Source organism: Mixophyes fleayi, chromosome 2 (assembly GCF_038048845.1).
Source record: "Mixophyes fleayi isolate aMixFle1 chromosome 2, aMixFle1.hap1, whole genome shotgun sequence".
Classification (NCBI taxonomy): domain Eukaryota; kingdom Metazoa; phylum Chordata; class Amphibia; order Anura; family Limnodynastidae; genus Mixophyes; species Mixophyes fleayi.
The window spans coordinates 362812043-362884131 of NC_134403.1; the positions used below are offsets into that span (position 1 = coordinate 362812043).

The 72089-nt window shown below is 41.4% G+C and overlaps 1 protein-coding gene across 2 annotated transcripts; it reads right to left on the minus strand.

Annotated features, from left to right (window-relative positions):
• Positions 1-5523: 5523 nt before the first annotated feature.
• On the minus strand, positions 5524-52682 carry TMPRSS2 (transmembrane serine protease 2). Of its 2 annotated transcripts, XM_075197280.1 has the most exons (15): positions 52529-52682; positions 47901-48138; positions 29341-29414; positions 26071-26281; positions 25298-25384; positions 23789-23899; positions 21594-21723; positions 19722-19832; positions 18076-18119; positions 15310-15481; positions 13897-14063; positions 12178-12276; positions 10943-11085; positions 9494-9646; positions 5524-6735 (listed from the first exon to the last, which is right to left on the minus strand). In XM_075197280.1, exons 3-15 carry the CDS (start codon positions 29350-29352, stop codon positions 6724-6726), a joined length of 1452 nt encoding a protein of 483 aa, XP_075053381.1. In that variant the 5' UTR covers positions 29353-29414; positions 47901-48138; positions 52529-52682; the 3' UTR covers positions 5524-6723. The 2 variants fall into 2 exon arrangements, with proteins under 2 accessions (XP_075053381.1, XP_075053382.1); XM_075197281.1 differs by lacking the exon at positions 47901-48138.
• Positions 52683-72089: the final 19407 nt, after the last annotated feature.

Genomic DNA, 72089 nt, shown 5'->3' on the forward strand with positions numbered 1-72089 from the left:
TACAGTACCACTGGACTTTTACTGCTGAATGTGTGAACTTGGTAATATTGCAGTACCAATGGGCTTATACTGCAGGATTGGTTGTGCAAATTTTGTGGTAATTAAAAAAAATTAAATTAGTTTTTGGTATTTTTTTAAATAACTTTTTTTTATTTTTTTAAACACAGGGGAATATTGGGGAAATAACTATGCCCTTAGAAGCACAGAGCACAGGACACAGCACCACTGGACTGAACAGGACACAGCACAGGACCCAGCAGCACCACTGACCTCAGAAGGACAGAGCACAGCACACAGCACCACTGGACTGATACTGCAGAACACAGCACAGCACAGCACAGCACAGCACAGCACAGCACAGCACAGCACAGCACAGCACAGAACTAAACAGCACAGCACAGAACTAAACAGCACAGCACGAGATCTACCAGGACAGAGGACCACCTAACACACCCTCCCTCTAACCTGATCAATGCCCGAGTGAAGATGGCGGCGACTAGCGGGGAATTTATAGGATCCGAGTATCGCGAGATCCGACAACGGGATTATGAGTCAGAGCCTCAGTTTCAGATTTGAATTTGGCGCCAATACCCGGATCTGTCTCGGATCCGACTCGGATCGGCAACGTTCGGGTGGGCTCGGATTTCATAAATCCGAGTGCGCTCATCCCTAGTTGTTCTGCCCCTGCCCACATCAAAACTGGGGGCACATGTACGAGCAGGAGATGAAGAATGAAAACGTTAGGTCTGACCCTAACCAAACGCACCTGAAATATACATTTGTAAACTACGAAGCCATTTTCTTCCCCATCTAATGTGTGTATATGTTATGTTATATATCTAATCGGGAAAAAGAAAAAGAAGTGGGATAAGGGGATGTAAATCTATCGCACCAATGATACCAGGCATCTTCTCTTAAATAACAACATCATGGTTCAGTTGCTACTAATGATACCATGATCTAGAGAGTGCAGCCATATTTATAAATATAGGTGTAGAAAAAAAGGAAAGAATATAGAGGATGCACTATTTCTCTGGTATTTTTATTGTTATGAAGAGATGTATTGCACTCTTATATAAAACTTAACTTTTATTGGCTATTTGTTGCAGCGAAATATAAAACCGCTGGCTGAATTGAACAATCTAATTTATTTATATGAGGAATACACTGTTGGCAAGACAAGGAAAATATAACACCATATGTATACAATTCGCTTCCCAATTAGAGCAATCACTTGTACTAGCTAGTAATAAGTACATTCATACATAAGATGATTGAGTAATATATTGCTAACTGCAATAGCTGAAATATAATAACATTATAGCCCGTCTTGCTGACTACCTGTCTGTTGCTCCTGCTAATCTTTGGAGCTAAATTGAGAAAAAATAATTCTCGCCTATTATTGCCTCAATAAATAGAATATAACAAATATAACGTGTCTTGCTGACTGCCTATCTGTTGCTCCTACTAATCTTTGGAGCTAAAGGAGCAAAACAGATTCTCAGATTCTAAAATTTCTCTCAATGGTGGTATAGATAGAATTACAGCCAGCGGAACGCCGACGCGCGTTTCGCTGTATGCTTAATCGTGGCATGTCAGTTTTAACACCCCTATAGTCAGGGCCGGTGCAAGGTTGCCCAGCACCCTAGGCAAAGCTTAAGCTTGCCGCCCCCCCCCCCCCAATAAAAAAAATTCTAATTTCCCAGCCACTAACACACTTAAAAATAATAACTCCTACCTCCTCTTGGCTGGCTACAATGCAGTCCAGATGTCTGACGCAGCACTGATGTCAGATGCAGAATGCTGTCCAGGCTTCACTGCTGCCCAGGAGCAAACACAGGATATCTAGAGGGGAGGCTCCAAATGCTAGACTTCAGAACAAAACAAACGAAAGAAAAGAAAACATGACATTACTCACCTGTAACACACTGACATGTACCCCGCTGCCCACCAACTTCTCTCTCACATGCCCCCCTGCCCACTACTTGGCTTTTTTTTCTAGTATTTGGCCACTACTTGGCTCTCCTCTGTTGCTGTCTATTAATGTATTCTGTAGATGATATATTAAATATACTAACACATGCAAATAAATAGAGAAAGGTAATCTAAATGACAGATAATCTAGACCGTTCTATTTTATTTGCATTTGTTAATGTATTCTGCAGATGTAAAATTAATTATACTAATAGAGGGTAACAAAGTAGAGCCAAATAGAGGGCAAATACTAATACACATAAATGGTTCCTTAACTATCCTAGAGTAGCCCCAGCAAGGTGAATTAAAGCTGTGCTTTATTATGCATCGCTGCATTTTGTCACGGCACTATTTTAGTATAAAGACCCCATAGTCTCTAACTCAAGGACATTTCTAAGTGTAATCCCCCGTCTCCCTATTTTCTCCAGCCTCCTCCTCCTCCCCCCCAATTTTCTGTAGCATCCATTCTCCCCCCTTTCTGTAGCCTCCATTCCCCCCCTTTGTATAGCCTCCATTCTCCCCCCTTTGTATAGCCTCCATTCTCACCCCCTTTGTATAGCCTCCATTCCCCCCATTCTGTAGCCTCCATTCTCCCCCCCCCCTTTGTATAGCCTCCATTCTCACCCCCTTTGTATAGCCTCCATTCTCCCCCCTTTGTATAGCCTCCATTCTCACCCCCTTTGTATAGCCTCCATTCTCTTCCCTTTGTATAGCCTCCATTCCCCCCCCCCATTCTGTAGCCTCCATTCTCCCCCCCCTTTGTATAGCCTCCATTCTCACCCCCCTTGTATAGCCTCCATTCTCCCCCCTTTGTATAGCCTCCATTCTCCCCCCTTTGTAGCCTCCATTCTCTCCCCTTTGTAGCCTCCATTCTCTCCCCTTTGTATAGCCTCCATTCTCCCCCCTTTGTATAGCCTCCATTCTCTCCCCTTTGTATAGCCTCCATTCTCCCCCTTTTGTATAGCCTCCATTCTCCCTCCTTACTGTAGCTTCCATTCCCCCCTCTTTCTGTAGCTTCCGTTCTCCCCCCTATGTATAGCATCCGTCCCCCGTCCCCTCATGTTATCTGTAGCCTCCTCTTTCCTGTACTCATCTTAACTTCTTCATTTTCCTTCCTTTCTCTTCTTCCTCGCTTCTGTCTTCTTTCTCTGTCGGCTCCTCTTCACTGGCAGCGTCGTGACGTCACGACGCTGCCAGGCGCCAGGTAAATTTTAAAATGCGCTGCTGCTACAGTGCAGCACCGCATTATAGCGATCTAGCGATCGGGCGGGCGAGCGATCGGGCGGGCGGGCGGGCGAGCGGTAGCATTTATTTAATTATCACTGGGTCCCCCACTTCAGTGCCGCCCTCCAGAGCCCGGCGCCCTAGGCAACTGCCCAACGTTGCCTAATGGGAGCGCCGGGCCTGCCTATAGTAGAAATAGTTGAGTGGACGAACATGGGCAAACATTGTGAAATTGTCAAATGTTTTCAGTGCAGAATATGCTTATATGTTTTGTTGAATCAGAGCCGTAACTAGGCAGGTGCGGGCGGTGCCATCACCCAGGGCGCAAGCCCAAAGGGGCGCAGCAGCCACCCGCTACCAGGCTCTATATCTACAGACTTTTACTTCCGCAGTGGAACGCATGTGCGTTCCACCGGCAGGAAGTTCGGCATTTGGAACTTGCGTTCCAAATGCCGAACTTCCTGTTGGTGGAACGCACATGTGAGTTCCACAGCAGAAGAAAATCTCTCTTCCCCTCCCTCTCTCTCTCTCCCTCCCCCACAGTGCTCTCTTTATATCTTGCCACTCTCCATACACCTACAGAGAAGCAATAACGTCTCCAGTAATAAGCTTGGGTATAAAATCATTTTCTTTTCTTTTATCGCTTGGGATGTTTCATGTTGTGCATCATGTTCATAGTCATAATGTCGCTGGTACCTACAAAGAGGCTTACATTTATGTTTGTGTGGCTACTAGCAGAAGATGCTGTGTCAGAGAGTCAGTTCCAATAACATGAGTAGAACCATGTCTACTGTGGTTCTTGCATAAAGAAGAAAAGACTGATTTATGGATAATAAATTGGGGGTATCAGCAGAGGTCCATATTCTGTGTAGACCACCTCACTGTGCAGTCACTGTGTCCTTCATGTATTTAATGCCATTTTACATGTCACTACATTGACTGTGACGTTTGTATCCCTATTTTTTTAGTAAATTTCCAGGATTGTGTAGTAAATTTTATAACACATAACTAGGTTTGTTACTTTGATAGCCTTTAGATTCTTTACATAGCCATCATTATATTATTGACCCCAAGTGATATTTGTCACGGCATTCTGGGATATTCAGTTCTGTGAGTAGAGAATGTGGAGCATAAGGTATAAAATGACCAATTAGGAGTCACCATTGGTTTGCCCAGACGAAGCTATTAGCGAAAAGCGCTTTGGCGTCGCACCACGTGGTGCTGCGCTCTCCAAAACAAAGATGATAGTACATTCTTTAAAGGGAATTCAGTTGACCTTCAGTGTAACCAGAAGGTCAAAGGAACAAGAATTTAAAGGAACAGATTAAACTCCTGTGTGCAGCACAGCAGAAATTGGTCAGATTTTCAAACGAACAGCTATTAGCTATTTTATTTCAAAATATACAATATACAAATTTACCTTAGACTCTTTGTCTGTCTGTGTGTGCGTATATATGTGTGGGGAAATTTAGACTGTAAGCTCCAATGGGGCAGGGGCTGATGTCAATGAGTTCTCTGTACAGAGCTGCAGAATTAGTGGCGCTATTTAAATAACGGATGATGATGATAAATTAAATACTGGCTGTTTTTTCATGTAGCACACAAATACTTTATTTTTACACTGAAATTTAAAATTTGAGCTAGGACTCTGCCCTACCCCAACTATAGATCTGCTGTGAGATACTCCACTCAGGACTAGCGACTCCCTACAAAAGGACTATATATATATCTGGAATGGTGGTATCACTTAAGTAAAATGGGGAACCCTATAACTGAGAGTACATTGACAGCTGTGTTTGTTGGATGAAACCATGTGATCTGCTAAGAGAGGAGGATAGAACCCTGAGAGCCATCTGAGAGAAACAAGCTGTCACTGTTACCATGGTGACAGCCAGCTGACTGACAGAGCGGGAAGCGACTGTCACTGAGCCTGTTGTACTGTAGACATACTTTATAGTAATATTTCAATTATATTCTCATGATTGATGATAGCATGGTGGCTCAGTGGTTAGCACCTCCTGCTTCACAGCGCTGGGGTCATGAGTTTGATTCCCAAATAGGGCCTTATCTGTGTAGAGTTTCTATGTTCTCCCCATGTTTGCGTGTTCTCCAGCTTTCCTCCCTCACTCCAGAAACATACTAGTAGGTTAATTGGCTGCTGACTGGCAGGGACTGATGTGAGTGACAACTATTCTCTCTGTACTGCGCTGCGGAATTGTTGGCGCTGTGTAAATTAAATTGTGATGATGTCAGTGTTTTTGTAGATGCACATTGGGCAGATGATGAGCCCACCAGTCTGCTGTCCCTTCCACAAATTACCACGAATTTAAAGAAGTATTTATTATAAATAAGGTGCACATTTGTCGTTTTACCACAAGGTAAAAGGTATACGAGTTTTTCCATCAAGAAAATTTGACATTTTTTAAAAAAAAACGGCCCCACAATTTATTTTTTCCCGATACAGTTTATACATTATAAAACACAACTCTTTCGATAAAACCGATATTTAAACAATGCTTCTCTTTCTTTACGATCTTTGGCGCAAAATAGCAACTTCTTTTAAATATGTCCCAACTGCCACATCTCCTGATTGTTTTCAGTATTGCACAAACCTAAAACATTCCATAATGAACTTCCAAATATTACGCTTAAATACATAACTTCACTCATTGGAGCTGAGGGTTCTATGTAGTAATGTACATAGATCACAGTGCGTGTTATTTGAGCAGGATGACACTATAGGTAGTAGGTAAGTTAGTTATTTCATATAATGCAGCTCTGCTTTGAATATGGAGCATAACTAAGCTCAGCCATCTCACCGAGGATTTTGGAGGAGGGAGCGTTCATTGTAATTAATGCACTGCATGGCAATGTTTAATCTTAGTTATCATGTATGCACCCCCTCGCTCCGCCTCTAGCTATAAATTCAAACATGGAGGAAAAGGTGGAAATGCGGCCCCGTTTTCTCCACGTTTGCCTTATTACATAAACACCTAAAATTGTTAACATTTCGCACACAACCATTCCATTCAAGTAACGTGATTAAAAAACTAATTTTTTTTCTTTACATATGGCACATTGAGTAAAAACATGTTACAGCATTATACAACTATTTACAATTAATCAATGACTGACAAAAAAAATAACTTAGATAAAAATATATATATATATATATATATATATATATATATATATATATATATATATATATATATATATATATATATATATATATATATATATATATAGACTGTCCACTAGATGGCCCTGTTGATTTTCCAGACATAGTACTGTACTGCTAACTTGTGCTCCTGAATTGTAACAGATACAGTCTGGAAATCATGCTGAAATTACTTCTAAAATACCCGTAAGACTTATGTAAAACGTGCTGAGAAAGTTGCGGACACCGATAGGGCGCCCTGTGGTCTCTTCATTTTGAAATGTTTCCGCCCCTTCTAATATTGCAGATTTCGGATAAAGAGATACAATCAGAAGGTCCTCGTTACAGTACATTGGGTTGCTTCATTATGTGTAGGTCTGAAAAAGAAAGATCAACAATGTCACACATTGCTACATTGTATACATAGATCATATAATCTAAATTACATGGATATTAGAAGTCACTGAGGATATAAAGGTCACTGATCGCTGAAGCTGACTTCTAATATGCAAAATGATTTGCAGTAGTTGGGAGATACTATCTCTTATAATGAAGTAATGATCATTAGAGTTCGGCAATTCTAAAAATGACATAAGAACTCACTATTTTAGATATTATCTATAGGGGTTTATACATAAATCATACTTGTAAGACCCACCTCCACCAGGATCCCGGAGGATGCCTGAACTTCCAGAAGAGTAGGCAAATATGACATAACTTGTGTATTATAAAATTATTACATTTATTTTCTACCTCCAGGTGACTTTAAAAGGATAACGTCACCCAAACGACATCAGCTGCCGCACTGGACGCCGGGGTGTGTAGTCTTTCACCGTGATCTCTAGGCAGTGTATGATAAAAGACTACACACCCCACTGGACATGTAGGGCCTGAGTCATTAAGAAGAGCAAAGCATAAAAAAGGAGTAACTTTGCACCTGGGCAAAACCATGTTGCATTGGAGGGGGAGGTATGTTTAAAATGTGGGGACAGATTTATAGTTGGGTCGAGCATGTCCTAGATCAAGTTTAAATTTCAGTATTAAAATAAAACTATCAAGTATTTGTGTGCTACATGAAAAATCAGCCAGTATGTAACTTATGTGCAAAATAATAAACTAATTTGCACCCCTTGCATTGTACCATGGTTTGTCCTGGAGAACATTTACTCCTTTTTTTCCCCCTTATTTTCCTTAAATGACTCAGGCCCGTGATGTCTCTCTTTACCCTCCCACAAGCAGTTTCAAATTTGAACTGCAGGGGCTGATGGGAGCAATACAGACTGGCATACAAAAAAAGTATTTAAGAAATTCAAGACCAATGTGGTTTGTGCATGATGTACTTTAAGGTATGCTTTATTCAAATAGACCCCCGCAAATAGTAACTGGGATTTCGAAGGTGAGAGCAGACATAACCTGAATTGCAGCATCACTGCAGGTCATGGGGGATTATGGGGGCCGTAATATTTACATAATACATGCTGAGGTTTTTGTTAACACCTCTGACCAGTAAACCGGAAATACAAGTTGCTACTAATAGTAAGAAGGAGGTTGGAACTTCAGAGTCTTATGGAGGCAGAAATTACCATCAAAGTAATTAACAGCAAACTATAGGGTGTGAGGGGATCTCTGTAAACACCATCCCCACAATTGGTGTTTTTAATTAATCTGATGTTCATTCCAGTCTCCTCTTGGAGATTGTGATGAACTGCAAACATTTTTTTGGGATTGGGGGGGCAATTTTCCCTTCTTACCTAATAGGGGATACTTTTCTTTCCCCCTATTTTAATAATTTCACACATAATTCCTACTCTAATCACTAATACTTTAATTCTTATATTTTGGGCAAGAATCAATCAATATGCTATCACAGTATTGATTTTAGTTAAAATATCAAGAATTTTTTTTTTTTTTAATATATGGAATTTAACAGATTAAATTGTAGTCTTCGCACTGGTATTAACTATCTCCAATATCAGATCCTTCTCTTCTCTTTCTTCCTTATATTATATAAACATTGGGGGGAAAGGGGGGGGTGGGAGAAGGCACATCAATGCTAACCAAATTCAGAAAGATGATACGTAAAACTTTCAGGAGCCTTTGAAAGATAAAGTTGTTGTTTTTTTTTAATTCTTCTCAATCTTCCTGTCTACATAGATACATATATACATACATATATACACACACACACACTGTTTATATAACATAACCTGTATGTACTATATTGTAATACATAAAGTGGTCTATTTGTTCCAATAGAATAATCCCTAAATCCATCTCAGGATGGCGTTTTCTATTTTTTCATCTTTAATATTTTGTGTTGTATAACTGGAAGCGCAGGTAAGGCCAGTTCGTATGCCCGTAACGGCAGAACGGTTGAAGCCTGCGCAGAGGGTCCCAGGACTGACTTGGCAAGATTCCTCTTACCGCTGCCTGATGAATGATTTTCTGAAACAAAACCTACTAAATGGGGGGGGGGGGTCTTAATAAATAGAACCCATAGATTAATGCTGCAGCCATTCAAAGGACAACGCAGTCCACAAACTGAAAAATCAGTTTTGGGTGGAGTTCATCCTGTTCAAAGAATAATACTGAATATTGCTAGTCATTCCTCCCGATCTCACAATGTCTGGAAGAGACAGCACGCTGTCATTGCCCCTACTGCCTGCTTTTCCCATTCATATAAATGGGAAATTCAAGGAGGAGGGGCTTTGACAACAGCGCTGTTGGTTTGAAAATTTCAGAAAAACAGAGGAGAGTATCGCTGGGACTTCACAGATATTTGTGGACCCGCCAGATCAGAAGAAGTTAGTTATCAGGTAAGTACTCTTTAGTATTATTGTTTGATTTATTGAAATCCACCCAAAACTGGAAATTCATTTTTGGGTGGAGTAATCTGTAAAAATGATACAGATAGAGTACAGATAATCCCAATGAACATCGTATTCCGAGCAGACACATCCTGGAGAGCCATGCACACCACAGCTTATGAGCGGTGTTTTAAATCAGTAAAAGGCTACTAAATTAGGTGGACATATTTAATATTTACAGTGAACCCGTAGCCATTTCATTACACAATCACACTGCAGTGTCTTCCACTAGCACAGAAGAGGACAGCGCTGGAACACGGAACCTTACCTGCATCTGTCTATAGATCCACTCCAAGAACATCGTCGCGTTCCCGTAGACTCCGGGCTTATTGCGATTGGCGCATCCGGTTCCCCAGCTTGTGTCGCCAACAAGCCACCACAAAGAGTTTGTCTTGGTGACCAGCGGACCTCCACTGTCACCCTGTGAAGACAGAGCCACAATAATTTATAACTCAACATTAGAATGTACAACAACAACTACATGGCCAGAACTACAGTATACAATCCAAAGCCAAGGCTGTTACTCCACAAACAATATGTAAATACAGATATTCAATTAGAAAAGTGCTACTTTATAGTTGACCACAGTGAAGTGCATCATGTTTGTGTTGTTTATATTCCAAGAACAGTCAACAACATTTTATATTTAAATCAGCATTAACCCCAGGGTGCATCACAACTGCCCATACACATCGGTTATTTATGTCTGATCGCTGAATGAAAGAACGTTTGATTCATTTGGCCACACATGAGACTGCCAAAATGCACAAATACCATCGTTCAGGCCAAACTAGATTGCAAAGGTGGCACTTTCCACTTTTAGGACAGTCCATGACCTCACAGGAGTTCAGAAAGGGGCCAAGCATCTACCTAAGTGTAGGTGTGTAGGTGTGTGTGTTAATCACAGTAGGCAGCATGGTAGCCAAGTGGTTAGCACTTCTGCCTTACAGCACTGGGGTCATGAGTTCAATTCCCAACCATAGCTTTATCTGTGAGAAGTTTGTATGTTCTCCCCGTTTTTGCGTGGGTTTCCTCCGAGTGCTCTGGTTTCCTCCCACACTCCAAAAACATACAAGTAGGTTAATTGGCTGCTATGAAATTGACCCTAGTCTGTGTGACTGTCTGTCTGCATGTTAGGGAATTTAGACTGTAAGCTCCAATGGGGCAGGGACTGATGTGAATGAGTTCTCTGCACAGCGCTGCGGAATTAGTGGCGCTATATAAATAAATGGTGATTATGATGAATCACAGTATGTACCACACCTACTATAAGTACTTTTAATTACTGTGGTGTTATTCATTATTCCCTGCCTTAGAGGCAGGTTAGATACATGGGGACCTGACACTGTTGTATTTCTATCTTGGTATCCCAACATTCCCATGTACTTGCCCTGCCCCAGTATTACTACGTTATTGGAAACAAAATCCCGAAGGATTCACTGGTCAACGACTCTTACGCCCATGGGGATCCACCATCATTGTATTAGTTTGGCATAAGGGTAGAGTGTATAACTTCCTGTGAACATATGTACAGGAGAAAGCAGATTTAATGTAAGTTTCTTCACATGGTCAAACAAGAGGTCTATAGAAACAATTAGATGAGTTTCAATCAGTAGTATTAACCATAAGAGCTCCCACACCGTCTTTCGTATCAACTAAACTGCATGTACAATGGACTCAGACACATTTAAGGAGAAATGAGATGTAAACAACTTACCTGGCAAGTATCAACTCCCCCAGAGAGGAATCCTGCACATATCATGGTGTCAGTGATGGCTCCATTGTAAACAGACTGTTTATTGCAGGTTGTGGAGTCAATCAAAGGCACATTAGCCGCCCTCAGGTTAGTGGGGGTTGATCCTGATAAAAAAAACGTTGATTAATAACAAACATACAGCAAAACTAACTTTCATTATCCTGCCCACAAAATGGTGGCAGGGTTAAAGCAAAATGTGGCAAGAGAGTTTCAAAAAAACAAACAAAAAAACAAAAACAAGCAACAAACAAAACTGTGCCAATCAATATTTTGGTACTTTCTCCTTTGTGTCGTAGGTGTTGGGTATGGATCTCCAAATGTAAACTTTGCACCTTGTACAGACCTAGCGCAGACAAACCCATAAATATAGTGTATACCAGGCACGTGACAATATCTTAATTCGATTATTTGTGCAGGAACCCAAAATGTCCAACTCAATAAAGTTATGATTTACAATCCTGCGCAGGAGATTGTGAAGATCTTAAGGAAGCTATACAAACCATTGCAAGATTTCATCACAGTAAAAGGCTCACACAGAGGATTGAAAGTCATAACTTTATTGAGTTGGACATTTTGGGTCCCTACACAAATAATTGAATTATGATTTTATTTTAGGTGGCTGGTATACAGTATATATATTTTCCTGTCTTTTAAAGGAGAATGTAGCCTGTTTAGATATGTTTGTTTTACTTTTCAACTAAATGGTTAATAAAATAAATGGTTACTATACATAGATCTGTAAATAATTTCTAGACTATGTTAAAAAATGACATCACAAAACCGTTGGTTTATAATACATATACAGCCAATATGCAGAGCCTAGGGATGAGTACAGTTTTCAAAACGGTTTTGTGGACTCTACCCCTCGTTCTGCATTCTGCAACAAACTTTTGCAAATTTCACCAGCGACATTCAGCCTTTATAGTTCCCAGTCCTACCCCAATCAGACCACACAGTGAAATTTATGGATTATGGTTGTCAAAGCTATTCATGGCTGCAAATTCTGTGAAATACAAATTCACAAATACAGTGCAGAGTGGATAGGCAAAAGCAGAACTCGAAACCTGTGTCACACCGACTTCTCAATGTGAAACGAGAGCCTCCTCTGCTAAACTCGATTTCCTCAAAATCGCACTGAAACTTTAATCTCTAATAATTACTAACTAGTAAAGCATTACATTAATAAAGTATCTTACCTCCTTGATATGTATAACCCCAGCCCGAGATCCAACATGACTGTGTTTCTGTCCACGGCATTCCAGCGTTAGGCAAACATACTGGTTTTATGGTAGTGGCTGAAAGAATATATATTTTAATTAATTCAATGTGTTTACACAACTGTCACATTGATCTCATAACAGTTTGGCCCTATAAAAAAAATAATGTATTACTTTTTCTTATATAAATCACACAAGAGACGCACTCTTATTCTTTTTCCCCCCTCACTCAAGCTGCTATAAGTTTAAGTGTATGTATGGTAATTACCATGGCAACCCCAGTCACATGGCATATGACATAATATAGTGAACAGAGGCTATAAAACACCCCTGTTGTCTGTATGCTCCTTCGTAGCACAATCCTCCATTTCCCCGCTTTCTTCTGCCATAATATACATGCTTAAATACATGAACTATTGGTAGCGCTTAAGGATGGGGATTGGGCGCCTCTGGCTTCGGGCATACATAACCGCATGTGGTCGAAGTGGAAATTTAGAAGTGCGGTATGAAAAATGTAATGGGAATGTGATCGTGTTACAATGAAAGCCGTAGGAAAGGTGACGGTCTGGCATAGCACGGTATACACCCGCACTTCAACCATTGGCTGCATGCCTATGTTCTGCTTGGAAAAGGGCCTCCATACAAACTGTGGTATAATTTGTCTGATGGCGGAGCCAGATTCAAATGCACATTGATGGAATAAAATAAAATCATCACTTCAGAATTCTGCCCACTGTCATTTTTGAACCATTATTTTCAAGGTTTTCATTAACATCTTTATATACATTGGAACGGTCTTTAGCACGTGTGTTACATAGCAACATTGAAAGGTTTGTATAATATTTGTGTTTGTGAGAACAATAATGTTTTTTTCCCCCATGCAAAAAGGCATCCCACCGGAAGTATAGGTCAACTTCTGATCTCCGCCACATCCAATCTCATCAGATGGTTTGTCACGTCGGAAAAGACTTTGCGGCCAATCTCTAAAATCAGGAATGTATCCCCCTCCTATATTGTTATGGTAGGAATGTTTTTACAAGTTCCCAGAGGTAGCACAGTGGCCTAGTGGTTAGCACTACAGCGCTGGGGTCATGAGTTTGATTCCCGACCATGGCCTTATCTGTGTGGAGTTTGTATGTTCTCCTTGTGTTTGCGTGGGTTTCCTCCAGGTGCTCCAGTTTCCTCCCACACTCCAAAAACATACTGGTAGGTTAAATGGCTGCTATCAAAATTGACCCTAGTATCTGTGTGTGTGTGTGTGTATATGCTAGGGAATTTAGACTGTAAGCTACAATGGGGCAGGTGCTATACAAACTGATGAAGTACTGAAGATTGGGCACTAGCCACTGCTTTCAACAAGACCTATTGTGATTAAAATAAATAAAAATACCAATGTGATTAAAATCTTCACAAACTACAAAAGAGTGCCACGTGCAATTTAATGACCACAATTCTGAAAAAAAAACAATTTCATGCTCCAAAACTGAAATAGAGACGTGGACGTCTATAAGCTCAAGACAGGCAAATAAATAAGTTTGCACAAAAAATGACCAGCTGTGCATTCGGCAGCTTTCCTGGTCTCAGCTTGTAGAATACTCTGTTTAAAGTTCCCAATTTACAGTCCTGGAATTTGATGGACCTGACTCAAACAATGCATATAAACCAGAACTGCTAAAACCATAGACATGGCATACTTACGTGTAAATGTTATACTAGTCTTTAGTTTCATAAGTGCTATATCATTATTCTTCGTCTGAGTGTTGTAATCTGGGTGTGAGAGGACTCTTTCCACGTAATAGATTACACCGTCTGACTTGACAGTCGATCCAGCGTAGACACTCCACTGACCGGCATAAGCGTAATTTCTAAAGTACAATCAATTATTCCATCATTAAAACCTTTTACTCATTATAACAACAAAAATGTCTAAGAAATAACTTTTAGATAAGGAGAGAGCGCGCACAAAAGATGGAGAATCTTAGGTTATCTTTATTTAAAGCCAATTACAATTTTAGGTGGAATTCCATCAGTTAAATATAAAATGTATATTAGCTGGACTATCCACACAATCCAGAATGTCACCAGGCATTCAGCCGTGGTCAGGGGAGGTCGTCCTCCTTCCTGCTGGCATCAAGATGCCGATGGACAACATACTGTACTGCTCGTGTGATAATAGCCTGCCTTGTCAAGAGCGAAGAGACAATGGTGGACTTTCCTTACTCTTGCCTAAGTGGCAACAACATTCTAACGAGGACATAGTCACCTGACTGTGGCAGACCTCCCGATAGGTCAAATCACCAGACCTCAGTTAAAACAATATTCTCTATTTGTGTTTGGACCATTTACATTTACAGTTTTGGGTGTTATCAAGTAAACCAACCACAAACGGTGCAAAACAGTTTCTCTAACCATTTGCTCCCATCACTGAAATTCCAGATCTGGAAGCCGGTTTGGTCACACTTTTGGTTGGCCAAATGGCACCGATCCATCTGTTCAGACATCTTGCTGAGTGACAAGACCACAATTGCTCTCTACAGATTAACACTAATAGAACTAGGTATAGTCGATTTTGATCTGTTAGGGTGGGACAGCACATGGCGATGACGGATGATACGATGGAGGCATTAAACAGGGAGGTTAACATTTTGTGCAATTTACATAACTGGTGATTTGATATGCTCTTATACTTGTTAACAATATATTGGGGCTAACAGTCTAAATTCCCTAACACACACAGACACAGACAGATGGATAGAGACAGACACAGACTAGGGTCAGTCTGATAGCAGCCAATTAACCTACTAGTATGTTTTTGGAGTGTGGGAGGAAACCGGAGCACCCGGAGGAAACCCACACAAACACGGGGAGAACATACAAACTCCACACAGATAAGGCCATGGTTAGGAATTGAGCTCATCACCCCAGTGCTGTAAGGCAGAAGTGCTAACCACTACGCCTCTGTGCTGCCCACCCTGTTGTATATAGCTATGAATAGCAGCAGATGTACTTTGCCTTGCCACAGTTTTGGCATGTGATTTTGAAACCCTCATACTGTATTTTGCAAACTTTCCTAAAGTTTTTTCCTTCAATCTGACCGTTATGAGGACCTACCCTTCAACACAGTGAGCTGCCGTAAGTATCCAGTCCGGGGTGATGATGGATCCTCCGCATACATGCGATTGTTTGATCTGGAGACTCACTTGCCAGGGCCAATCACCGGTCAGAGCTATTGACCCACCTACTATTCTGTTAGTAACTACGCCCTTGGTTGATGTACCGCAGTCTGTGGGGAAATTAAAGCAATAATTAACTTGTGCCAATCAGAGCTGTGGAGAATATATAAAAACAATAACCACAATATTACTTTATGTGGCTCTTGGAACCATTGACAAGTATCAATTTACAATTTAAGTAAACAATTTTATTATGTAAATTCTCATGGGGCATAACTTGCATGTAACGTTCCCCTGGGGACGGGGAAAGGCGGGGACTTGGGAAAAAGTCGCTGGATTCCGGGATGATGAATTTACCAAAATGCAAAATTGATTTTATGAGTTTGCACACCCATATATGTGCAAATACATACATTTTGATAGGTAAGTGCATGGATTATTAGGTGTCTAATAATGGGGCTTAAAAGTTTGTACCCTCTTTTGGGAGGAACTGGCCAGTTTTGCAGTGTTTATTGCCGGTTGCGGATTAGGGACAAGAATGTGTCTACTTTTGAACTAGAGATGCACAGGCTCAGTTCCTCGAGAACCGAACACTCCCGAGCCGGCTCGGTATTTTCACGCGCCCTCGGAATTGTAAACGGGGGAAAACGTCATCATTATGTCGTCGGATCTCGTGAGTTTTGGATTTCTTTTTAAGGTCCAACATAATGGTGTGTGGGAGGGAGGGCAGACCCCCATTTTTCTTTTCTGCCACTGCTGTGTGCCAATGTGTCCTAGATGTGGTAGGAACTGCCGTGTGTGTGTGTGTGTCATTGCTCTGTCGCTTACCATCCAGCCAGGTCGCTGCAGTATTTGTCCAAAAATAATATTGTGACATGTGAGATGGTCAAAATTGACTGCAAATTACTTGAAATTAGTGTTATTGAGGTTAATAATAATGTGGGAACAAAAAAAAAAAAGAGCAGAATTGTGTGATTTTAGCATATTTTAGCAATTTTTCTAAAAAATACAGATCCAAAACCAAACCACACGAGGGCGGTTTTGCCAAAACAAAAACCAAAACACGAAGCTAATCCAGATCCAAAACCAAAACCAGTTCATGGGGGTCAGTGAGCCCCTCTATTTTGAACCTGTTTTGTATAACAAAAATAAAAATGAAATAAACGGGTCAAGATGCCGCATTTAGGACAACGTCCCCCGTTTTAAGGGTGGGCACATATCAGTTTTCTCCCTGCAAAAGGATGAGATTTTATAACATCCTCGGAGCTGGCAGAGATCAGGCGTCCTCCTATATTATATTCATTTTTTTTCGCCATTTACTGTTTCACAGGAAGAAGCAGTTCCAGGTCCAACTCAAAGAAAATAATGAGAACCTTTGAGCACACAGAAATAAAGACAGTTACAATGTCCCTCACACTCATGATTTCAGACAAACAGGAGGATAAAGCCAGTTGTATGTTTGGAGTAGAGTGTAAAAGCTGAAATGAACGATGTGGTTGGTCCTAAAGCGATAGACTGAACTCTGAGCGGACGTTTCTAATCTATACACAATGCAAATCTTCAGGTAGCTAGGCAAACCAGCAAAGGTAGGTGACTGCTCTTATCAAAGGGACGGTTGCAAGGAGTGGGATTTGTGGGTGTGACCCTTGCACGATACTTGGTTGACAAATAAGCGCATTAAAAGGCAGTGTGGGTCTGGATTTTTTACGGTACTTCGATTAGCCATATAGGATGCCTCTGAATATACAGTTCTGACCCACTGAGAAGTTGGATTCTCTATTCAGGAGAGCGGGCAAAGAATCTTCATGGCTCCACAAAGCTCACTGTGCCAAAGACAGCTACCTTTGAGGCCTAATCAAAGATTTATTGCAGTTAGCGCATACTTGCCAACATGGGTAAGATGATTCCCGGGAGAACCGGGGTGCAGGTGGGTGTGTGGGGGGCTAATGACGCGATTCTTCGAGCCCCGCCCCCAAAACCGACATGATTACTCTGAACCCAAAAAAAAATGGGGGCGGGGCACGATGTTGGGCCCATGATGTCACTAGGCCCCACCCCCTCCTTTTAGATTACACAGCCGGCCAGGATCAGGGAGAATTGCCTGCTCTCCCGGGAGTCCGGGACAACTCCCAGAAATTCGTGAGTCTCCCGGACATTCCAGGAGAGTAGGCAACTATGAGTTAGCGTTTGTAAAATATATATATATATATATATATATATATATATATATATATATATATATATATATATATATATATATATTATTTCAGTTACATCCTTGAGGGATCCTAGTATTTCTTGGTTTCGCTTTTGTGCAATTATTTTTTCAGTTATACACTTTCCCAGTTAATAAAAGTGTCATTTGTAAACTTAGTTGGGACAGGTGCATCAAAACTTCATGCACAGACCTGGGGCCAGCCCTGAGAATAGTAATGACAAGTTCATGTCTAACTGGCCCTGGAAGACTTTATTGCCAAACCCATCTTTATATAAAATGAAATTTATATATTCAACTAATTATTACAGTACAATCTGTGGTTAGTTGAGTAGGTGATGTAGCAGGTTTGACGGATTATGTCAATAGGTCAGTCAGTGCAACTATGATAGATACTACTATGATATTCTTCAATAGAACACATTGCAAAATACAATCTATTGTCACAACATGAGTCACACAGTAACTGTGCTGCAATAAGACACTTACCGATGCACCTCAGTGAGATCACCTTCCCAGACGGACAGTAATCTCTGCAAAACAAATTGTGTTGTTCAATGCAAACAGCTAAGTCTTATTAGTCGTGGGCAATTTGTAGGAAGATCGTTTCACATGAATAATTTCACAAAACCAGGCTCCCAATAAGAGAATCACCTTGTGCCTAACGCTTGGTACCAGATCCGTAAATTAGAATTCTAGCGCCAGGGGCAAGAAAGGCAAATGCCGCCCCCCTAACCCTCAATTTTAACCAAATGAACCTAAAATATTCCTAAATTGCGCCCTCCTTCAGCTTTGCGCCATGGGCAGTCGCCCCCTGTGGCACAGCCCTAGTTACGGCCCTGCTTGGTACACACCTATGCAATCATGGTGCAGATCACACGATTCCCCACCATTTGGTCAGATACTGCAAGAGTGTGTACGCTTCCACTATCCTGTTTTATAGTACCAAAAAAATGACGTTGCATCTGTGAATCTGGGTTTATAAACTTCTTAAAAATAATGATCAACGATGAAACGATGTCACATTAATGATAAATCACAGATCTGAAGGTAAACTGTGTAGGTGTGTACTCATGAGTTGGCACAATCATGGGGACTTCACAGTCATTCGTGAAATCGTTAGAGACATTGGGCTAGATTTACTAAGCTGCGGGTTTGAAAAAGTGGGGATGTTGCCTATAACAACCAATCAGATTCTAGCTGTCATTTTTTAGAATGTACTAAGTAAATGAAAGCTAGAATCTGATTGGTTGCTATAGGCAACATCCCTACTTTTTCAAACCCGCAGCTTAGTAAATCTAGCCCATTGCTTCTGAAGTATGACTGCATAGGTGTGTAGGTTTATTGATCTCATTATTTCCTGTTGCGTGTGGCATGCTTGTCTACTTTACATACATTGTTTCAGTGACATGTGGAAAGGAGGTATGAAAAGTAGAGGTGGGCCTAACTTGCGTCACCCAATGGCTGGGGTAAATGTATGATTATGCTAATTGCGTACTAATTGTGATAATTGAGGTGGGCGGTGCTTGATGACCCGATTTGAATGATTGTGGGATGTCACCACCCACACTGCAGGCAGGTAAGTTCTATTCTATTGGGGGAAAATTTCCTGCTAATGCGGGAGTCTAGGTGGTCTCACACTAATCCAGGAGGATAGGCAACTATTATGTATAGTTGATTTACAGTTTAATCCGAGTGGGAGTTCAAATTAAATGTCCATACACAGTGCTACATGACCATGGTCAATTTGTCTCATGCAGTCACCAACTCTAACTCACTGCTGATTGGATCCCTATAAACTTTTCACTACAAGCAAAATGAATGGTAATTGGCTGTATTGCTACCAGCACCTCCCCTTTTGAGATGCCTGGGACCCAATCAGAGCAGACAGGAGAGGAAGGACCTGCCTATATAACCAATAATCGTTCAGGCTTTTAAACAAAGAGCAGTCCGGAGGGAGGAAGGATGGGGAAGGCGATGAGGAATGGACAGTAGATGAATGTAAAAAGGAGTCACTGTCAGGACACCAAGTCTGCTGTCAATCACTGTGCACCCTTTTGATTCACTTGTGTTCCTGAACTAAAAACTAAAGCAAATTAATTTGATTCAGGGAAGACAATGGAATGACCATATACCTGTTCCTGAGACTAGTATGCAACTTCACGAAAGGGAGACTGCTGTTCACGCTGGCAAAACCTTTTAAATCCGATGAGACATTTTCTAAATAGTTACCATAGTAACTGGACCTGTGAGAGAAAAGAGGAATATTTTAGTGAAACTAATAAATAAGTCTACTGATCCAATGCTTCCATCAAAGAAGCAATGTCTCAACTGATGTGCTGTATATATAAAGCAAAAAAAAGAATACAAAATATAGAATACAATAGCCTTGTAGGTGCTATTAGCTGTTGAATAATTGTATTGTCTTTTTTTATGAAGTCAGGGAAATTAGGGGAGAAGTGTGGGGGGAAAAGTTCACGTGATGAAAATGCAGAGATGGTCTAGGCTGGGACTATGGTCACAGGTTCGGTACCGGTCAGAATTGAAGCAAAGGTTGATGATAGGAAGCCCAGGGGGACCAAATTTTGTAGAAAGATATAGAGGAGTCCCTCAACATGCTGCTAATATGTTCCATCTGGTAGGTGTGCCAAACCCCACAGCAGACCATTGGAAGCCTCGGAGACGTGGGGGCTCATCCAGGAAGCAGCCAAGGATTGTTGAACCAAATCAAAGGACAGCAGCCCTGTATGGACGTATTTTGGGACAGTCTCACCCCATATGCATAAAGGTTCCAATGTGGTCACAGTTTCTCCAGCAAGCAGCGCTTGCCTGTGGGTATATGGTGTGAAGTCTGGAGGGGACATAATATAACCTATGGAGTAGTTTATTGGCATTTTCTTTAATTCTGACATTAATGGAACAGCGTGCCGTCCATTCCTAGATATCTGACCAATCGTCGCAGCCCAACGGTTCCCTCAGATCTGCCTCCCACTGTAACCTCCGTAGTGAGAGGAAGCATTACGTAGCACAGAGATGAGGCCTTTTTAAGAAGGTCCAGAGACACATAGGCTCTCAAACACAACGGGCGTTCTAGCTGACAGCTGGGTTTTGACTGTGTGATGGAAGTGCCTGATACTGTCCCATTGTAAATCCACAGTGCTTTGTCAGCTCAGAGAACAGTGGGAATAATGCGGTCCTGGTAATATGATTAAGAAGTAATTTGCCCCTGGCTGCCCACTTGCTATGCATAAATGGGAGAGGCCAGGCTTGAAGGTGGGATTGGACCAGAGGGGTATCAGAACCGCGGGGGCGGGAGAGAGAGAGAGGCCATTCTATTACATGTATATCATTTTCAAAAACTAATAGCACAAAATTGCAAACACATTCCAAAATCCATTAATATATCAAACCAAATTTATCTAAAAAAAAAATAAAATATATTTTTATGCTTTTTTTTTTTCTTAAATCAGATATCTATTATAAAATGGATGGCCAGACATTTTTTATATTAGCAGAAATAATGCATCGCCGTTATGCTGGAAAGGACTAGAAAAATTATGGCTACCACCTTGTGATGGCAAGAAAGAGTCACTCTTATTAAAAGGAATGCCTTCAGGATAGAAACATTGGGTATATTTACATACAAAGAGATTAAACGAGGAATCTATTCCGCAATGTTTCCTAAATTAATTTGTAAATTTATGTATATTGTTACATGGGTTAGCAGCAAATAGTGTTGCTTAATTTGCTTCTGTTTTTACGCCATCAAGGTTTGTGAACCCTTTACCTGTTTTTTTTTTTCTAAACTCTTAACACGGTCCATAATGGATACGGTTCATATACCGTATTTTTTTTATCTTGTGTCTCGTACAGCAGAGTTATAAGCACATCTCTGGTCCCATATGCTTAGGTACATTTAGCTATAAGTTTCCTGTAATGTTAGCTCTCTGTACAAGTCATTTAAAAGCACTTCATAGTCACAAGTGTAATGTAAGTGAAAGTCATACCTCTTATAGCCCATTGACTCGCACGTCATAGTTCCATATATATTGTACCAGTCATCAAAACACACATTCTGCCATGTCGCCTTGCTGGGGGAATAGGCTTGTAGAATAAAATTAGATCCATATAGTCGTGCTGGAAGAAAGGAGAAGAGGGTCACCACATTTAATGCAAGTATTATAATTAACCTTTATTTATAGGGCGCCCCATGTGGTCCGCAGCACCGTACAGGTAAAGCAACAAATCTACACACCCAGAATCAACAAAGACAACCTGGAAACATAGGCAAAATAGGTACAGAGTTCAAAAGTCAAAGGGCAACACCTCCCTCTATGGATATGTTTGGTCCGTTCGAAATTACGGATACTTTTTAGAATATTTTTTTGTTATTCTTATTGTTATTATTTGTTAATCCTGTGTTGACGGTATGGAAATTTTACAGTTTAGTCATCTAGTGTTTCTTGGAAAGGTATATAGTCTCTTGTCCGGCTCCAAACTTATTTCTGCCACATCCACATCAAAGACTTTGGACAATTCAAGAGCTCCCAATCTTTATCCCATAAGTAGATTACCTCGAGAAACCTAAAAGAAAAATTTGCTACCCAAAAGTAGAGGTCTCCAAACTCGAGGAAGAAAAATTAACTCACACTAGGAATAGGTGATGGGTCATTCACTTATTGATGTTTGCACAAGCCCTGAAGAAGGTCATACAGTAGCTGAAACGTGTTTGAGAAACACACGCACCACTAACAGATTAGAGCGGGCAAAACACAGAAGTCATTGCATTCTGATGTGGAATGCAAGGAGGACGTGTAAATCTTTATTGGCATTTTATATTAACATAAGATGAAGAAAATACTTGAATTTATATACAAATGTTCAAGCAGCTTATTAGATCTTTACACCCACACGGAAACAGAAGATGTGTAGAGTCTTGGAGGAGCTGATAGAATGACCTATACCCAGCGTGAGTTATCTTCCTTGAGTATGGAAACCTCTACTTTTGGTTTTCTTGAGATAACATACCAATGAGATTGGAAGTGTGCAAAGTCTTTGATGTGACAGATACCAGTTTGGAACTGGACAAGTGACTAAACCTTTGTGGGAAACAATGGATGATTGAACTGTGCGATTTACATACATTGGAACTGTATGTTGATTAAGGACAAGGACCTGAGGAGGAGAATTAACACAAGACTAATTCTAGAACAACAAGAAAAACATTTTAACCAAGTATCAGTAATTTGAACCGACCATACATCTCAATAGTGTAGCAACCTTTTGACCCCTGCAAATATTTTTGAGGCTAGACTCATGGAAAGTGGCTCCCTACCACTCATGTTTACAGAGAAACTTTGAGCACAGGATAGTGTATTGTTTTGATTACACATAAGCAAAATGGATATTTATTAAAAATGAATAAAGGATTGTGAATCTATCGCCTACAAATCGCGTCAGCAGCCATTTTTGAGAGCGGAAACAATATCCATGCAGCCTACCAATTCACAGAAAGCCATTGACATTAGGGGAGCAGGCAAAGATGCAAAATTGATGTGCTCTTATGAAGATTGGGTAAGTACTTACAACAGCCAGAAGGTGTCACTGTACCTGTGTCTTCTATATAGGGATTATTTTACATTTGAGATGGAGGGAGAACAGTGGTAGTCAACTGGTGGCTGTCAAGCTGTTGTGAAACTACAAGTCCCATCATGCCCTGGTATCTACAGACTTGTAATTCCACAACAGCTAGAGAGCTGTGTTTCTTACTAAGAGCCGAGAACCTACCTTATAGTGGCCCTGATGTCATGAAATAGCCATAGATATTTGTACAATAGGGCATGTCCCATCAGGAAATGTTTGGGATCTTGTTGCCAATGGGCATACAATAAGAGGTTTGGTGCATGGCCCAATTTGCCCTCATTTCCCACAACCGGGAAGCTGGCTGTGCCGAGCAACGAATGGATCAATCCTCTCATTAGGCCTGAGCCCCGATCAACAGGACCAGCATTATAAACACGTTAGGGGGAAATTGAGGACCTCTTGGTGTAGACAGAGGATAACGTGCCTGAGAGATCGGACTTCACCATTATTTTAGTGCTACATTCTATGAATTATTTGGCCAATGACCTATGTGTAACGTGGGCAGTTTCCATTCACTGATACAACAATGCTCTATTATTATCTCCCATCCACCACTTACCACAATAGTTCTCATCTTCTCCGTTGGGGCATTGGACCTTACCATCGCACCACTGGGAGGCCTGGACACAACTTGATGACGTGCCACACTTCTTCTCACAACGTGTGCTTACTTTGTAGAAGACAGAGAGAGACAAAAGACACCGTATGTGGGTTATGGAATTTATAACATTGTACATAGAGCATGTCCCATCCTACTGCTTATTAATTAAAAGGATCTTTTTCTAAATTCATGACAATAATCAGACTTGCAAATAAAAAGCTTATTCTGCTTGTTTAATGGAAATTTCAGCTGCCATGTATCAAATAAAAACAAAAACAAATACAGTAGCCTGGAATTTTTACATTTGTACACTAAACATTATGGGACAAACCATGGAACAATGCAAGGGGTGCAAATTAGTTTATTATTTTGCACATATGGAAAATACTGGCTGTTTTTTCATGTAGCACACAAATACGTGATAGCTTTATTATTACACTGAAATTTAAAGTTGATCTAGGACATGCCCTACCCCATTTTAAATTTACCTCCCCCTCCAATGCAACATGGTTAAGCCAAGTTGCAAAGTTACTCTTTTTTTATTTTGCTTTGCTTTCCTTAATGACTCAGGCCCTATAAATTGAAAGGTAAGATATGTGTTTTTTTTCTTTTTTTCTTTACAGCGGTGCTCCCCAGAAAACACAAGTGAACCAGTCACCAGATGGAGGCATGGAGTTTTAGCTATTTAAATTACAGTTCAAATTTAAAATAGTATCCCCCACCCTTTTGTGCAAGAGGGACTGCATTGTAGCTTGCTCTATAGGCTAAACTGCTTGTGTGTGTAGCTTTGCGATTTCGCTCATCTCTACGTTACACACACAAAAGTACCACATATAATAAACATATTCTAACAGTCTCTTTTTCTTATGATTAATTTAAACAATGATTGATGCTAAATAGCAATACTTTTTTTCTGGTGGGAGGGGTGGATATATTTAATTTAATGAACAGGATTAATTTAATGAACAGGATTTTGGACTATTGATGCAATGCGTACAGTACTGCGCACTTTCACCTCTCCGCACACCTTGACGCACTTTTAGTTTACGCCTGAGTTTCTCGAAGCGTACATCTTGATGCATGATGATGAACCATTGAGGCACACAGGGGGAAAAAAGAAAGCGTTTTGTGATGTGTATTGGGTGCTATTCATAAGTGAGACCTGTTTGGTTTTGGTCACTGAATATTAGTCTCTGTGGCGAGCCCGGCAACAGAACTGCAGATGGGAAGCCTAACCTCCAATCACAGCATCCTCCCTCGGCTGTCACAGCCTTCTTTGAAGCATTTTTACTTCTATAACAGTTACTGAAACCTTTACGAATATTATACATTTGTGAGTTAGATTAGCAGCTTCTCTGTACGTAGCAATTTGCATTTTACGCCCTAGGGTCCCTTTCATAAAAAATACAGTGTGGTCAATAACTAACCAACCTTTCAAACAGCCAAAGAAGGACAAAAAATACTTACTGAAATACCAGCAAAGCACTGCAACAATGATCGCTGCCACTGCCAGAATACAGATGATGGTGGCTATACATAGAATCTTTTTCCTATCTAGAAGAAAAAGAAAAACAAAACAAAACGAAGATCAAAATAAAGAATTAAGAGCTGCAAATGACGCTCTTCCTCTTTCAAAAATAATGGATCAAGCTTCTGTGCATCTTAATGGCGGACCATCTAGGCACATGGGCGAACTGTAATATATCAACTTATTAGGAACCAACGACCTCATTAAGGCAGGAAGTTCTTAGTTTATTGATAAACGCTACTCTGAGGTACGGGGCTGCCAAGATGAAATTTTGGGGCCCCGGTACAGCAACTTCTTGGGGACACTTTCATAGCTGCCGACGGAGGTGTGGCCCCACCAGGTTGGTGGCTCCTTCGAATACACAGACAGGACAGGAAGCCTAAGCAGACCTAGGCCCTGGTACTTTGTACCTGCTCACCCCCGCCCCCTCTGGGTGCCAATGTTCAGGTATAGTTGAGATTCATCATCAAATTACTTGGAACTAGAAAAAGCAAAATGTATTCTCATGGATATAGGTTCAGCTCATATAATACCTGCCACCAATGTGCATAGGAAACAATACTCGTCGGAGCCCTTTTGCTGTCCCTTAGCAACACAACCTGTAGGGCAGTGTGTTAAAGGGCTCACGGAACAAAGTTATTGAAGGTTATATTGAGTCTTCTAGCTAGCTACTAGAAGGTGATTTTTTTTTCTTTTAATTAAACATACTTACTTATGGAGCACCACGTTGCTGGTTTAACGTGTTGGTTTGCTGGCACGGAGTGGTGAGGGGATACTTGGGGCATGTAGTGTGGCACTGGTGAAACACATTGCGGGGGAGGAGAAACAGATTCATATACGTTGTACGGAACTCTGTCCTCGTAGATGTTGCCGTGCTCTCCGTGGTACCCGGCATTGTCGTAATAGGATGGGGGAGGAGCGCTCTGTAAGTACAATAAGAGAATCAATTAGATTTCATGATACTAAAAGAGGACTCTAACCTTATTTCCATTAACTAAGGAGAGTGAAGCATAAAAAAAAGGAGTAACTTTGCACCTGGGTGAAACCATGTTGCATTGGAGGGGGGAGATAAATATAAAATGTGGGGACAGATCTATAGTTGGGATAGGGCAAGTCCTAGATCTACTTTACATTTCAGAGTAAAAATAAAGCTATCAATTATTTGTGTGCTAGTTAAAAAAAAAAAGCCAGTATTTAACTTATGTGCAAAATAATAAACTAATTTGCACCCCTTGCATTGTAACATGGTTTTACTCTTTTTTTTGCCTTACTTCCCTTAATGACTCAAGCCCTATATGTATTGCTTCTAGCTTTCCTAATGGAACACCCACCTGAAAATGCCAACTAACCTTTTTGAAAACTACTTTCCTGGCTGTCCTGTTACTATGTGTTAGTATCACATTGGAGTTTAAAAAAGCCACCTCCAAACCAAATTCTTCTAAACACATTAGAATTTTTGAACCTCCCCCTATATTACAGACACATGAAGCCACATGCTTTTAGAAAGCATCCCACAGTGGATCATATGCATGTCAAAAAGTTAAAATGTTAAAGCATAGCCTGTCAGTTAGGCTACTGTGATATGACTGACCCTTTCTCATGCATGAATTCACAATTCACAGTGACAGATATTCAGACTGATCTCTCACACTGGCTATGAATGATATAAGATAGAGAAGCATATCCATCATTAATTTCAGTTAAATTATTCAGCTCAGTCTTTAATTCGTGTTTGAAGAGAAAGTACAGTCGCTAATTGGCAATATATATATTAATCATTTATTTAAAGGGATTGCAAAATTCATTGTTAGGGATTGGCCTGGTATCTACACCTACATCTGTACTTAGAGCAAAATGCTTGTACAGTAAACAAACATTCAGTTGGTGATTTTATTCACTGGAAATTGGCTTTCAGTCCTCCAGATTACTCATTAAACTTAAAATAAATGAAAAGAAAATAGTTAGCTGGGTTACTACAAAAGTGAGATGGTTGATTAAGATTTAATGGTCTGTCCCATAATTGACCTAAGAAAAGTGAAGGTTCTTCTGTCACAGTGACTTAACAGTGAACACGTAAAATGAATACCTACATGAGACTTTGTTCCAGAAACTCTTTTACCCTCGTCGTGATTTGTGTCATCATACAGCGAGGGAGGGGGGGGGGGGATGACGTTATTTGCAGCAAGTTATATGATAACGTCCCTACCCCACGGACTTTGCAAAATGACCTTGTGGAATCCTGGGTGGGCGACTTACTCTCATTTTCCGGGAGAGGCAAGTATGCAAACCGAAGTGAAAAGTCAGATTCATTTACATTTTGGTACAGTATTGTTATTTTTATCCTCAACGTGCTTCATTTATAAGGTGCTGAAGTGCTACTCAGCACCAGACAGAGGGGAACATAGAGCATACATAAAAGATATAGAAAATAAGTGCATATGAGACAAAGGTTAGAGTCCTTCTCATAAGACCTTACCATTGGCTAACTGTCTCCTGGCAAAGCATGTTGGGAGATGTAGTTTCACAACACCTGGAGCGCCACAGGTTGGCCAGACCTGATCTAGTAGGAGCAGGGCACAGTTGGGACAAAAGGTGCAACTAGAATTCAGAGTGGGGATTTGGACAGTAACATGAGGGTACCATAGGCAAACCGAGGAGGGGTTTTCTAGTGCCTGGAAACCCGCCTCCAAGCCTGGAGCACTGTATAATTGAGGTGGCTGGACCCTGCCCCCGCTTCACATGGCTCTACTTGAAAAGGGAGAGCTGCATGCACCTAACAGTAGTGCACGCAGCATTGCCCATGTATATTATGGGGATAGGAAGAGTTGGAGAGCAGCCAAGCACTGTCTAATATTATAGCCATGCCCCCATGTATACTGGTCACGCCCACTGGTGTCGTGGTGTGGAAAATCCCCTCTATAAGTCCTGCGTTTGCCCCTGGGTACCAGTGGGAGCAGTACAATAGGCAGTATAGTAGGCTCTAGTAAAGAGGTGACTGTGCACTTTAAAATGAAAGATGCCCACCTTGCCATTGTGCTTTGGGGAAAAGAATGAAAAGGTCTCTACCACTCTTTCTTTTAAGAAATAATGGATAGAAACCTCTGAAATGTGTTCCATTTCTTAAAGTGTACTGATCACCATTCATTGAAGGCAGCCATGTTTTTCTCTAAAACAATAATCATCAGAAGACAGCTAATGAATTGGAATTATTGACGTCAATGAGACATAATTCAGTGTTATAACTCATGCTTCAGTGATGTCACCTAGTGAATTGTTAAACTGAACATTGTATATGGGCCATTGGTAAACTTAATGTAATAACATTAAAAGAGCAAACAAACTTACTATTGGCTGCTTGTATACCTCAAACAATATGCTTTACTGAACTAAATAATAGAAATGGATAAAAGAGATGATTAAATCTGTCAGCGCACTATCTGCCCTATTCCCACTGGAATGTCGGGGTGGGGCTTCTCTATGTTCCATCACTCTGTACTGGGGAAGAAGAGGAGAGACAGTGCTGACACTGCTGGGGCTTTCTTGGGTTGTATGTGGTCTTTTGAGAACATAGCTCATACGTAACATTTTGGGTGTAGTTGCCTTAACAACTTGTAATCTTAAACCTTATATTGGAGACATGGTTTGCCAATGGTTGTAGTACAAGCTAACCTTGGCTTTTCAGCAGTTTCTAGCTCAAATCCTTTGTTTTAGAAATTGATTTTCTAACAACAGAAAGTTAAAGCAATTGATTTGATACAGAGGTTGAAAAGTGAATGAAATAGGTTTATTGCGAAGTCACGGGGGGCTAAAGGAAGACTCAGATAATTCCTTCTAATTTCGAAGTACAAAATTATAGACGACATTTCGCGCCTACTGAATTTCCCCATCTATAATTTTGAACAGGTTAAATAAAAGAATAACTCTATAGACCCTCCCTGGAAATCAATAATTAGTAAACGAAAAAGTAGATCATTTAACTCACCTGATTATACATCTTTGTGATGAATCAATGAGAAGGTGAAAACTGGACCATCCGACAATTTCACTTCATAGACTCTGAAAGAGAAATTTTAGTATTCATAATGTCAGTTCAGGACATGTCATTTAATAATATCATTCATTGATCCTCTCAAATTCTAATTACTTACCCATAGTCATATTTATATTATTGTGTTACAAATGCAATATAGACTTAAATTAAATTTTTGGACAATTCTCTTTAAGTTTAACTCTAAAGGGTGTAGTGTAGTATGCAGAAGGATAAATGTGACAGAGGTGGGTTCTTCTATAGAGAGAACATACAGCAGAGTTAAAATCTTATCCTACACTGAGGAGCTCTAAAAGGAGTGAAACAGTCTGTCTGCATGTGCAATTACACCTTTGCACTGGCCTGTGTCATGCTCTGAATACCCAGTGATAAAAATCAATGTCTCGGAGGACTACTATGTAAATTACATACCCAAAAATCAGTGCTCCACAAATGGATTTTTATTTGCATAAATATCATTAGATAGTTGCTTCCAAATCTTGTGCCATGATTTCAGTAAAGCTGCTCCCAAGGCAGACAGAGGCTTAGAGACATAGTCTGAGAGAGTGGGACAACTGGGTCTTTTCAAGATTTGGGCAACCTCACAAAGTTTGAAGTCCTCCCATCAGGACATGGTGTGAAAAAGGGAACACAATGGAGCATAGTATTAGCCACACACCTCAGGTGGAGGTTATTAGCAATACTGAAGAGCTAGGCCATCCCTAACCTCCATCTAATCCATTCCCTAAAAACAAAAAAATCACATGCATTGCCACTCTCACCAGAGTGCCACCGTGCATACATCCCAATATTTAAAAAGATAAAGGCGCCAATGGTCGGACAGCGTACAGACCATTCTTTATTCTAAACTGTCCTGCATTCATAAAATATTGCTCATTTATGTCTTAAACTAATCATGAGATTTGGGAGGTATGCGCCATTCAAGTGAAAAACCCACACTCACAGTCTTTCACTTAATTTTGACCAGTTTGGTGGGTTCAAATGACGGTCATGTAGTGTGCACATATGCAGTAATTAAGCTCAATGTAGAGAGAATGCAAAAAAAAAAACCCAAAAAAAAAACCCCCACAACATATGCAAAGTGGATTGGCTGGATTGGAAATTTTTGGTCATTCATTGCAGTTTAAATGATTGTACGATTGTCCGTTTGATCGATCAGAAAGCTCATTCTGAAACCACAGAACCCGAACGAGTCTGGCACGATTCTGACACAGAGACAATAGAGAAAAGCTGCTTTGCTATATTAGATGACATAGTAGGAATGTGACAGTCCAAAGTCTCCACATAGGTAACAAGCATCGAAGTGACGACTTTACACTCCTCACCTACTGAATGTGAGTATTTGGGTCACCAAAATACAATGCCTCCCTGTGTCACTATAATCAGCAGACTGGTAAGCCCGGAGCTCTCCCTTAATAGCTCTGAAACTCCCACTTATGATTTTATTGAGACATTGAAGGGTCTTTTTGTTAGAAAAGAACAGGAAAACTTTTTTCTTGAGCATATTTTCCTTAAAAACAATCTTCCAAAACCTACTTTTCGCTATCCAAACATTTTTTTAAAAAGGCTTAGAGTCCATATCATTCTCCTCATACTGTAGAAAGTCTCCTGCATTTAATGCTTTAAGGGATGTGAACTGATGGGATTATGACAAACTAGAAATTTTGAAAGCTGTTCTGCAGAACAATCTCCTTGTGCAAACATTTCACTGGTGGACATTGACTGTTAATATTCTGAGTCCACCACAACCCCACCAGGCAACAGAAGGTACTGACGGCCCATGTTCCAGCTGTGTTCATGGACTATAAATTGTGCAAAATGCTACAAATACAACGCGGAAAGGTGGAACTCGAAGACTATCAACTTCACGCCTCTGCGGGAAAGCCTGAGCCACACGAAGTTATCACCGCGATTGCGCTCGTCTCTTGTACAAGACAATATTTATTAGTGGTATTTTGGATACAGTTACCAAACATTTGCTGTGTATATAGCAAATGTTTGGTAACTGTATCCAGAATAAGGTCCAGTATATTGCAATTATTATATTACAATGATATTATTCTGTATACTAAATTCAAATCTACAGGATCTATTCTTACACAGCTTTAGAAGCTAATAATTATCCATATGGTGCTTGTTTAATGCAAAACAAATGTCATTAAGACCATATTTAGCAGACAAGTCATGAGGGGATCTTAGGGCACCAAGATTATTCTAGACAGCACCAAGTGCAATGTTCAATGCACCTGCTTCAACGCCACAAGTGATTGGAAGTTTAACACAGGATGAAGAGTTTTGTTAGCAAAAAGGGTGATCTTTCGCTTCGAAAGATGACCCCTTCTGGGTTGAGTGAGTATTATCGCCGCTGAATAATCCAATACGCTTTTTTTCTACCCAAAAAATCCGAAATGTGAGAAAGACGACTAGAAAATAAAGAGACTTAACTGAAAACTGAAGGTCCACATCGCCGATGGAAGCGGCATGCTGACAGGCAGCGATTCCGAACACATAGGACTCCGGCACTTCTCTTTCACGTCAGTGCGACTTACGTGAAGGTTAATTTAAAGCGGCAATGTGTGGACCCCGCAGGCTAAGTGTTTAACCTGCGGGGTGTTTAACCTGCGTTGTGCAACTCTGCTCTTCGGAGCAGAGCAGACAGCAATTATGTTAATGTACGACAGCTTCAACTAAGCGTTCATTAACATGGGGGAAAAAAAGGAATTATTTTTTTTTATTGATAAATAGCATTATTAAGGATGTCCACTGCAAAACGTCTCTTCAACCGTCGCATTTTTTTTTGTTTTTTTTCCTTCTAGAGAGCAAAGATAATACAACAATCCATAGACAAACAAAAAAAGCTTAACCGGTTAGTCATACATGCTAGATCTGAGATAACATGTTTTCTGTATTGTGTATAAAGCCCTGAACATAAAATGCAGCATTGTAATTACTGATGACACAGTAACCTTAGAATTCTGCAATGTCATTGACCATCTTGTGTACAGTATCTGACTTTGTGATTAGAACGATAATACAAGACTAACACTATCAGGCCATAACGTTCTTAGTCATGACTGCGACCAAGAACCAGTATTGTTTATATCTGGTTTAACCCTTCGGCAAACAGACAACAGCGATGATGTTCTATGTTACACTTCATGAGAAGAAACAATTTGAATGCGAAAATGTAGCAGTCGCCAAAGCGAAACCAATTATGTCGCATATATATCATTGTAAGATTTGTATACACCGTCATTCTTAATAACCAGCTTAACGGGAAATATTCTTGTGTGTCAATTCATAGCACAAAATTTCAGACAGTTTCCTAAACTCAGACACCTTAAATTAGTACAGAATATACGAATATGGCCTTTATAAAATACATTTTACATATTTCTTTCCTCGCAGAAGCTGAAATGGATTTCTAAATGCATTATAACAGAGAGGTATAAGAATGCGTTCATAGTTCATACACCAATTACAAAAATAAATGTTTGTCATTTTACTGTCAGAAGAACAAAACAGACCACATAGATAAACCAAAGAGACAATGTCACTCCAAATAGCTGTCCGTACACTGTTTGATTCCAACGCTTGGAGCAAGAGCCTAACAATGAGATCATTGCCCAATTTGGACACACACGTAGATGGCCTAATTGGAGGCCATTTGGCCTCTGAGGCCAAGCAGGTGGATCACTTGCGTAATCACTGGGACCTGTTAATGAGGTGGGAAAAAAACCCAGTGATCTTCTAAACACACTTTTAGATGTGTTCGGTAATGATCCAAATAGATGTCAATTGACCATTGCAATCTTTTTTGGTACACTCAGAAATAGCTATTTGCCCGATATCACTTATGATATTGGAGCATTTGTGGTCAACAAAACTCTTCATAAGAAAAATTCTACCATTGACAACAGGCAAATAAAAAAATATATATATAAAGCCGTAGCGAGAGTCAGTACAGGTCAATTTATTAAAGGCCAAGCCCTAAAATGCTTAGAATTTTGGTCATTACTACAACTTATTATGTGTGGTTCCAAAACGACCATTTCTGATCAAAAATAGAATGGTTTTTTCTACTCACCACTGGATGAATTGGTTGGATGTTGATGGTATCCGTGTTTATAAGTAGTCATTAGTTACCCACATTGTATGGGCCGCTAGCAATAGAACCATTAAACCTCATCTCCAAAAATACAAACTGTCCCTTCATGTGTTTGGTCAAAGCACCCAGAGATCTCATTGTTTGACTAGGGCTGAATAACACAATCACTCAGTTGGTGTCTCACTTCATATTGGGTCTGTCAGGAATTTGGTTGATTTAAGATCATGGAGAGACCAATCACTTTACATGTAGAGAGCTTTATAATAAGGCTTTAACTCCGGATAGCAGAGGTTGTGAGATAGTAGGAAACAGGAACTGACCGTACACAACCACAAGGAGCTGTTGGAAATTGGAGAAGTTAATCTTTGATGTTTACGACCTGAGAGTCTCTGCCCTGTTCAGTTTAGTTAACCTTTTAAATAACCTGTAGTAAAGTACTTAGAAACTAAAAGATTGCACTAAAGGAAGTTGATGCATATGAAGAAGGTGTTCGAATATGCTCCAATGTACAGAACTCAGGATTTGTCACACACTATTTATTTTTTCCGTTTTTTTAGTTGTAGTTAAATCGAAAAAGTCAGATATAACATACATGTGCCCACCAAGTCTCATCACAGGCCTTTCTATGAGTGACTTTAATATAATAAGGGTGATAGATAGATAGATCGATCATCATCATCATCAATTTATATAGCGCCACTAATTCCGCAGCGCTGTACAGAGAACTCATTCACATCAGTCCCTGCCCCATTGGAGCTTACAATCTAAATTCCCTAATATAGACACACACTCACAGACAGAGAGGGAGAGACTAGGGTCAATTTTTTGATTGCAGTCAATTAACCTACCAATATGTTTTAGGAGTGTGGGAGGAAACCGGAGCACCCGGAGGAAACCCACGCGAACACAGGGAGAACATACAAACTCTACAAAGATAAGGACATGGTCGGGTATTGAACTCATGACCCCAGTGCTACGAGGCAGAAGTGCTAACCACTAGGCCACTGTGCCTAGATAGATAGAGGGATAGATAAGCATTGTTTGCTGTTGCACTGAGAAAAATCGATCCCACATAAACCACGCCTGACAATAGTGGAATTAATAACCCTAACTGAATGGGGTGATATGTAAACACAACTTTTAAAGTGGTCCGGCTACCTATACACAAAGGAGGCAGCCATTTTCCCAGATGACCAATAGCCACAAGAATGCCACCTATGCATTCAATAGGATCTTGTGACATTACCGAGGCACAAAGTGCAACTGGAGCCAAACACATTAAAGGTTGTTTACAAAAGGCACAACATGGGTGTCTCATACTTGCCAGAGAAGTGGCAACTGCAGAGGGGGGAGCGTGGCACCGCAAATTGTGTCATTTTGGCCCTACCCTCCTAAACCCATCCTGTTATAGGGTCAATATGATGTGATCCACAGTGAATCGAGTCTTGGAGGACCCCATCATGCTCACTTTACTAGGAAGTGGACTCAAAGTGGGGGAATGTCCTGCTCTACTGGGGTCCGGAAGACCTACTCGAAATTGAGAGTCCCAAGGACATTTCCGGGAGAGTGGGCAAGTATGGTGTGTAGCTTTTCATTGTGGGCAAAAGGTGTCTATTTGTCTACGTTGTTCAAATATGTAGGCGAGTGCTTCTGTCTCTCAAAATCGTGCATAGTTGAAATAAAAAGTAAAATACCCCCTTTAAAAACTACACCCCCCATCCCAATTTTAACTTGTTGAGTCTAGCCTCATTTATGTCTTAAATTACTCATGAGCCTGTGGCCGTTTCCGGCTCGTGATAGCTGCAAAGAGGGGCGGGGCGGGGCAGGGCGTGCCTGTGGCCGTTTCCGGCTCATTGTAGCCACAAAGCGGGGCGGGATGATGGTGTGATGTGGCTGGAAGGGCGTGATAAATGTAATTTTTTATTATAATGTATGTATCAATGCCCCATGTTGGCCACACCCACAACACAATGATGTCACGCCCTTTTAGTCGCTGACGCTGTGCGGCAGCACATGGTTTTTTTCCGACTGGAACGGAGGTGGGCCTGTGTACTTTAAATGCCAGGGCTGATTTTTAGTCCCAGTCCGGCCCTACTAGTAACCTTAGTCGGACTTCTGTGCCTGGGGATATTAGCAGGCTCTTCTGGATTCCCTTCAGTCACAGTCCACAGCCACTCCATGTTCTGTACTTGATCCCCACTATAATAGTCCAGCTCGGTTATAAACTTTCAACTACAACAGTAGTTCAATGTTCTATTACAGTGTTGGCTAATCTGACACTCCAGGTGTTGTGAAACTACAAGCCCCAGCATGCTTTGTTAATATATAGCAGCTTAATGCTGGGAGTTGTAGTTTCACAACACTTGGGAGTGCCACAGGTTAACCAACAATGTTTTATTATATGCTCTTATAATATTGCAAAATAGCCGGAATTGTTGCATTTTTCAAATCGATAAGGGAGTGACACTTGTAACATTCTGTACCAGAGATATCAGTGTGTATTCAGTATAGTAACAGGGAAATGTTCACCTTACACTATCTGATATGATATGACGTCTAACGTGTGTTTTCTTCCTGTACCCGCCCTCTATATAATGTTCATCATGGGAGACATTCCTGAATCAGTGTTTGCAGACAGGACACTTCTGTACTGTCAACAATGTTGCAGATAACAATGTATTTTGTAATTTTTTTCTAATCTTTTGTAATGTTTTTACAATCATCTATCTGCATCATACAAGTGTGACGCAAATTCTGTTAAAGTTTTATTTTTCCGGTGTCAGACAAGCATTTTAAAATACACAGTTTTACACTAAAGGGAACACTGTCTTACTAAAGAGTTTCTGGTGCCAAAACGCCGCACGCAGCACTCCCAGCTCGCGTCCAGAGCGCCGCACGCAGCACTCCCAGCTCGCGTCCAGAGAGCCGCACGCAGCACTCCCAGCTCGCGTCCAGAGAGCCGCACGCAGCACTCCCAGCTCGCGTCCAGAGAGCCGCACGCAGCACTCCCAGCTCGCGTCCAGAGTGCCGCACGCAGCACTCCCAGCTCGCGTCCAGAGTGCCGCACGCAGCACTCCCAGCTCGCGTCCAGAGTGCCGCACGCAGCACTCCCAGCTCGCGTCCAGAGTGCCGCACGCAGCACTCCCAGCTCGCGTCCAGAGAGCCGCACGCAGCACTCCCAGCTCGCGTCCAGAGAGCCGCACGCAGCACTCCCAGCTCGCGTCCAGAGAGCCGCACGCAGCACTCCCAGCTCGCGTCCAGAGAGCCGCACGCAGCACTCCCAGCTCGCGTCCAGAGTGCCGCACGCAGCACTCCCAGCTCGCGTCCAGAGTGCCGCACGCAGCACTCCCAGCTCGCGTCCAGAGTGCCGCACGCAGCACTCTCAGCTCGCGTCCAGAGCGCCGCACGCAGCACTCTCAGCTCGCGTCCAGAGCGCCGCACGCAGCACTCCCAGCTCGCGTCCAGAGCGCCGCACGCAGCACTCCCAGCTCGCGTCCAGAGTGCCGCACGCAGCACTCTCAGCAGCTGTTAGACACCTCCCAAGGAGAGCTATAGACTTTTTATAAATATGGTTTATGTGCTCCAATTCTATAAATGCGTGCTAAGATATAGGAACACTAGTAATTCTGCACCTTAAAGCTTCACTACCATTTATATTCTCCACTTTATATTTAAAAATGGCTGGGGAGGGGGTCTGTGAGCGGGATTAATGTGACTGTAACTTCTAATTGGTGCAGCTTACACCCTCTCTCTACGCCATCACACAGCCTCGACTTTCAGTCGGGGCTGCAAGACTAACTCTGTGCAGTCATATTTGCCCCATGGAAACATGGCTGCATGGCGCTGCCTCCAAGGCTCCAGTGAATGACACCCTGGGTAGCATTATATTTCATCTTACCCTAGAGCGCAGCTTTAAAACCTCCTTGTAAAATGTGGGTACTTTAGCATTAATAGTAACTGCCATATAATGTGCTTAGCAGAGTTCCCAACCTTCAGGTGAGTTTATTTTGCAGGTTGGAACATCTCCTGCTGCATAATCCACTAACTACATAACTTCCTTGTTCTAGCCGACGTCTGGGATATTCCCTCAGTGTTTTTTTTAGTTGCCGCGGGATAAGACACAAAGCAGCCGTTAGGAGTCACTAATGCAGAGAGGAGTCATATTTTGTTTATAAAATTTGACTTTTTAACTCATAATAGCAATTAGGGGTCTATGTGTGAAGACCTGGGGGTAAATGTATCAAGGTCCGATTTTGCAAATCCAGCGATTTTCTCAGGAGAGTTGAAACTCGCAGATGTATGAAGCGGAGATTTCATGTAAAATCGACTGAGTTGTGCTTCTGACAAAATTGCTGTTTCCTAAATCGCTAGAGATCAAAGTCCCGACTGTTTGCCACTCCAGCTATACAAGTCTCAAGCTGCGATGGAGAGTTTGCTTTCAAACACGCCAGATACAACACGCTGCTTGCCCCCTTCCGCGTGTCCCCCCTGCTATAGTGCCTCCAACCCCGGCTGGTTTGCCTAGTGCTGGTTCCGTGAAAATCGGGGGGACCCCACGCAAATTTATTCCACGATTTTCACGGAAGCAGCAGTAGTCTGGCAGCACTAGGGTTAATAGTGAATAGAGGGGGGACCCCACACTTTTTTTTTTTTTTTTCAACTTTTATCTATTCTTTACAGATTTGACAGCTGCCGGAGCTCCGGCTGTATGACAGGCAGTGTAGCAGTGATGGCTTTATAGAACACGCTGCTACAACACAGGGGAGTTCGCTAACATGGGAGTGTTTTACATCGCAGAAAAATGCCAGCGATTTTGAAGATCAGGGTAAAAATCGCAGCTTGATACATTTGAGAAATTTTGGACTAAAATCGCCAGTTATCACCTGCGATTTGCCACAATTTTAACACGCTGGAAAAATAAATCAAAAAATAAATCGGACCTTGATACATTTACCCCCTGATGACACGATTTTCATTCGCTGCTTTATGTCAGTGGCAGAAGATTTTCATTCACGCCACTTAAGACGTTTTCACTGGGGCAGCTCTGCGGCGACTCTGGCTGGCAGTGGTAAGAGGACTCTTACTGCTCTCCAGGGCAGCTCAGGGTCCTGCTGTGCACAAGGGAGCCAACATTGCTTTATTTTAATAGTAATTTTAATAATATTAGTATGAAAACTATGGGGTATATTTGCTAAACTGCGGTATTGAAAAAGTGGAGATGTTGCCTATAGCAACCAATCAGATTCTAGCTGTCATTTTGTAGAATGTACTAAACAAAAAACTAGAATCTGATGGTTGCTATAGGCAACATCTCCACTTTTTCAAACCAGCAGTTTACTAAATATACCCCTATGTGTCATGTATAAGCAGCACACTGTTGTATTATAGGTTTGCACTTTATTCACTCCTTACGCCACATTGTTTGGCATAAACCTTGTTGTGTTTTTTTCAGAGATTTACCACATCATCGCACACCCGAATTGCAATTAACAAAGGACAACACACGTGTTATTCCAATACACACCTGCAAAACCGAAATTGTAATGACCAACTAGGTATTAGGTGCTGGTGCAGCCTAAAAACGTGACCACAATCTACGAGACATACCTGTTCAAATAATACATTCACAGCTGATTAGGAATTCAACTCGGAATGTGAAACGCATTGACTGTTCCACCCTGCAGCCTCTTAACCAACCAGATCACATGTAAAGTCTAACCAGTTCTTTTAAACGTCACATATATGGAACATTCTGCAATGTCCAATGATGTCATTGATGTCTCATTGTAACACTCAATGTATATTTCTATAAAGCTGACATGGTCATCCGTTCATTTACCACCATCCCCAGGAGGTGTTCCACCCCTTACATATATTTCTATGGCTCCAAGCAGCTAAAAGGAGCAATTCTAGGTCTCTTGTTTCACCGACCTTATCCTTAGTAGAACTATAAGAATTGAACATTAAACTTGTTTATTCCTGGGGCTCCTAAGTTTCTGCAATATAGTACTGGGAAAAAATATTCTTGTTTGCCATTCTAACTTCAGTAACTACAGGAAATAGGCAGAAGGGCTTAATTGCCAACACAGCAGTTACAGCGTTGTGCAGTACAATAGCTCATAGCAACCAATCAGCGGTTAGCCATCAGTCTAGTGCTGGGTGGATTTATGAAAGTCTGTTTAATTGGGTGCTGTGCAGGTGGTTTGTATCAATGTTGGTTAATAGCCTCCATTGATTAGAACTAGACTACATGTGATTCCTAACGACTTCCTCACTTCGGCGTATTGTTAAGGCTTGACTAATAGGAGAGAACGAAGTGAGGTAAGTAGGCAGGGGGCCAAATCTCCTGTTGCCTGAAACTTGAGTCACTAATTAATTTACACTATCTGCAAAAATAAAGTTTCAACAATACTTGATATGACTCAGTCATCAGATTCTCAAGGTGAGGTTGATAAACAGTCATAATATGTCAGTTATGGACATTGTGGTCACAAAGTAAATGTGATTTGAATAAACTGTACAAAATAATCAATCAGCACAAGTATAGCGTTTACCAGCGTAAGGCTGACCCGCCAGAATACTGGGGAAAGTCATAGCACTTCCTGAGAACCCATCGCCGTGCCTAAACAAACAACTCCTTCTGATCTTCTCCACGTTTAATCTAGGAGGAGGGCGGTGGTTGGATGGAGGGCTAGCTTGGTACTAGTCATGCCCTCCGTGGGCTGCCAATGCCCTCTTCAGTTTGCCCTTTTATTTTTTTTCCGTTGACCCCTACCATTGCTTTCTCTAGTGGGCCTTTCATACCCCATCCCGACACTGCCAGTTACAATCAGTTTCACTAGGTGACGTGGTCACATTGTTGTCACATTAAATCACACCTGTGTATGTTAAACAGAAAGAGCGTTGGGTGTTAAAATAAAGGAGAGTTCTTTTGTAATAGATCTGAAGCCAACTTTCTCTGTAAAATACAATGGCAGCTAAATTGGTCAACTAAACTTCATTGGCATAGAATGCCATTGACAGTAGGGGCGTTGGCTGTCAGCAGGACTGGAAATATACCTAAATCATTAAAGAACAAATAGCCAACAGCACATTGAGTCATTAATGTTCATTTATGGTGGCAGGTTCACTTTATATTCAAGATCACATTACTGCCACAGTCTGATCCCAACAAATGCCAGGGTTATTGATATAAGAGATAGATAAGCCGCTTCCTATAGGTTGGATCATTAAAGTAGAATTCACAAAATTGGACCAATAGTCGTCATTTTGTCAGACCGACAACATGAGTTCTATCCATTGAGGAAAGAAAGTGAGAAAACTCATTTCTAAAGTTACAAGGCTTATTTATCAATCTGCAGCGTTAAGGATGATTTTTTATTTTTTAAAATATTAAGAAACAAGAAAAAAAAAGTGTGTGTATGTGGGGGTTGGAATTATTTTTGGGAGCGTGTCACCTCACTTCATAATGCTTTAAAGAGTCTTAGTAATGGTGCCACATAGCTAAGGCTGGGTACACACAAAGTCCCGATCAGCAGCCAATTCATGTGTACACACTATACACGTTTTACACGATTTACCTTCAGATCTGTGCTCTTCATTTGTCATAACCATCGGCTGAAAAGATGATGACTCTAAACTCTATGGAGATCTATGGACACTGCTGGTCATTAGTACATACACAGTGCAAGATTGGAACGACATTGTTCCATCGTTACCAGAGATTTGCAGTCTGTTTATAAATTCAAGCAATACTATGTACTTTGGAATGATAAGAAACGCTCGTTGGAGCATACACACTAATGCGATATCGGGCTGAATGGTTGTTTATCGTGTGATTGGCCCGGTAATCAGGTGAAAATCTTGTAGCGTGTACCCGTCCACTGATCGGCATTGACGGTAGGCCTGACAGTTAACAGGGCGGGAGAGAGGACAAATACTTTGAGGTGGCCCTGTTATAAAGGTGCTCCAGCCCCAGGAACAAGCAGAATGTGATTCGTGCAATTGGGAGGAAACTGGAGCACTTGTAGGGAACCCACACAAACACAGATAAGATCCTGGTCGGAATTGAACCCATGACCCTCAGGGGCGCACGGAGGATTTTTCGGGGGGGGGGGGAATTTCCTCCGCCCCGGAAAAAAAACAAACCCTAGAGACCTGCCGCACGGCAGCTCCGTTTTGGCTGCACTGTAGTATACACTACAGCACCGCCGCAGACGCTTCTTAGACAGCGCCGCAGCTGCTGTATACTACAGTGCCGATATGTAGGGGACTTTTAGCGGAGGGGGGGTTTCTGGAGACCCAAAACCCCCCCCCCCCACGTGCGCCACTGACCCTTATGCTAACCACTGTGCTACCCAGTACTTTCTATATGACCCGTGCTGTTGGCAACTACATGAAATAATGAGGCTACATTCTATATCAACATCCTCACAGAAAGGCTCCCGACAGGTGAGATCTACTAATAGCTTCGCCTGCATCTCAGCTTATAAAAGGCAAACAAACACTGAAGGTCCACAGGGATGGGGCGGAGCCGGATGGTAAAGGCGAGAACGACTTTTGGCAATCTCAGCAGGTGCAGGCAATGTGTTAAGTGTCGCTTCTGTGGTTTATCCTTCATTGATTTCTGCAGAACCGATGACAAGACAGAGATTATTTGCTCTGCTGTGTATCAAGTGCATTTTAAAGGGAAATCTTTTTTTTTTTTTTTGAAAGGGTGGTTTATATTTCCATTTACTGTTTCATGTGGCTTTTGCCAAGATACAGACAGTTTATGTGGCTTAACGTCTCTGCATATCTGCTATATACCGGCTAGCAGCATCCACCTCACTGTCCTCTGCTCCCGTATTCCTCTCTTATTGGGGGTGTCCACATTTAGGGGACTTTAGCATACGGACTTGTAGATGCTCTCTGGCAGCTTTCTGCTGTCCTGCTGTGATTTCCAGCCACGTATTTATATCATCAGGCAGAACTATGACCCAGCCTAACTGAGCACACTGCATTGGATGTATTGTAAGAGCATATTTTTTTTCTTATCTCAGGGTAAAGAAAATTAACAACTGTGCCTGCTCATATAGAGACATTACTGAAAAACGCATTTAAAAAAATATATATATTTGGTGAAATTTGCATGAAATAGTGTACAAGCCAGTATATTAAAGTTGTCTGAGGTTCAGACTTGTGGTTTAAAGGATTCCAGGGGAACTGTTCCCTAAGCCAGACATTGGACTGCCATGCACGTCAGTCACCTGATGTCAGCCAGATCCAAAGTTTCAGCAAATGAGGCAATAACGGTGGGGTAGTTAAACCACCCCTAATAATGCCCACCATACCTAGCGCTACCTGCCTTACTGGGGGCTCCCCAATTTTAAAGTCTCTTATGAAGGAATACGTAGAAAGCTAATACAGAGGAAGATATTCTGGTTGGTCAGGGAGAGAGAAAGGGATACAGAATTCTTCACCAAGACACCAACATGATAATTATCAGAAGCAAGCAAATCGTCTCATGAAGCCCCACTTCCACCCACTTCAGTAGTGAAGGTGGTGCCTTCTAGGAGGGAGGCCGGCTCTTCAAGGAGTCCGAGACACTTCCTGAAATTCGCGAGTCTCCCGGACATTCCAGGAGAGTAGACAAGACAAATGATCATAACCAGATCAAATCCGGGACAGGCAGCGCTATATCTAAATCAGTAACTTGTCCAAATTAAGAGGCAGGCAGCACAGGTATGTAAATGAGGCAGAGCCTGGGGTCACTGGCAAACGAATGTGGACAGAAGAAACACAGCAAGTCAAACAGGTTATGCAGAATGATACTCAAATAACCAATACTGTACTGTCGGTCAGGAGGAGAGGCAGAGTGGGATTAAATAGCCAGGTGATTGATGTCACAGATGTGCAACAAACGCGTGATCCAAACTCATGTCTTGTACTTAAGCAGACACACCAATATATTAGGCAACGAAGGAGGGAGCAAACATTGCAAACGGTCATCCCGTGTCTAAATGGGCGCAATCAGTGACCCAAGTTTATTATAAATTCTCTGCAGTCTCCATTATGACATGTAATGCTGAGTTTGGTTATACATTTTACATTTAAAATACCCCTCCGCAGATAGATATATCTATATATATGTAATGGGAATGTAAGTGACTAGGATGTGATAGTGCTACAATTAAGGCAGTAGGAGTCGTGGCGGTCTGACATACCAGTGCCGTAACTATATATTTTGGTGCCCTGGGCGAGACAGGGCACTGGCGCCCCCCATCTAAGGGTGGGTGGGTTAGGAGTAGGAGGAGAGAAAGAGAGAGATTTTAACTTACCGGAGTTTGATGCTTCAGCCGTTAAGTTCCGCCGTGGAACGCATGTGCGTTCCACTGACTGGAAGTTCGGCATTTGTAGCGCAAATGCCGAATTACCTGTCAGTGGAACGCACATACGTTCCACGGCGGAACTTAACGGCTGAAGCATCAAACTCCGGTAAGTTAAAATCTCTCTCTCTCTTCAGCCCTTAAGTGGAACTTAAAGGTTGAAGGCAGGTAGCGGACGGCTGCTGCGCCCCCTTGGCTTTGCGCCCTGGGCGACGGCACCGTCCGCACCACCCTCGTTACGGCACTGTGACATACCCCCGTATACACCCCCACTGTAATATATATCATACTTGTCAAGTTTATGACGTTCACTTCCGGGAGTTCCCCAAGAAGAGTATCGGCGGAGGGGCGGGGCTTAGCAAATTGCAAATTCTTGACCTCGCCCCCAGTGACATAAGCGACCCAGGGGCCAAAGTGACACGAATGACGGTTTTAATTGTGCCCCCTTTACTAGTGAAGGGGGCAGATGCAGGAGTATGCCCTACTCTCCCAGGAGCACGGGAGACCCACCCGGAATTCAAGAGTCTTACGGTCACTCCGGGAGAGTTGGCATGTAGGAGATAGATCAAGTTAGGGGTGATGTTTCTTGGGGTGGATAGCTGCGCTTTCCATTCATCAGCCAAAAAATATCACACTAGTCTAGTGCCTTGGTTCAAGTAGCCACAGCTCCACAAATAAACAAAACAAACAAAAGTCCTAACCTGTCCTTCTCTAACTAATACTATAAGAAAATAAAATACAAAACACAAAATAACAGAACTTAAGACAACCATTTTCACAGAGAGATATTTTCCTTTGACTAATCAATTCCTTTGGGAAGAAGGAAAGTGAACTGGGGCAGATTTCTTAGAGGTATTAACCTTCTCTCACAGTAGAACAAGCAGTATAAAGTAAATATCCATTGAAAAGTCAAATACACATTTGCATCTGTTCCAGGTGCATATTCCAGCATAGAGAAATCCCTTAATAGCTTTGCCTGCATGCCTGTTATTGTTCTTTAATGGTTTCTTTGCACAGAGACATGATCCAGAGAAGCAAATATCTTAAGGAGAGCTGATGTAGATTGGTTTTTCTGGTATAAACATTAGTGGTGACAATACTATTCTGACCACACTGATGATTTTTAAAACATCTGTGCAATTTGAAAGCCTGTGAGAAACTATGGAGATGCCATATTTCATTTTCGAGGGCAGCACGATGGCTCAGTGGTTAGCACTTCTGCCTCACAGCACTGTGGTCATGAGTTCAATTCCCGACCATGGCCTTAACTGTGTGGAGTTTGTGTGTTCTGCCCGTGTTTGCGTGGGTTTCCTCCGGGTGCTCCGGTTTCCTCCCACACTCCAAAAACATACTGGTAGGTTAATTGGCTGCTATAAAAAAAAATTGACCCTAGTCTGTGTGTGTTAGGGAATTTAGACTGTAAGCTCCAATGGGGCAGGGACTGATGTGAATGAGTTCTCTGTACAGCGCTGCAAATCAGTGCCTATATAAATAAATGGTGATAATGATTTTCCATTCTCCTACCTACTCCAATTCACATCCCCCTAATCTCCTTAAAAGGCACTGGGTTTACAAAGATTTCCCATTTGGATTAAATCACTTCCTGCAACATTTTCTCCAATGTCTCGTGTTTTTGTCATCTGCTCCATCCTAATTTTCAGAGCATTTCTTCATGAGGTCTACAATAGAACGCCCTTCCCCCCGGCCCTTAATGACCCAAAGCAATGCCCTTTCCCACACTGAATACCCCAGGTGGATTAGACGTGCCTTGCTTTGCAGAGGAAATACGCTAAAGTAGCAGTTAGCCTTAGTTAACATACTGGTAAGCATTTGATTCCTTGATGCGGATTTTTTGGGGGTTTTAATGGAATCTTTTTGCATTTATACATTATATTAAGAGAATCCTGCAATAAAGTTTGAACATACAACCCCCCCAAAAAAGCATTAATTACCACGATACTAACAAGCCAACAAGGACTAGCTATTACTTTGGTTGCTTGATGTCTTTCTATTGAAACTGAGGAAAGCCTAATGAGCCTGCAATCGTAGACATTCAGTCTGGGGACGTTGCTTTGAAACTATTTTTATTACATGCATCACTTTTGTTTGTGCAGAGCTGTTTAGCAAATTGCTAGGAGCGTGCAACATTGAGGTGCAAAATGGATCCCATTAAAATAGGAGACCCAAAGACCGCCAGTTCTGAGTTGGCGCAAAATTAGTCCTTGTGTTGAGTGAAAATGACTATGCTCCCCTCTACACAGCAAGGAACACCCCTAAAATGCAGGCTCTCCACCCTTTATCTCATTTTAATAATTACACGCTACAAAATGAAATATGCAAACCTCCATACAGTAAAGGAAGGTATATAGTCCACACTAGAAATAGATTAACCCTTTATCTTTATATGAAACAGTGGATATACTCCGTTCTGTGCAAGAAACTGTGTTCACTCAAAACATTATGCTTTATTATGGTCTTGCTGACCACCATCTATGGAATATTGGGTCCCTTTAGAAATAAATCATTTGATATAAAACGGAGGTTGTGTGCAGATTTGTAAAGATATTTGTATGGAAAGCACAGCCTTAAAGTTAGAAAGAGCAATTTTTAACTGCAGTTCAGGTTCCACTAAGGCCGCGACATTATGTACATGAAACAAACACAGAATCTGTGTGCGCTAGATACCACGGTAGTCATGAAATAATCAATTGCAAAGTGATTAAAGTCTCATTTTGAAACCTAAGAAGGAAAAAATCAGGTAAAAAGTAAACAAATCATAAATTATCTAAAAGAGGAAGGCACAAAAATAAGTTGACGAGGTACATTTAGATCCGGTGATTTTTGCCAAACCACATCTGGGTGGTAAAAAAAATAATTAAAATCGCACAACTACAGTTCCTAATCACACCGAATTACCAGATCACATAGGGTCTAATAAGTGAAGAAACCATCTGCTATGATCAATATTTTCTTCTTCCCCATCTGATAGAACAAAAATCTTATCAGTATATTGTAGATCTCAGAGATTGTTGGTAATGCATGTGATGATTTGGGCCCAAAAAAAAATATTCAACCAATTACTTGTTTACGGTACTTAATTTCCCAGAATTCAATGAAAACGCTCTATCATTATCTATGTCCTTTTCGGGATAGGTTCCGATAATAAGAGCAACAGTACCGCATAACTGTGTGCATTTTCCTATTTTCTTATTAACACTTATATTGATCTTCTGTCTTGTTAGTCAAAGATTTATTTATAAGAGAGATTCTTGATATATCATTCATATGAGGTTCATAAGTTCATATGCTCCCTTTGTTATTGAAATGTGATTTTAAGCGATATAAAATATTTTTCTACTTTTATTTTTTAAGATAAAAAAAAATAAAAAAATTTAATTTAAAAGCCATTTGTTAAAACACCAATTAATATTTAACGTGTAGTTTAAAAAAACAAAACAAATAAAAAAAAATGAAAAATAAAAATCAAACTTGAACTACCAAAAGAATGAAGCATCTATCATTTTATTTACATATATTAATTACCAAAAAGGGCAGTTATATACTTCCCAAATCCCGCAAATCTAAATGTCATGGTAACCACTTTTAGAACACACTTCTACAACCAAAAAGATAAACACAACTTAACAATTTTACTATTGGAAGCATCACAAAATCATGTTCTGAATAATAACAATAATAATAACAATAACAATAACAATAATAATAATAATAATAATAATAATATAATAATACATTAAAAGAGTTCTTACATTTTTTAAAGAAATCTCAGCATGGGGGAGAAATCTCTACAGGTTTCAAACAATATTACAACATTGTAAATGATATATTAATTATATTTAAAAGTTATCTATAATTCTAAAAAAAATATAAAGTAGATCATATTTTATCTGTACATATCTTTATGCAGAATTAAAAAAGTGAGAGTTGTAGAGAAGACCATAAATGCAAGAGGGACATGTATAAAAACCAAGGCATGGTAAATACTTCTAATTTCATACCTGGATTTGCCTCTCTTGTACCCGTTGGAGAGCTCCACTTCTCAGTTGCTACCTCCTGTATAGTGCTGAATAAAGCAAATGAGTAACCTATTGACACAGGTGTAGAAAGCTCTCCTCCCTCAAAACTGAGATCACACCTCCTACCAAGGAAAAGAGGCAGATTCCTGGGCTTAACCCATTCAGGGATAGAGCATCTTGTAAGGAAATAACGTGTAGCTCACAGCTGTGTCTCCCAGCCCTGGGGAAATAACAAAACAAGAGCAATTATGTTGCTCAGGTAGAAGCAAACATCAGACCCAGGTTTGTTCCATAGTGTGAACTCACCACTGAAGCATGTAATATGGCACAGTACGGCAAGGATACAGTTTCAGCAACACCTATATTGCTCTACGTGCAGGATACTAAACCAGGAAAAGAGAAATGTAGCGTTAAACTCTTTTAGAGTATCAGAATACAAAAGATACAGGTAGATTTTTTTTCTCGCAGAAGCCATTGCCCTATAAATTTGTACCATAGTACATACCTCCTTCACTGGGCACAATAATAGGGCTGAAGGGTTTCTACCAGCCTCTGCTGGAGTATGGCACATCCGCCCTCCAAGTATTCTGCCAGCTGTGATATTGCAGCACGTATCAAGAAACTGGTTTAATATTGCTGCATGTACGGCTTGAAAACAATTATTATTTTATTTATAAAGTGCCAACATTGATTTACGCAGCACAGTAAATTGAGGGGATCTTGGTACAAATACATAATATAGAATAACATGAAAGAGAAGGTGAATGATTGCAATATCCACTTGAGCTTACAATCTAAGAGGTGTGGTGGATACTTGGTAGGTAAGGTAGGGGAACACCAATTGTAGCTGGTGGTGGGAAAGCGTGGGTGTGGCTACCGTAAGGCAGCAGCGGTAGCAGTCCACAATGTTAAAGCATTGGCGACTGGGATTTCTGTGCCGCTTCTGCAGGTGTGGTATCGTTGGAATAGGGAAAGATTGGAAGGTTGAGACATGGTAAATCTGGAATCATGGAAATCTTAAAACAGTAAGCTGCTGGCAACTATGAAATTGACCGGAGGATTATTGGGAAAGGTTGAAAGATAAACACATATGGCCACTGTTGGCCTGTGCGGGTTAGTTATCTTCCAACAGGACGAAGGGACCCCTAATAACACCTAGGGGTAAATGTATCAAGCTGAGAGTTTTCCGGCGGGTTTGAAAAACTAATCAGATTCTAGCTATCATTTATTTAGTACATTCTACAAAATTACAGCTAGAATCTGTTGCTATAGGCAACATCTCCACTTTTTAAACTTGCCAGAAAAGTCTCAGCTTGATACATTTACCCCCAGAAGTGATCCTCCAAAGAACAGAAACAACTCGATCTTGTCCTATTTGGTCATCTACTTGTGTGGTCAAATTGGATATCAAACCCATTGCTGGGACTTGCACCGAGTGTCAGGATCGGCCCGTGTGTCTCTTTGCCATATTACCACTGTAAAACTGACTGACTGGCAGTCTGGGTAAATGGCAGCAGTTATTTCAATGACCTCTGTATATAAACTTACTTTGTTGTATTTAGAGACCAGATAGGATTACAATGGGGGACATTTGTGAAAACTGTAAAAAGTGGTATTGCCCAGCTCAACAAATCTGGCGATAAGCTGTAGCTAACAGGGTGCCGTCAACAACAGTTTCAATGTATGGCACCATATTGTTATTTGGGTATATTTCATTGGTTGTCTTGATTGTACAGTGTGCACCGGAGGTGAGTCCACTCTCGGTTAAGGAACAAGCAGTACAAACATCCAGGGCCACAGAGATTAATTTCGGGCCCTGGTGAGGCCACTTCTCCCTGGTGACACCCCTCCCTAGGTGACATTCAAAGCTTCAGCAAAAGTTGTTTCTGCGCATGCAGTCTAAGGGGGGGGGGGGGGGAGGTTTACCGAGTGGACCAATATCATTATCATTATCACCATTTATTTATATAGCGCAACTGATTCCGCAGCGCTGTACAGAGAACTTACTCACATTAGTCCCTGCCCCATTGGAGCTTACAGTCTAAATTCCCTAACACACACAGACAGACAGAGAGAGACTAGGGTCAATTTTGATAGCAGCCAATTAACCTACTAGTATGTTTTTGAGTGTGGGAGGAAACCGTAGCAAACCCACACAAACACGGGGAGAACATACAAACTCCACACAGATAAGGCCATGGTCTGGAATTAAACTCATGACTCCAGCGCTGTGAGGCAGAAGTGCTAACCACTGAGCCACCGTGCTGCCAATAGGAAGCTATAGCTGTGTGCTTCCATTAATTGTGGCTCTACACATTCAACTGTTCTTTATCACATATGTTGGGGTATCTTACATTGTTTAGCAGCTGTGTTAATATATAATATTTTCTTGTGGTTTTACAGCGAACTGAACTTGAGCGCAAAGCTTATTCCAAATTACAACTGCAGTCCTTAAAAATATTGGCTTTTCTCGTAAAGTCAACATATTGATAGTAATAGGCTACTATACACCATGTAGTTTTTAACAATGATATGTACTCAGCCTTGGCTAGGCCTTACACGGCCCTCGCCATGTTTTACCTATATCATACTTCCTATATTTCTGTTTGTACTTTGATGTGATTCCCACAATTGTACAGTGCTCAACAAAATTCTGGTGCTTCATAAATATTGTATCACTGTAATTTCTTAACTTCTGCCATGGTATTTAGATCTGTTTCAACTATATTAAGAAAAACAAAATAAGTCTATTTATTCATTGGTCCATGATTAGTTGGAAAGTAAAGTTGGAAGAACGATCCCCAACAACAAAAACTGCAGCGAGTAACAATGTTCTATTGGGGAAGAGAACTGCGCTCCCTCTAGATCAGTGTGCAATGGTCTATTAATGCTGATTTGTGGAGGGTTCATTCTCAGTTCCACCCTAATAAAGTTACAGAGATTTATCTAGATCCCCGGCGCAAAAAATCAAAAACTATGAAAGAAAAAGATCTGCTTGTGCGTATAGAGGTCTATGCTCTCGGTATATCGGTGGATATAGCAGAAGAATCTTGTGTCGAAGGTTCTATATCAATATCAGAGTCCAACATTATGACTGTTCTTCAGAATCCATAATCGTGTTGTCTGCCGGTGACCTGTTAAGCAGGTACTTCAGCTCACACCTCTACTCGGTGAAGGACAGGTGTGTTGGATACTTTTCATTTTTACATATTATCAATATATTTGTATATTCTGAATCTGTTCTTTCTCCTTTAAGAACTGAAATGCTGCATATGCTTCTGAATAACAGATTGGGCCTGATTCATCAAAGTGAGTTTCTGACGATTTTGAGCATATCGTACACATCGTAGCATTTTTTTTATCACTCATTTTGGAGAGGGTTATCTTTACACGAGCTTCAATTAAATTTTTAACACACTTTTTTTTTGCTCAAACGGTCCTATTGTGGACAAGTGGATGATCCATTGAAAGTATAGGGAGGGAGAAGCGTTAAAAGCTATTCAATTCTTTTTTAACGCGGCGCGGTGAACTGTCAAATTTCCAGTTTTATCTCGCACCTCTCATGGCTGTGCACATAATTGAAAACATAAGAAAACTATTGAAATCATGTAATAACGTAAAAAAGAAAAGAAAAATGAATGTTTCTCAGTAATGCATAACCTGAAAGAGGTTGTTTTTTTTTCAAAAAGATGTAAAAAAAATAAAAATAAAAATGAAACACAATTATCACTAATTAATATATGTATGTATGTATGTACTAATATGTATGTACTAATGTGTTTTGTCATGGTATAGATGATTGTATAGTAAAAAAAGTAAAAAATAAAGTACAGTAAAAAAAAAAGTACTGTATGTAGATATTACAAAATAGAAGTTTGTTTAATACATAAAAATGTATGCCAAAGGATTTTTTCATTATAGATGATCGCGTTAAACCCTCCCCTTCACTCCCCATAAAATTGACTAGCACCAATGATTACCGAGCGGGGGCTGACTTACCTGTTTTTTAATTGAATTGTATGATTTTTTACGCTGCGTTAGCTAAAAACGATCGCACCAACGGGTCAAAACCAGGCGACAAAAAAACAAAACGGTCAATTGAATTCCCCCCTTAGAACCCCTTTTCTTTCCATCTCAAAACAGAATTCATTCTGTATTCATATGATATGTGGTTAAAGATGGAGGAGGAAGAGCAGGATGATAGCTCAATAGATGCGGTAAATTCCCTTATATCCAAATATTTGCTTAGAGTTTTCGAATACACCTTTTACCTGGGTAGGATAATCTTTACTAATTTCACAATCCAGGTGTACATAGACTATTACTCCGGCCAACACATCTTCCAGTTGCACTCCATCCGGGAATTGCATTTCTAGGCAAATTTTTCCCAAAATGCTTAAAAGCATCCACTGCACAAAAATAAAAAGTAAATGTAATAATAGCAGTTTCAATGACCTCTCACATTCATAATTAATTTACACCATAAATCAAGCTAAAACGATGATTATTTAGGAGAAAAATGGGTATATTGTACTAATGTTTTACTACTTAAAAGTTTGGTTCTAAAGAGGTTAAAGGTTGTGACATTTATGCTTACAAACAGTGCCCACCATCAGTTTGTTTCAGCTTTCTGCAAACCAAGGCCCACTTATGTCAAAACAACTCCAGAAGCGCGCTAGTTGTATCAGACAGGAGTAGTAGTGCAAATCCAAAGCGGTTTCTAGGATGAAGTGAGTTTGCTTACAGACAGCAGACATTCCCCCCCTCTCCTCACCCTCCTATTTGAACAAGTGTCTGATAAGGGTGTAATGTGCTTCCGCCCCCAGTTGTAAACGGCTGTGTTGCCGATAGAATCCAGTGGGTGGAAATGATTAGCGCACACACAGGGAAGGACTTATCTAGAAATACGATAAGAACGTTTGTGCTGTTTCAAAAGTGATGTTTAATTGTTATTCCTAGCAAGATCTGTCACAGAATATAGTGCCAGCTTTATGTGCCAAAGTTCTAGAAATATCATTCTTTACAACTGCGTAAGATAATTCGCATGGGTAAATCTTTTAAAAATTATTAAAAATAAATGAAAAAAAAAAAGGTCCTGAACATTGTACCTTACTATACAACACTGATACCCCATTCATACTGCACCAAAATCCCGCGGTTTTTGCCGGGGCGAGCTCAAACGACCCGGGTCTTTGTGCAGTATGAATGGTACAAGTCAAAAATCCTGGGTCTAAAAACCCAGGTCTTCAACCCGGGATTTATCGTGGGGTAATTCCCGGGTCGGACCCGGGTTGCCTGCACTATGAATGGTGCAACCCGGGTTTTTCAACCCGGGTTGCACAGAAAACAAGCTGATTGGCCATCTGGAGGATGATGTCATCGGTTGGAGCCCGTGGAAGATTCGAGAAGGAGTTTAGGAGAAATGGTGGATGGTGGAGTACAGATCAACCTGAAGCAGAATCGGAGTTTGTTGGAGAAAATTGCTTTCATTTCACTGAAAATGTGGTAATGTGGTAAACAATCACTACCCACTTTTACATCATCTTTATGCGTCAAAAAACCAGTCACCTTTTAATGACATCACCATTTTTCAGCCAATGAAAACTGCTCTGGTGATGACTCCCACAAATTGCCAGGGCACAGACTTGTGCAGTATGAATGGGGTCAACCCGGGAAATTCCCGGGTCCGAGGTGCAGTATGAATGGTGTTTTTGAGCTGGGACGCTCCGAGCCCCGGCAAAAACCCGGCTTGAAAAACCCGGGATATTGCCGGGGCGGCAGTATGAAAGCGGCATAACATTCCTCCCAGCATCTAGAATCCCAAAAGCGGGTCATTATAAGCCCCACCGCCATTCCACCAAACCCCGCCCACAAACAAGGACCTTATGTTTAAACTCCACCCAATTTCCTGTTAAGTCCCACCCTATCTGCTGTCAACAAATCGGGATGTTGCAAGCTGTAACAAACAAGTAGAAAGGAGAGCTGGGGACTGCAGGTGAAGGTTTAGAGGGTCGAATTAGGCCCTAGGGCCGACTGTTTCCCATCACTGATGTACAATAAGGTGAGATGCAATAAACTGAAAGGTGTTACTATGCAGATGTCCAACAATATACAACAGAGCAGACACTGAAGGGCCTATGTAAAAAGGATTTTTCAACATGGAGTTTCCACTTTACATTCTACTTGCTATTTACAGCTTCCAATGTCTACCTCATTTCATGTATGAAACATCCAAAGTATTTCTACCATAATCCACTGAAATTGAAATCCTCGGTGGAGTTCTGCATAAACAGGAGGTCAGTTCACCAATCGCAGAACAGACAAAGAGTACAAAATCCTTTATAGTGGTGCCACGGATTTGCGCAGGTAACGGTATTCAGTACAGATACGGGTTTCCTCCGGGTGCTCCGGTTTCCTCCCACACTCCAAATAAACATACTGGTAGGTTAATTGGCTGATAACAAATTGACCCTAGTCTGTGTGTGTGTTTTAGGGAATTTAGACTGTAAGCTCCAATGGGGCAGGGACTGATGTGAGTGAGTTCTCTGTACAGCGCTACGGAATCAGTGGCGCTATATAAATAAATGGTGATGATGATGATGATGATGATGATGTTGGTTGGTGGCAGTAAGGACTGTGGTCACAGAACATGGCCCCATGATAGGGCAAGAGGTTAATACTTATCTATGTGGTGACACAAGAGGACACCCACACATGGGAAATTCATGAGCAAAACCAAGGAGGTTGAGCGCGATGGCTCGATAGGGCCATGAAAAAGTAAGTAAATGGTGTGACAGGGTCTTTTCTCTTCCCCTCTTTTAAATGCTCCGACCTATTTTTAACATAATCACGTCTGTTTCTCTTTATTCAAGGGGTGATAGGAGTGAGCAAAGCCCAAGGGGGAGGGGCAGGTTCATCCATTCAGCTGCACATTGAAATTAGAGACAATAAATAAGTTTTGTAGCAGCCATTGCACTTTTAGCAATAACACTGGTTGACAGCACAATGAATTGCTTGTGCATTTATAGTACACCCAGACACGTCATAGAGTTATAGACACTACAGAAAACAAATGTGTTTTGCAGCGGTCAGTGTGTTGTGGGGAACGTATAAAATGTGTTAGAAAAGAAAAGGTGAAAAGCTAAATCAGGCAATACTGCAGCACTGTCCACACAGTAAGAAGTGCAGTGATCACACCGGTGTACAGCTGTCTGAGCTACTGATAGACACAGAGATCATCAATAGATGTTTTCCCCTGGTACAATCCAGGAAGAATGAGTGTCAGAGGAGCTGTACCAGGAAATATTTGTTATATCAATGTATATAACTAAACAATGATATCTGAGTATCAGATTTGGTGATTTAGTTCCTGGAGAAATATAAAGGCCATGAAATAACTGGAAAGTAACTTCTTTTGAAAGGTGTGCTGTGGAATTTACCTTTCGTGGGATAGTACAATACACTTAAACATTTCCTCAATGTAACTATTGTATTTTTGAATGAGGTGCAAGTTATATATTTGCTTCCTCGGTCAGTAATCAGAGATACATTATTACACTTTACATGGCGCAATGCATATACATTTACAAATTTTCGTCTACTTTTATAGCTCAGCACCATATACAGTAGATGTACCCCCAATCCTGTACTCGTATGCTCTTGTGTATACATTTCTTTTTAGAACATTCAGATATTACACTATTAGTGTTGTCATACTGTCACATTAGCCCCTTTTTTATTTTAACTTTACCGTTTTTCTCCGTAAATACTGATGAGGTGTATTTAATCATCATTGAAGGGGCGGGGCATCCATGTCATCAAGCCCCGCCTACCTCAGTAAACACAGAGTGGCGGGGATGCGATGGCAAAATTTTCATCACCACCCCACAGCCACTCAGTGTTTACTGAGGTGGTTGGAGGCTTGGTGACGAGATTGGCATCATGTCCCCACCCACCTTGTGGAAGGTAAATGCTCTCTAGGAGAATTGTCTGCTTTCTCGGGGTGTAAGAGGGTTCTCCCACTAATTCTAATTCTAAGGTAAATATCACATATTCTTGAGCAGAGGGTGGCACTGGCTCTTGCTACCAGGCCTGGCGCTACTATTAGACAACTTGAAGCAGTTGTGAGGAGCACCGAGTTTGGGCGGGGGCACCATGAGCCAGGGGCGGATCTAGAAAAATGCTGTACCCGGGGCGATTTAGGGGGGGGGGGGATTTAGGCCCCACCCCTTTCTAACATCTTAGGCTGCAGACGGCTGCACACTATGTGCAGGTCCATCCAGCCGTGACAGGCAGGGACAGTGTGCTGCCCGGCTGCTCTGATTGTGTTTTATCAGAGCAGCCGGGGGGGGGGGCTCGCCCCCCCCTGGATCCGCCACTGCCATGAGCCCGGGCAGTAAAGTATGCTGGTGGCCACTGCACAGTTTGCTAATTAGCTTTCCATTCTGAAGATCAGTCTTGTCTAGGCAGCGGTGCCCCTCCCCTTCTCTGCCAGCCATACAAGCTCCGCCCTCCTCAGGAGAGTAGGAGCTGTGGTGGCAAATTATTTTAAATACCATCTTCCTGTAAAAAAAACAATGGAAAATATAATGCAAATAAACAACATTTACTTTTGTGCTAAAAATATGTCGCTTTGGAGAATATCCTTCAGTGTTTTAATTTTTGGTCAGAGTCCTCTTCATCAAGATAGACAGGGGATGAAAATCATCAAGGTGTTTCTTTGGAATGTACCATTCATTGCGTCTTGCGGGGTATTTCTGCAGCTCTTGGGGTGCAGGGGTATAATGCACCGATTTACTAAAGATCAGCTCTACAGTTAGCAGCTTTCAACAATACAGATTAAATCATCAGCATATAAAAAAAAAGAAAATCATCCCCAGGGTTAAGGACACAGACCTTCTGTATCTGTTCCTGCAGAGAGACAGGATAACAGGAAGCTTAGTGAGGTCGTATACTGATGTTTACCCTCAGACACCGTTGGTACTAAGCCGTGACAAGTGTAATATATGTCATGCTGTGAACTCAGCGGCCACGCCATTAATAAATTAACTATTAACTACAGTTTTTACGCTAGTCTAGAACTTATGTTGCAATGATAAAATATTAAAAATAAATTATAATTGAAACAGATTTGTGGCCCATGTATTTAACTGATCTGCCTATTTAGGCACTAGACAGACAAACAACTACTGTGTGTCAATCTCATACACTTCCAGGAGAGTTTAATGAGGCCAAGCAACTTTCTCTTTTTGCAATTTCTTTGAGAGAAAAGGACAGTGAAAGATTCGTTCGGGGTTAATGGGCATTCAGTACTGAACAGTAATCCAATCAAGGGTGTAACAATGGTGGTGTAGTGACTGGTCCGGATGTGAGTGAGTGGGTACAGACATCAGGGCCATCTTACCAACATTATGGGCCCCCGGGCAAAACAGTGCACCGGGACCCATATATATATATATATATATATATATATATATATATATATATATATATATATATATATATGTATAGAGATATAAATATATAGAGATAGAGATAGATAGATGTACTTGCTCAGTGACCCTGGAAGGTTTTTTTTTGCAGGTTTTTTCTTTTGCAGGATTATTTATTCTAATTAAGAGCCCTGCCTATGGGGCCCTCTTGCCCGTGGGGCCCCCGGGCACCTGCCCATCGTGCCCAATGGAAAAGATGGTCCTGACAGACATGTGCTTTTAGACATATGTCTTTAGGGTGCAGGTAGTGAAAAGAATTGAGCGTAAGGGTTGCTCTTCTCATTCCCTCTCTGATGGCATGGCGTTGAAACTGCCCTCTAGAAATCCTGTGTTTGCCCTGCCATCATAGCATAAATACCTTGGACAGCAATTGGAATTAGACATCAGTGCATCTGGACCGCAGTAGATAAGAGTTATTGGGCCTGATTCATTAAAGAAAGTTAAGCAAACAATTGAGTAAGTTTTCTTACTCAAGTTTTCTGGACAAAACCATGTTGCAATGCAAGGGGTGCAAATTAGTTTATTATTTTGCACATAAGGAAAATACTGTCTGTTTATTCATGTAGAACACAAATACTTGGTAGCTTATTTGTACACTGACATTTAAAGTTTATCTAGGACATGCCCTACTATAAATCAACCATCACATTTTAAATTTACCTCACCCTCCAACGTAACATGGTTTTGCCTTACTTACTTACTTCCTTACTTTTGCTTAACTTTCCTTAATGAATCAGACCCATTAAGTTTATTTTGCAAAAGTGAAGTGTGTGCGGTCCTGTGAAGGCGGTATTGGGGACAGTAGGGTGGTAAGCAGAAGCTTTGCTTTGGGCACCTCAAAACCTTACACCGTCCTCTGTTTGCTTTCACCATCTTATAACATCTTTATTCCCATGCTAGTGTTTAGTAATTTAATTAACTGTCAGTATTTATTTGTATAATTTTATTTCTTGTACCCAATTGGGTGAACTTTTGTGTTGGTGCATAAATAAAACATTATCATTTACACTCAGCGGTTACTTTATTCGGTAGAATTCTACACCTGCTTGCTAGTGCAAATATCTAACCAGCCAATCACGTGGCAGCAAATCCTAGTTTTCATACCTGAATACAGCACTGCTGCCTAATTTCTGTTTTGTATGCAAATCTGAGTTGTTTTTGCACCAGTGTTTATTAGATTACGTTTTACACTCAACCACATCTGTGGTATCTCCTGCGTTGGGTTTTTGTTAGAAATAAGTGAAGCTTAAAAAAATGCCTAAACTGTAAGCTGTTTCCACATGGTTTATGGCCATAAATAGCCCCTTATAGAGAAGGGGTGTGGTGCAGGTTAGGACTCTGGGCCTCTGCCAAATTGAAGTCGAGAAGAACAGGAAAAGCAGGCACAAAAATTTGATCAATGTTACCCATAACCTTTCTACATGCCACATGCTATGTCACCTGTGTACTTCCCGTATGCACACAGCGGGGAAATAGACTTATTTGCATAAAAACGGAGAGGTGCGCCTCTGAATTTTTTTTACAGTTTATAAGTAAACTAGAGATGATTTCGGTAATCCGAGCCCACCCGAACAATGCGGATCCGACGGGATCCGAGCACTGTTCGGGTACTTCCGGCCCCCCAAGGAATGCAAAACGAGGCTATGACATCCAAGTCTCGCGTCGGATCTCGCGAGACTCGGATCTCATAAATGCCCCGCTCGCGGCCGCCATCTTCATTCTCCCTGTGGTTACTGAAGAGGGAGGTTGATGTACTCTGTCCTGCTGATAACTTTAGTCAAGTGGTGCTTGTCCTGCTGAGTCCATTAGTACTTTGTCCAGTGCTCTGTCCTGCTGATTACTTTAGTCAAGTGGTGCTTTGTCCTGCTGAGTCCAGTAGTACTTTTTCCAGTGCTCTGTCCTGCTGATTCCAGTGGTGCTTAGGCCAGTGTCTGTGCTGCTGAGTCCAGTAGTGCTTTTGTCCTGTATTTGTTTAAAAAAATATATTGAAAAAGTATAAAAAATATTATAGAGCAATATATTCTTGAAGTCCCAAAAAGGAGGAACTGCCATTTCTATTACTACATTCATTGTTTCTGTAGTCCCAAAAAAGAGGAACTGCCATTTCTATTACTATGTTCATTGCTTCTGTAGTCCCAAAAAAGAGGAACTGCCATTTCTATTACTATGTTCATTATTTGTGCAGTCCCAAGTCACCTGAGTTGTCCCCCCTCCAGTGTTTACTCCGAAAGAGTTTTTAGTGCAGCGAGGAACCTGGTCAGTGAGCGGCGAAGGAGGTTGCTTCCGCAGAACGTTGAAAAAATGATGTTCATAAAAATGAATTATCAATTCCTCAATCAAGTACAGCACTGCCCTCCAGATAATACAGAGGGACCTGTGGTTGGGGAGTCCAGAGGGGACGAATTGATAATGTGTGAGGATGAGGAAGTACACACTGAAGGGGAGAGGAATCAGAGGATGAGGATGAGGACGACATCTTGCCTCAGTAGAGCCAGTTTAGTTTGTACAGGGAGAGATGAATAGCTTTTTTGGTGTGGGGGCCCAAACAAACCAATCATTTCAGCCACAGTTTGGTAGGCCCTGTCGCTGAAATGATTTGTTTGTTAAAGTGCGCATTTGTCCTATTTCAACAACATAAGGGTGGGTGGGAGGGCCCAAGGACAATTCCATCTTGCAACTCTTTTTTTGGCATTATGTGACCGTCCAACAGTCGTTTGCCATGAGCACGAAGTACGACATTAGTCACCCTATGGCAAAGCGGATAACTGCGGCCTTAACAGCTTGTTGGTGTTAGACGTGCGTCCGATGTCCGCCATCTGTGCAGTGGAATTTAGACAGTTGAAGGAGGTATTGTGGTACCGGGGCCACTCCACTACGCAGTCCAGAAATCTTAGTATCAGATATTAAACTACGTTCACTGTTCCTGCTACATCAAAAAAGCATGAACATGCCCTGCCATCAACAAAAACAAGAGGTAGTGACGCTCTTGAACTCCACCCTCTATATGCCGCAGAGGATGAAGGAGCAGCCATCTGTGCAGTGGAATTTAGACAAGTTGAAGGAGGTATTGAGTACCGGGGCCACTCCACTACGCAGTCCAGAAATCTTAGTATTAGATAGATATTAAACTATGTTCACTGTTCCTGCAGTGCAGAAATATTAGTGTCAGATATTAAATTACGTTCACTGTCCCTGCTACATCAAAAAAGCATGAACATGCCCTGCCATCAACAAAAACAAGAGGTAGTGACGCGCTTGAACTCCTCTCTCTATATGCTGCAGAGGATGGAGGAGCAGAAAAAGGCCATTCAAGCCTACACAGCCACCTACGATGGGCCACGTGTTTGTGCCGCCCACTTGTGTCGCTTAGCTTAGACATCCAGCTACCTCGGTGCAACCTTTTGGCCTAAAAACAATATTGTGAGGTGTGAGGTGTTCAGAATAGACTGGAAATTAGTGGAAATGATTGTTATTGAATGTTATTGAGGTTAATAATAGCGTAGGAGTGAAAATAAAAACCAAAAAACTGGATTTTAGCACTTTTTATGCTTTTTTAAAAATAAATCAGAACCCAAAACCCTAAATCAGAACCAAAACCTTTCGTCAGGTGTTTTAGCAAAATAAATCAGAACCCAAAACCTCAAGCTAAAACACAAAACACAAAACACTAAAAGTGGCCGGTGCACACCCCTAAAGTAAACCTTGGAGAATGAACCCCTGCGAAATATTTCAGCTATGCAGACCAACCTATATTAAATGGGGTCATGTACTATAAAGTCAGATAATTATTTGATTGATGTTGACAGGTTCTCACCCCCCCCCCCCTCCCCGCCCAAAAAAAAAAAATCTCTTTGTGAAACTTAATACTAATCACCAGCAATGCTACTGTTAGATATGACTGTAAATACTTTCACCAATGCTGCTTCCTTGGAGCTGGAAGATTCCAGTTCCGTAAATTAGTGTAGTGATTGTTTTCAGGGATTATCTCACAGTATTAAAGGATTAATGTTACCTTTAGCACATTATAAATGGGGCAAGTGAAACATTTATAACTTTTTCTCCTGGTTTCAACCTGCAGCAACTAAATACCTGATCTAATTAAGTTCATTGTTTGCGCATCATTGTTAATATTCACTTTGTCACCAGAGTCATTTAAACAACTGCTAAATAGGATTCTAAAGCTAACGTTCAATTAAGAGCTTATTTAAAATAAACTATCATCGTTTGAACACAATCAGTGTCATTTACAGCACTAAAAATGCAGTACAGTGATTTTTCAGGTGTGTTTGATTAGGATCAGGGCACCTTGTGTATTCATTCATCACCTACATTGTGTTCTTGTGTAACCAGTATTGAAATGGGCGGGGATATAACAATCTGGTACTGATCAGTAAGCTGAACCCAGCAAGATGTATTGTGCGCATGGTGGAAGTAGGGATCTGTTCACTCATAGACAGGGAAGAGCTGGCAAATTTTAGCCCGGGGGGCAAGACTCGACTCGGCAGCCTATTTTAAAGGAAAAAAATGCAGATGGCCCAGTGACCCAGCCCAATGTAGCTCACTATGGGACCAGCGCTGTAGATGGAGCAGTAGATGTAGCTTATCTAGACTTTAGTAAGGCTTCTGACACTGTCCCACATCGCAGACTGTTAAATAAACTTGAAAGCTTTGGATTGGATTCTAAGAGGGTTGAATGGATACGATCTTGGTTGCAGGATAGAAAACAGAGAATTATAGTAAATGGAGTCCATTCACAGGAGGGAAAGGTTACCAGTGGAATACCCGAGGGATCTGTACTTGGTGTTGAGGGAAAATATGCCTTTTTGCAGATTATACAAAGATATGTAACAGGGTAGACTCACCAGGAGGGGTAAAACAAATGATTGATGATCTAGGTAGACTAGAGGAATGGTCAAGAGAGTGTCAACTACAGTTTAATGACCAAAAATGCAAAATCATGCACTTGGGTCTCAAAAACCCAAAGGCTAAATATAGTATTAATAGCACTATAATGAAGGAAAGGGATCTAGGATTCACTATTTCAGGTGACTTAAAGGGGGGTAAGTAATGTAGCAAAGCAATGAGGGAGGCAAGTCAGATGCTTGGTTGCATAGGGAGAGGAATCAGTAGCAGATAAGTAATAATGCCACTGTATAGGTCATTGGTACGGCCTCATCTAGAATACTGTGTTCAGTTCTGGAGGCCATATCTCCAGAAGGATATAAATACATTAGAGACTGTTGACCTTCCTTACTGACCCTGAAAGGAATGATACATTCCGAAGGAATGAATCACTAAAATACATTCATTCAGACAGGGGCGGATTGGCCATTGGGCTTGCCGGGAATTTTACTGGGAGGCCGGGGGTCTAATGAGGCCGACTGTAAGGTGCTTGATAGGTTGTATTTTTTCATGACATTTTTTTTTTCCTTCAGCGAATGCTGTCCGCAATCAGGGCCATCCTAACATTGGCAGAGTAGGAGGAAAACGAGGGGTGCAGCGGAGGCCCCCCGGATAGGATGGGCAGCATCGCTGTGGTCGCGGAACCCCGCCCCCCTCCTTGCGTGGCCTCCTTCTCCTATCGGCCTCCTTCTCCTATCCAGTATTAAAGACAGGTCACATGGGACGTGCACCATGTAACAGGTGCTGTCCCATGTGTACAGTGCTGGAAGCGCGGCTGCAATAAGGTAAGTGTAAGTGTGAGGGTGTTTTATGTCAATGTAATGGGGGTTAATATAGTGTGTATGTGTGTGTGTGTGTGTGTGTGTGTGTGTGTGCAGGGGGGCTTATGTCAGTATAGTGTGTGTGTGTGTGTCTGCGTGTGCAGGGGGGCTTATGTCAGTATAGTGTGTGTGTGCAGGGGGACTTATGTCAGTATAGTGTGTGTGTGTGTGTGTCTGTGTGTGCAGGGGGGCTTATGTCAGTATAGTGTGTGTGTGCAGGGGGACTTATGTCAGTATAGTGTGTGTGTGCAGGGGGACTTATGTCAGTATAGTGTGTGTGTGTGTGCAGGGGGACTTATGTCAGTATAGTGTTTGTGTGTGTGTCTGCTTGTGCAGGGGGGGCTTATGTCAGTATAGTGTGTGTGTGTGTGTGTGTCTGCGTGTGCAGGGGGGCTTATGTCAGTATAGTGTGTGTGTGCAGGGGGACTTATGTCAGTATAGTGTGTGTGTGTGTGTCTGCGTGTGCAGGGGGGCTTATGTCAGTATAGTGTGTGTGTGCAGGGGGGCTTATGTCAGTATAGTGTGTGTGTGTGTCTATGTGTGCAGGGGGGCTTATGTCACTGTAATGGGGGTGAGGGCAGGGGGGCTTAGGGCAATGGAATGGGGGTGAGGGCAGGGGGGCTCAGGGCAATGGAATGGGGGCGTGAGGTAGGTGATGACTAAGGAGAGATGGTGGGGCAATTTAGTTCAAGAGTGGGGGCCTATTAATTTAAGATATGGAGGCAGGACTTTTCATTTAATGCTGGTTTGGGGCTACTAACTGAATGTGGGGCTGAGTTTGGAGAGGAGGGCTATTTATTAAATGTGAATACGAATAATTTAATGAAAGGGGTGGTTTTGGGAAATGGTTATATTTAATAAACATAAATGCTATTTATTGCTGGCCTATTTGGAGGTAGGGAAATAGGTTAATTTATTAAATGGGAATACTCTTATTTGAATGGGGCTGGAGGGAGGCCTAATTATTAAACTTGTATGTTATTGATTTAACGCCGGGGCTGGTTGGAGTTTTCTTAATTTAATGTACCCATTTTTTTTCCAGATAGGACTCTCAACATTCCAAGATCCAAACAAGCAGCAACTGAGCTAAAGACACAGCAGCCACAGGTAGGGAAGGCGACAAGAACAGAACACACATACTCGGGTACATACAGTGGGCGCACAGACACTGAGCGCACACACATAGAGGGACAGACACAGTGGGTACCATTTTTGGCCCCGCCCACATGAGGCCACTTTCAGACTTTTTTCCAGGGCCACTTTAAGTTCCCAATCCGCCCCTGCATTCAGACCAGGTAAACATTTGACTTCTTCCTTCAAATTTTCTTCTCAAATATATAACTGTAATATTTTGCTTAATTAATACAAATATTAACCATAAGCAAATAGGCTGTTTTCTTCATCACCACTTGTTAACCTTTTCAATGTCTCTTCATTACTTTCCTATTCTTTTCACCACCCCTGTATTTTGCCATTCCTTTTACCTTCATCATCATCAGCTATTTATATAGCGCCACTCCACTGATTCCGCAGCCCCATTGGAGCTTACAGTCTAAATTCCCTAACATACACACACACACACACAGACAGACACACAGACTAGGGTCAATTTATTAGCAGCCAATTAACCTACCAGTATGTTTTGGAGTGTGGAAGGAAACCGGAGCACCCAGAGGAAACCCACGCAAACACGGGTAGAACATACAAACTCCTCACAGATAAGGCCATGGTCGGGAATTGAACTCATGACCCCAGTGCTGTAAGGCAGAAGTGCTAACCACTGAGCCACCGTGCTACCGTGTCTTCCCTTCCTCCAGCTGCAGCTTCTTTCACTTCAGTGCTTTGAATATCCATACACATCTTACTACCTCCATGTAATTCAATCAGCCACAGGTCAGTCGTAGAATAGCAAGTTTTTTTCGGCAGACCATGTTAATAGACAGTACCTTTCAAATGTGAACCCAGCTGATGGGGGGGCTTAACCAAAATGCCACCACTGATCGGCTACACCAAATGGTGGCAACGGCCTGCATCTCTATGCAGCTCAGCCTGCTGGGAGCATGGGAGAACTGTGGAGGTGGGAAGATAAGTACTGAGAAGCCTGTTGGAGCCAATTGCAGAGGCAGAGTGGACAGGGTAGCAGGGAGGAGGAGAGGCCATGTTGGAGGACAGTGAAACAAGAGAAGAAGAGACCAGTTGAGAGAGAGAGAAGCCTGATTAGAATAACAGAGACAGTCTATATCCAGCCAAAGAGGAGGAATGGAGAGACAGAGTTTACAAAAAATTGCTGAGAATGTCCAGAGTGAGGGATAAGTTCTTTAAGGGATCTGTGCCAGTGACCCTCCTTGTGAGTCTAGGGAAGATTTGATGTTGTGGATCTTCACAGGTAGTTTCTGGCCAGCGACAGAGTCTTCTGGCCTGGGTGAATTGTGGTTGAGCAGAGAGGACTTCATACAAGATGAGGTGTGCTCCCTGCTGATTGCTGCTGAACCCTGTCTTGTGTCCTCCCTCCACTGTGCCAGTGAACCGCCTGGTGAGCCCAAGGAAGATTTGCTGTTGTGGATCTTCAAAGGTAGTTCCTGTCCAGCGACAGAGTCTTCTGGCCTGGGTGAATTGTGGTTGAGCAGAGAGGACTTCAATGTAGATGAGGTGTGGTCCCTGCTGATTGCTGCTGAACCCTGTCTTGTGTCCTCCCTCTACTGTGCCAGTGAACCACCTGGTGGGCCCAGGGAACATTTTCTGCTGTGGATCTTCAAAAGTAGTTTCTGGCTAGTGACAGAGTTTCCTGGCCTGGGTGAATTGTGGTTGAGCAGAGAAGACTTCAAGCAAGAAAAGGTGTGGTCCCTGCTGATTGCTGCTGAACCCTGTCTTGTGTCCTCCCCCCATGGTGACAGATAAGTGTGCTCACACACATATACATACACCACACAGAGACTGAGATATAAGTGCTTATCCATACTAATTCGAAATTGTGTGATTGCATATCTTTATTATCCAAAGACACATACAATTCTATCCTGTTGATATTCCTTTTATGGAGGACTATTTAAGTTATCTGCTGAAGAGATATACATTACTGACTCGTTCAAATAACCCATGCAATTGAAATCCTGTATACTAGATTATTACATGTGTATGGGAGATTTATATGCTTTAGTGTTTAATGTGTTGTGATGACTACTCAGCCCCCTTGTGTTGTTAATGTGAATTACTATATTTATCTTGTGCAGAACAAGTTTATCTAATTCAAGTCTTTTGACTGTCAGAGTGGTAGAGCTGTAGGAAAAAAAATAATCTGTATTGTGAGAAGTGTATCATATTAGTGAGGTGATTAATAAGTTGTGTTATTGCCGTGATTGAGAGTTCCATTGGAGATTAAACTTTATATTACATCTTGTACATTACAACCTGTTCAAGCTGTGCCACCGGCTAGATCCAAATCTACTTTCCAACTATCCCTTTAATAAACGCACTTCAGTGATTTTATACTGTGTTGTGTCATTCTGAGAGGTCTGTGTGGATTCAAGGGGATCTCCCAATTCATCCTCTTGTAAGACAAGCTACCCACATCCCCACAGAATGTAGTAGAGAAGACGTGGATTGAGTCACTGCTCCATCAAGTGTGGAAATGTGCAACAAGAACACAGCCTATTTGCAATACCCCACTCGGAAGCAGCACGGTGGCTCAGTGGTTAGCACTTCTGCCTCACAGCACTGCGGTCAAGAGTTCGATTCCCGACCATGGCCTTATCTGTGGAGTTTGTATGTTCTCCCCGTGTTTGTGTGGGTTTCCTCCAGTGGGTGCTCCTGTTTCCTTTGATACACCAAAAACATACTGGTAGGTTAATTGGCTGCTAACAAAAAAAAATAATAATACTAGTCTGTGTGTGTATGTTAGGGAATTTAGACTGTAAGCTCCAATGGGGCAGGGAATGAGCTCTCTGTACAGCGCTGCGGAATTGGTGGTTCTATATAAATAAATAAATCATCATGATGATGATACTTTGCTAAAATCAAATATAAATATATTTTTTTCAGTGTGAACCTTCTAAGCTAACATTACTAATCATGTGTTTAGCAGTACGTACTGCAGTGTCATGCAAGATAAATCAAATGACAGTATTCTTTTCATTAAGCTGCCACCACACATCATCATCATCATCATAATTTATTTATATAGCGCCAGCAAATTCCGTAGCGCTTTACAATTGGGAACAAACATTGATAAGACAATACTGAAGACATAATAAAATAGAGAAAAGAGGAACTGCGGAATTGTATTACCTTGTAAATCAACCATAGTTCCTTTTTGCACTCTGTTGACTTTTTCCAGAGTTTCCTGAATTTATTTTTAGATAGTGTTTTGTGCCTGCTTGTGTTCAGTGTGCTCTGCTGACCTCTATAAATGGCTCTCACTATCACTGTTTTCCACTTGAACGGTTATGTTGTCATGCAATATTTATTTGATCTATTTGCAAAATTATTTGAAATCAACCACAACTGTCTTCAACAACTGCGGCTTGCTCTGCACACACAATATTGTTTACTGTGAGAAGATTGTCAGCTTTGTAGTACTATAATAATAATAATAATAATATTTAATAATAGTTTACCTTGTAGTCTTACAGGAATTCCTGGATATTTTCATGGAATATGGTTAAATGTAAAATACAGAATGGTAAGGGTCATGTATAACAGGTAACATGGCGTTGCTTGAGGTCTTCCTAATTGTACTGACAGTAAAGTTCTGGGGTAGAGGACATAGTGTCAGTGTCACACATTGCACCACCTAAACTTGCATTATGGTCTGTTCTCACCTGTTTCTCTCGTTCTGCATTCACTTGCTGGGCTGAGCTGAGCATGCGCAAACCTGGTCTGTTCAATACTTCCTGCATTCTCTTGATTGGCTAATTGCCTGTCATCTCTGCTAATTTAAAGCACCTGATTCTCTACCAAGTAGCCAGATCTTCAGGTCTCTCCTCTTGGTTAGACGTGTCCCAGTACTGGCACCTGCTTATCTATTTGTGTTTCTGATTCAATGGTGCTAACCCAGCTCCACAGGATTTCATCAGCAACAGCCGCTGCAGACCATTATATCTATCTGTATTCCTGATTCTTGGTGCTACCTAGCCTCAGGATTTCATCAGTAGTCTTTGCTTCTGGACTTCTCTTCGTGCTCCCCAGTTTCTCTGTTCTCCAGGCTCTCCCTCTGGTTTCGCCCGTTACCCTCTGAGAGGATCGCGACCTGCAGTTAGGGAGCTGCCAAGTCCATGCTCCCTTGCGGAACCTCTGGTGAAAACTTCCTTCTCCATTAGACTCCGCACCTTAATGGTGGTAGTGTCAAACCGGGCAAACACTTTGGGCTTCCCAAGACCTTCGGATTGTGACAGGCTGATTATCTCACTTCTAGATGGACAAGAACTGGTGTTAGACACAGCCAAAGTCAACATCACTTGTTCCTTTGTCGGAAATAAAGAAGGCATTGGGATGGTAACTGGCACCTCCGTAGCCATGTATGGTACAGTATGGCAGGAATGGTGGACTTGTATTAAGCAGGCAGAGGTTTACCCCAATGAACAGGAATGTCCAAGATTTCTTCTCTGGTTCTTAGGGGCTTGTTCTCTACAGGAATGGCATTGGCATCAGTAATCTAGTGTGAAGGTGGCACTCAAGGAAATTTTGAAGCAGGTGACGTTACTGAATCTTTTTAATCCAACGTTTCAGTTTTAACAAACTTTAAAATTTTCACCAATAATTAACAATTCAGCTAAACCACTCACCTAAATAGTCGTAGATCCACCCGGGTGCAGGGAGAAGAATGGCACCGGGCCACCTGGACAAATGCCCATGTAATGATTGCCAAGAGTTGTGTTCAGTTGCCAAAGACAACTGCTCCCAACAGGAAGCAAGAACGGTGAAAAGTGAAAGATGCCACCCCACCTGGAATTAGGAGGGAAAAACAGTAAAATCAAGTGGGGCATAAGAAACAAAAGCATAAGGGGGTAAATGAGATCACAGTATAAAGCTTTATCTGCTGGTTAAATAAGCGCAGAGATGTCAATATAAAACAAATGTAAATACATCATTCACTGTTACAGAGCATAAGAAATTGCTATAATGCCACATTGGGGCTGATGCAGAGTTCATCATCATCATTTATTTATTTATATAGCGCCACTAATTCTGCAGCGCTGTACAGAGAACTCGCTCACATGAGTCCCTACCCCAATAGAGCTTACAGTCTAAATTCCCTAACATACACACACAGACAGACTAGGTTCAATTTGATAGCAGCCAATTAACCTACTAGTACATTTTTGGATTGTTAGAGGAAGGCAGAGTGCCCAGAGAAAACCCACACAAACACGGGGACAACTTACATACTCCACACAGATAAGGCCATGGCCGGGAATCAAACTCATGACCCCAGTGCTGTGAGGCAGAAGTGCTAACCACTAAGCCAACGTGCTTTCAAGAGTTGGCTGCAATATGCGTCTGGTTGAAGATAAGTCTTGATCATCAGGGTGTACTTGCACCTGCTCTATAGCAGGTGCAAAACATACGTCCTCAAATAGGAGTATATACGTTTTCTACAGGTCTGCATGAGCTGCTTTTGCGTGAGCACACCCTTAGTGTGCTTGGCCTGCTTTTGCATGTCCCTTCCCTCCAACACCCTCCCTCTCCAAGCGTAGCCAGGCGTAAGTGTCAGAATCAGATTTCTGCATATGAAGCAAATCCCTACTTTCTCGGTGTGTGCAGAGCGATTTCAGGCAAGATATGATCCCCAAACTGGCGTACGTCCCACTTTACATATCAGCCTCATTGAGTGTAGATCAAAGTATATGGACCAGTAAAAAATATATAGACTCACCCAGTTGTCCAAAGGACGAACTACCATTGGCATCGTGAAAAAAATGAAGTCTAATGGACCATGGTTCTACTACAGCCAGCACCCAGTGATCATTTCAGTACAACTGACTTCTTTCAGAGGCACATGATAAGTGAATGGGACAGACATTTCTGCAACAAATCTGTGGAAAACATTAATGAAATGTCATGGCTCACAGATGTGTGAGCACGGGTAGAAAGAGATACAGGCAGAATGCATATGGCTCATTAACAAAAGCAAGTTATAGCACTGTTTCCCAACTCCAGTCCTCAGGGACCCCTAACAGTGCAGGTTTTCCAGATGACCAGTGAAATAATTATTACCACCTGTGGATCTTTCAAAATATGTCAGTCAGTAATGAATACACCTGTGCTCCAGCAAAGAGATATGGAAAACATGCACTGTTAGGGGTCCCTGAGGACTGGAGTTGGGAAACACTGTTATAGCGAAACAGAACTTTTCTTTCCTTGAACACGATGTGGACAGAACAAAATAAAGAGGAAGTTGATATATTTGCTATGCTCTTAGAAATATGAGGAATAGTCTTAGTGCACAAATCCTCGTTAATCTCTTTAATAGTAGAGCCAATATGTTCTCAAAAACAGCTTCATTGAAGCCTGGTATTTAAATCTAAAGCAGCATACCTGTGAGTGTTGTAAGCGAATATACAAAGTTATATTTTCAAGTAAAGATGGAATTTTGAACACTGCCGTCTTATAATGACCTCCAAGGTCGGTAAAACTGACCATCATTCTGCTGGTTGCAATCCCCAAACCAATTGGCAAATATATTTGTCCCTAGTAAATTTAATGGACAGAATACTGTTAGCCCACTGTGGCCATTTTTTTAAACACATCATACTGTACATGCACGCAGGATACATAATCTGTTATATATATTTATTTATGGCCAGTCTTGTTGTTTACGCGCTCTAAGTATAACAATATCTGTATTGTGAAGATGAACAACTCTCGTGTGGTTTGGTTTATATATTGGGCCGACTGTTCAGCAAAACTTACTTACAAGTATCTAATGATTCAATGGAGGATGTAATTTAGAAAATGAATTGAGTCTACAAAGTAATTTATCATGTAAATTTATCCAATTTATTACTGTTGTTGACTTGTGGCATATTGTATTGTTCAACAACATTATAAAGGATAACTTTATGCAGAATCCTATACTCTGGTTCATAGTGTGATCCTCATGAAGAGATTTGCTGGTTCCAGATCATTGAAATCTCATTTACAATGCGCACTAGGGGCCTGAGTCATTTAAGAGAGCAAAGCATTAAAAAGGAGTTACTTTTCACCTGGTGAAAACCATGTTGCATTGGAGGGGGAGATACATTTAAAATGTGGGGACAGATTTATAGTTGGGGTAGGGCATGTCCTAGATAACTTTAAATGTCAGTGTACAAATAAGTATTTGTGTTGTACATGAAAAAACAGACAGTATTTTCCTTATGTGCAAAATTATAAACTAATTTGCACCCCTTGCACTGTAACATGGTTTTGTCCAGAAAATTTGAGTAAGAAAATTTACTCAATTGTTTGCTTAACTGAATCAGGCCCAATAACTCTTACCCGATGCAGTTCAGATGCAGGTGGAAAAATAAAGCTATCAAGGATTTGTGTGCTAGATGAAAAAAACAGCCAGTATTTAACTTATATGTAAAATAATAAACTAATTTACACCCCTTGCATTATAACATGGTTTGTCACGGAGAACATTTACTCCTTTTTTTGTCTTTCCTTAATGACTCAGTCCCTGGATGTTCACCAGAAAACGCTTTGGTTCACGTGCAAATCAAGGTACACAACTTACGGCTTCTCGCCAGAGACTCCTCCATAGCCTAGTAATTACATCTTCATAGGCGAACTGCACAAAAGTGTAATTATCACATCAGTGTCCAATCACATGCCGCTTCAGGACCACCTCTTTTATTACAGGAAACGTTTCTGTTCCGCTAAAATACTGCTTGGTGTAGCCTCATTTATTGCTTAAATTAATAACGAGGGTGAAGGGTTTTTTTTGCATTGTGCAGAGTATACATAGGTGCAGAATG

Coding starts and splice junctions, on each gene's coding strand:
- TMPRSS2 (XM_075197281.1), bottom strand. Junction 25,385..26,070: donor AGCAACGTGGTGCTCCATAA/GTAAGTATGTTT, acceptor TTTTTCTTCTAG/ATAGGAAAAAGATTCTATGT. Junction 19,833..21,593: donor GAGTCAATGGGCTATAAGAG/GTATGACTTTCA, acceptor TTTCTCTCACAG/GTCCAGTTACTATGGTAACT.